This window comes from Bombina bombina, chromosome 1 (genome assembly GCF_027579735.1).
Source record: "Bombina bombina isolate aBomBom1 chromosome 1, aBomBom1.pri, whole genome shotgun sequence".
Taxonomy (NCBI): domain Eukaryota; kingdom Metazoa; phylum Chordata; class Amphibia; order Anura; family Bombinatoridae; genus Bombina; species Bombina bombina.
Genome location: NC_069499.1, coordinates 1,421,476,793 through 1,421,548,881, shown reverse-complemented (window position 1 = coordinate 1,421,548,881; position 72,089 = coordinate 1,421,476,793). Strand labels below are relative to the sequence as shown.

At 39.6% G+C, this 72,089-nt stretch overlaps 1 protein-coding gene across 1 annotated transcript; it reads right to left on the bottom strand.

Annotated features, from left to right (window-relative positions):
* Positions 1–13,792: 13,792 nt before the first annotated feature.
* ANP32E (acidic nuclear phosphoprotein 32 family member E) lies at positions 13,793–60,340 on the bottom strand. The gene is given in 8 exon segments (XM_053705371.1): positions 13,793–13,888; positions 14,370–14,430; positions 14,527–14,649; positions 14,651–14,682; positions 33,876–34,038; positions 45,619–45,741; positions 47,166–47,315; positions 60,086–60,340. Coding segments are annotated over 8 exon segments (756 nt in total). The 5' UTR covers positions 60,140–60,340; the 3' UTR covers positions 13,793–13,838.
* Between the last annotated feature and the right edge of the window lie 11,749 nt (positions 60,341–72,089).

Sequence of the window (72,089 nt, the reverse complement as noted above, 5' to 3'; positions counted from 1 at the left end):
TGGCATACAAAAAAAAAACAAAAAAACAAAACAAACATATATATGTATAAATAATAATAATGTGTGGTAATTGTATACATTGCTGTCCATAAATAAAGAATTGAAGAAAAAAAAAAGAAGGAAGTTTTTGCTATATTAAAACTAGTTCTTAATTCTGCAAATGTCTTAATCGTTAGGGATTCGTTTACGCAAATATCTTTAACATTTTGAAGGCTATTCCTGGCCCATGTAGAAAAAACTTTATATGTAATCCCCGGGGGGGGGGAAAGCCGGATTTCCTACTAAAGGAAGAAATTCGGATCTACGAAACTTAATATGCAGCTCAGAGCAGAGTTTCTGCCATGCCAGAATTATATACTTAAAAGTGCATAATGTGTCACATTAAACTGGTAAACTCACAACTGGAATATGGATCAATGCTTTAAGTGAAAATGGGGCTACCAATTGTGTTTCTAATTCAAAAAAGGAAACATTTTTCTGTTATCCAATCTAGTACGAATTTAGTAAGTGCAACATAATTGTAAAACTGGAGATTAGGCAACGCCAAGCCACCATGTGCTTTTAACAAGGATAATTTAACCAATTATATCCTGGCTTTCTTCCCATGCCATATGAATCTAGTAAATAACATTTGTAAAAAAATTAAATCCTTTTTCCTAATCAAAAGAGGCAAATTCTGTAATAAATACAGTAATTTTGGAAATAAAATTGTTTTGATTAACATTACACGGGCAGAGAGAGAAATGGGAAGGTTATGCCAAGCTAATAATTTCTGTTCAAAACATATCTATACATTTCCGGAAATTTAAAATCGTACCATAATAAAGGATTATTACTTAAAGTGATACCTAAATACTTAATTTCTTGAACTTCTTTGAAAGGATGTGGAATATGATTCTTAGGTTTGTAAATCCAAAGCAATTCTGATTTCCCCCAGTTAATTTTATAGCCTGAAATTGAGCTAAATATTTCAATAATCTTTAACAATTGGGGTATTGCTTGTTTAGTGTTACTTAGGTAAAGCAAAATATCATCTGCAAATAGTGATGTCACAAAATTCTTATCCCCCATCTTGATTCCTTTTAGGTCTTTTCTAAATTATATCGCCAATGGCTCTAGAGATAGATTAAACAATAGGGGGGAAAGGGGGCAACCCTGGCGTGTACCTCGTTGGAAAGTAAAACTCTCAGATATCTCCCCATTAATAATAATAGCAGATGCTGGAGTCTGGTATAGTGAGCATATAAAATCATAAAAATTCCCTACAAGACCAAATCCTTTAAGCGCACTAAACAAGTTATCCCAGACTATGCAGTCGAACGCCTTCTCGGCGTCGACCGTAAGCAGGGCTAGATCGGTGTTATGATATAACTTTTTTTTAATTGATCTATTCCAAAAATGATCAATAACCAGCATCGCTTTTCGAAGATTCTTCACAGAATTTCTTCCAACCATGAAGCCTGCTTGATCCGTGTGTATTAATGGCTCCAGAATATGCTTAAGTCTATTTGCGATAATGGCTGTTAGAAGCTTATAATCTTGGTTTAGTAAAGATATAGGCCTATAGGAAGACAATATTTCTGGGTTTTTATCCTTTTTTAAGATCAACGCCACGTTCGACGCTGAAAAAGAACCTCGACCGCATTTGATTTTTGATATAATACTCATTGAAAAGGACCGCTAGTGTAGGAAGAATTTGGTCATGAAGAAGTTTATAGAACTCCGATGGAAGAGCATCCGGACCTGGTGTCTTATTGTACTTGGCCTGTTTAATTGGATCTGAAATCTCATGTAATGAGATCGGTTCATTCAACCAGCTCAAATCCTGAGAATCTATTTTAGGTAATTCTAAACTTTTCCAGAATTCTTTATTCATTCTCTAGATTGACTACTCCTGCCGAATAAACCTCTTGGAAGTATTTAACAAGCTCACTTCTTATCTCAGAGATATTAGTGATTCTTCTGTCCCCAATCTTAATTGTAGCTATAAAATTCTTCTGCGACCAACCTTTAGATAATTTTGCTAGATATTTTGCGGAATTACCATAATGACCTCTAAATCTAGCTTTTTGCTTTTGGATTTCTAGGGCTAAACCTTGTTTCAGGAACAGATCTCTCTCTACTCAAGCGGCGTTGTAAATGGCCCAGGAAGTCTGATTTGGATGGTTTAAATATTTCTTATAAGCATTTTTAACCCGATTCGCTAATTGTTCTTCTCTATTTTTTTTTTTTTTCCATTTGCATAGATAAGCTTTGATCTTGCCCCTCAGTACTGCTTTCGCTGTTTCCCACAGAATTTCTGGTTTGTCGCAGTATGCAGCATTAATCTGGTAAAATTCTTTCCAACTGGCTTGTAGCCAATTCTTGAATTTGGAATTATTAACTAAATATTGAGGGAAGAAAAAAACGTGAATTATATACACCTGACGAGCACATTGCATTAATTTCCAAAGTGATAATTGCATGATTGGAGATAACAATCTCACCTATATCTGATTTAATCTCTAAACCAAACATATTATTAGATATTAAGAAATAATCTATTCGTGAAAAAGATTTGAATGTCTTCGACTCGCAGGTATACTCTTTACTATCAGGGTGTTGCAATCTCCATACAGCTTTAAGAGCAAGCTTGTAACCCAAGTTCTGTCAAACCTTCGCTTCCCTGTTATATCTAGATCTTTGCATGGGGTTCGACCTATCTAAGCTAGGAGTGAATGTCATGTTAAGATCTCCAGCCAAGATAATATTCTTCCCTATAAAAGGGAGTAACTTCAAACTCAGCTTCTCCCAGAATCCTCTATCCAAGGAGTTTGGACCGTATACATTGCACAAAATAAAGTGACACTTATTGATCAAGATTTCCAAAATCTGAAATCTTCCTTCTATGTCTAATACCTGGGATATAATCTGATAAGAAAGTTGTTTATTCAACAATATGGCAACTCCTCTTTTCCTTTTCTCATACATTGTTGCGGATACCTCTCCCACCCATTTAGTTTTCAATTTAAGTAATTTGTGAGGTTTCAGGTGGGTCTCTTGAACGAATGCAATGTCAGGCTTATGTTTCCCCAATTCCTTAATGATAAGTTTCCTCTTAATTGGGGACGTTATACCCCCGACATTCCATGAAATTAGAGTTTATCCACCATTTAAAACAAAAAAGTAAAAAAAGAAATTAACACACAGTATCTTTTCTGATCCATTATTAAAAAAAAAAAAAAGGACTGTAAAAAAAAAAAGAAAGACTGTAAAAAATAAAATTAAAACTAATGCAGACATGTGTCCAAGCAAAAAAAAAAAAAAAACCAGTATCTCTTCCCCCGTTCCCTGGGACCGGCTGATTCTCAGATATAACCCAAACATCAAGATCAAATAAACATAGCATTTCTTTCTTACAAATCCCCTTTTGGAATTATTGATCTTACAAATATCTGTCACAAAATTCCTGGGCCTCCACTTGATTAATGTTATTGAGGAACCATCTTTTTCAAAGATGATTTTGGCAGGATACATTAATCTTGCATTAAAATTAGCCTTAATCAGTCTAGATCAAAATGGTGACATCTCCCTCCTTTTAGATAGGGTCTCTGTAGAAAAGTCTTGAAAAATTAATATTTTGTGCTGAGCAATCACTAAACTATTGTTTTTAACGGTAGTGCCTGAGAATATTTATTTTAGCCTGGAAATTTACATTTTTTTATAAGTACCGGTCTTGGTCTACCAGTACCATCCTGATTTTTCCTAATTGGGCCCACTCTGTGAGCCCTTTCTATCTGCACTGGAAGACCTTCTGCAGTTAACCCTAATACTTGCGGCAGCTTAGAGGAGGCAAAGGACAGCAGATCCTGGAATTCTATTGTTTCAGGGAGACCCACTATTCTCAGATTGTTACGGCGGGCCCTGTCCTCTAACTCCTCCAATCTGGAATGCAATAAATTGATTTGTCTGCTCTGTGATACACTCGACTGTTCTTGCACAATAATACGGTCCTCTATGGCCGAAAAAGGAAGCACTAATCCACAAAGCACTCAGCTATTTAGTAATAAATAACCAACGAGGGCCTTATCCTGAAGTAGTGGTAAACTTATTCTCAACAGCCTCTTGTGGAATGCTTATTCCAAGTTAATTCGCATCTATCCAAAATACCACTTTACATAACTGTTGTTTTCACATAAATTCACAGTAACTGTATTAACAATATTTGCTGCAATTAAAGAACACCGTCATAGTATTAAATACTTTCGCTAACCTAATCATCTTGTTCTTTACTCTTATTCCTAAAAATAACTGCAACAGTATATATGGTGCAACAAAATACATGCATCTCAATTTTCTGACTTATAATCACAGACCGATTTAGTTGGGCACTTATTGCATTTCATAAATCAACTTATACTAACAATCTGCCCTTTTTCCCCAGCACTTGATTATACCTTGTTAGGACACCTAGTTTTATCCAGTAATCACGGTAGCAAGGTAATACCCCTGATAACAACAACGTAATCCCAACCTTTCCTTGCTAATAAAGTAGGGTAATTCCTTATTCTTAACAAACAGAAATATTCAACAGACTACTTCTTTGCATAAACCTTATTCAAGCAGGTTTCCCCAAATGAGCTGATAGTCGTGCACAGCCCAGCGTTGTCCTCTGCTCAACAAGCAAGTGTTCACAAGTTTCTGTTTTGTGACTCCAGCCCCTTAGATACACTTTATTTAGCACCAAGAGCCGGTAATTATAGTCCGGTTATATCATCTACCTGGACTTTAACTTCAATAGTACAAGTTAGCGCCCAAATGCCAGAAACTCTTCTCCAGTGAATTTACATAAGCCTCCGCAGGTCCAGTCCCAGGTCATTAATGCTGGAAAGTGACACTTTACATCACATACAGCCCGCAGCGCCTCTGGACAGAATGGAGTCTTCAAATACTGGCTAGCGTGTTATTTTCTTAATTTAGAACCACCTGGGGCAAGCTTCTTGAATTCCTCAGCGTTTTGAGCTTAATTTGTAGACACTGATCTATAGGCAGCACATGTTTTGGAACAGTCAGTATGACACTTTACAGAATTTTGTCCCTTTGGATGTTTTCGTACTGCTAAAATGTAATTGAAAAGGTTTAGACTACTCACCAAATCCATATGTGTAAGTAGCACTCTTACCGCTAGCAGTCCCTTGCTGTTGCAAGAGTGATCCTCTGGCTGTGTACCCGTTACTCCCGAGCTCAGGTATATAGAAATCTGGAACCAGGCCAGATAGTTTGATGCACCAATGCCCAAGGAAGGCAGTCGCCAATTTGTAATACCTTTAGACAGTCACACTCCTGTGTTCAGACCAGTGAGATACCTTTTAGCATGTCGCCGTATCCTCCTGTACCCACACCTCGTCCTTAGCCAGCGACGGGACCTGTTTCTGGTCCGCCTTACTCAGCTGAGGTCGGATGTATCTCCAGTGCCGAAGATATATGGCTCTGCTGTGAGCCCAGCAGCAAACGAGGACTTCCCTGCCTGTGTTTGGACCGCGTCGGCCCGCTGCCCGTACTGCCACCCGCAAAGTGCAGCCAAGGGATCCCGGCGTCTTGGGAAGATTTTCCGGCCCTTTCAGGTTCAGAACCCACAGTCAGCGTGCATGTGCTTGCTGACTACACCCATCCGCGGGCCTATCCGATGGCCTATCCTAATTCTCTTCAGACTGAGAATCATCCTTAGACACACTTTCATTTCCTAAAATATGTTCTTTACAGTGTAAGGCTCTATCAGTACAAGAGGTACACAATGGCTTCTAAACACATTGAGGAAACTCATTGCTCGGATATGTTAAACAAAGTAGTAATAAACACAGCAGTTGGTAAACACTTTATTGAAAAAACAGAATTTATGCTTACCTGATAAATTACTTTTCTCTTACGGTGTATCCAGTCCACGGATTCATCCTTACTTGTGGGATATTTCTCATTCCCTACAGGAAGTGGCAAAGAGAACACACAGCAGAGCTGTCCATACAGCTCCCCCTCTGGCTCCGCCCCCCCAGTCATTCGACCGACGGTTAGGAGAAAAAGGAGAAACCATAGGGTGCAGTGGTGACTGTAGTTTAAACAAAAATGTTAACCTGGCTTAATTACCAGGGTGGGCCGTGGACTGGATACACCGTAAGAGAAAGTAATTTATCAGGTAAGCATAAATTCTGTTTTCTCTTACAAGGTGTATCCAGTCCACGGATTCATCCTTACTTGTGGGATACCAATACCAAAGCATTAGGATACGGATGAAGGGAGGGAACAAGACAGGTAAGCTAAACGGAAGGCACCACTGCTTGCAAAACCTTTCTCCCAAAAATAGCCTCTGAAGAAGCAAAAGTATTGAATTTGTAAAATTTGGCAAAAGTATGCAGTGAAGACCAAGTCGCTGCCTTACAAATCTGTTCAACAGAAGCCTCATTCTTGAAGGCCCAAGTGGAAGCCACAGCTCTGGTGGAATGAGCTGTAATTCGTTCAGGAGGCTGCTGTCCAGCAGTCTCATAAGCCAATCGGATGATGCTTTTCAGCCAGAAGGAAAGAGAGGTAGCAGTCGCTTTCTGACCTCTCCTCTTACCAGAATAAACGACAAACAAGGATGATGTTTGTCTGAAATCTTTAGTTGCTTGTAAATAGAATTTCAAAGCACGAACCACATCAAGATTGTGTAATAGCCGTTCCTTCCTAGAAGCTGGATTAGGACACAGGGAAGGAACAATGATTTCCTGGTTAATATTCTTATTAGAAACAACCTTAGGAAGAAAACCAGGTTTGGTACGTAAAAACTACCTTATCTGCATGGAACACCAGATAGGGTGAATTACACTGCAAAGCAGACAATTCAGAAACTCTTCGAGCAGAGAATATAGCTACCAAAAACAAAACTTTCCAAGATAATAACTTAATATCTATGGAATGTAAAGGTTCAAGACGGAACCCCTTGAAGAACTGAAAGAACTAAATTGAGACTCCATGGAGGAGCCACAGGTTTATAGACAGGCTTGATTCTAACTAACGCCTGTGCAAACGCCTGAACATCTGGTACCTCTGCCAGACGCTTGTGCAAAAGGATAGACAGAGCGGATATCTGCCCCTTTAAGGAACTAGTGGATAGACCTTTTTCCAATTCTTCTTGGAGAAAAGACAATATCCTTGGAATCCTAACTTTACTCCACGAGTAACCTTTGGATTCACACCAACCAAGATACTTCCGCCATATCTTATGGTAAATTTTCCTGGTGACAGGTTTTCTAGCTTGGATCAGACTATCTATGACTGATTCAGAGAACCCACGCTTGGATAGAATCAAGCGTTCAATCTCCAAGCAGTCAGCTGCAGAGAAACTAGATTTGGATGCTTGAATGGACCCTGTATTAGAAGATCCTGCCTCATTGGCAGTGTCCAGGGTGGGACAGATGATATGTCCACTAGGTCTGCATACCAAGTCCTGCGTGGCCACGCAGGCGCTATCAGAATTCCCAAGGCCTTCTCCTGTTTGATTCTGGCTACCAGCCGAGGGAGAAGGGGAAACGGTGGAAAGACATTGGCCAGATTGAAGGACCAAGGCGCTACTAGAGCATCTATCAGAGCCGCCTTGGGGTCCCCTGGACCTGATCCATAAAGAGGGAATGTTTGGTGTTTCTGACGGGACGCCATCAGATCCAACTCTGGAATGCCCCAAAGCTGAGTCAGCTGAGCAAATACCTCCGGGTGAAGTTCCCACTCCCCCGGGTGAAAAGTCTGACGACTTAGGAAATCCACTTCCCAGTTGTCTACTCCTGGGATGTGAATTGCGGATAGGTGGCAAGAGTGATCCTCCGCCCACCTGATTATCTTGGTTACTTCCTTCATCGCAAAGGAACTCTTTGTTCCTCCCTGATTGATTGAGTGTATGCTATCAGTCGTGATGGTGTCCCCGACTGAAACCTGATGAACTTGGCCGCCGCTAGCTGAGGACAAGCCTGGAGCGTATTGAATTATCGCTCTCAGTTTCTAAATGTTTATCGGGAGAAGAGACTCTTCCCGAGACCATAGGCCCTGAGCTTTCAGGAAGCCCCAGACCGCGGACCAGCCCAACAGACTGGCGTTGGTCGTCACGATGGTCCACTCATCCGGTCTGCGGAAGCACATTCCCTGAGACGCAGGTGGATCACTGGGACAACCACACAGAGAAGAGAATCTCTGGTTTTCTGGTCCAGTGTGGATTTGAGGAGACAAATCTGCATAATCCCCGATTCCACTGTTTGAGCATGCACAATTGCAGGTGGCCTGAGATGAATTCGAGCAAATGGGACTACGTCCATTGCTGGGGGCTACCATTAATCCGATTACCTCCATGCACTGAGCTACAGATGGCCGAGGAAAGGAATGAAGAGCTCGGCAAGTGTTTAGAAGCTTTAACTTTCTGACCTCCGTCAGAAATATTTTCATTCTACCGAGTCTATTATGTTCCCAGGAAGGGACCCCTTGTGAGAGGGGACGAGAGCAACTTTTTTTATGTTCACCTTCCATCCGTGAGATCTCAGAAAAGCCAACATTATGTCCGTGTGAGACTTGGCTAGCTGGAACGTCGACGCCTGAATTAAGATGTCGTCTAGATAAGGCGCCACTGCTATACCCCACTGTCTTAGAACCGCCAAAAGGGACCCTAGCACCTTTGTGAAAATTCAGGGAGCAGTGGCCAACCCGAAAGGAAGGGCCACAAACTGGTAATGCCTGTCCAGAAAGGCGAATCTGAAGAATTGATGATCTCTGTGAATAGGGATGTGTAGATACGCATCCTTTAAATCCACGGTAGTCATATATTGACCCTCCTGGATCAGAGGAAGAATAGTTAAACAGGCTAGTAATGAAACAAACAAGCTTGGAAAACACTTTAATCAAAGAAAATAACACTTTCAACAAAAACGGTACTGTGCCTTTAAGAGGAAAAAAAAGCTGCACAAACTCTGCAAAACAGTGTAAAAAAAGCAGTAAACACAACTAAATTTTTACAGTAGCACCATAAAGCCTTAGTAAACTTTGCACCACTATGCAAATAAACAATTAACCCCTTAATGTAAAAACCGGATTGAAAAAACTTTAAAACCGGTAAAATAACGTTCTGCACCTTGCCACAGCTCTGCTGTGGCGCCTACCTGCCCTTTAGGAACGATTTGTGGGGAAAAAAAACCTCTTTACAGCCCTCAAATACAGCAGCAATCTCTGGAGAAGCAGCTGGATGCTTCTGAGGTAAATAAACTGTGCAACTGAAAATAGGCCCCTCCCACCTCACTCGAAGTTATGGGGCCTAAAAAACACCAGTGTTTCTTAAACTAGCCATGTGGGTTAATAACCCTTAAACAAGCCACAAAGACCCCTTAAAGTCCCTCAAAAAACGTTTTATTTGTAATTAAACCAAAACGTTTTTTCCTATTACTGTCACCAGTAACTATGAGCCCTTTATGCAAGCTTGGATTCCTCTTTTACTGAATACAGCTTACCTTTCCCTCATGGGGATATTGCCAGCCTTTTCTAGAAATAAAACAGTCTGTCTAGAAAAAAATAGACTGAACATACCTTAATGCAGTTTAGCCTGAAGTTTTCCTGTACTCTTCAGGCCTTGTGTGAACAGCAGTGGATCTTAGTTACAAAATGCTAAGATCATCATCCTCCTTGCAGAAATCTCCATCCCTTTTCTGCCAGAGAGTAAATAGTACACATCAGTACTATTTAAAATAAACTTTTGCTTGAGAAAATAAAAACTAACATTTTTGTCACCACACTTCCTTTGCCCCTCCTAGCAGTTAAGCAGGCAGAGAATAATTGGGGGGTGGAGCTAAGGGAGGAGCTATATGGACAGCTCTGCTGTGGGTGCTCTCTCTGCCACTTCCTGTAGGGAAGGAGAATATCCCATAAGTATGGATGAATCCGTGGACTCGACATCTTACAAGAGAAAAACTATTTTGCAAAAAAACAAGCATTGTGCCTTTAAGAGATAAAAGCGCAGAATTTTTCCAAACACACTTAACGTCTATAAACGTTCAAAACTAGGTATGGATATACAGAGATGCCAAAAAATATTGCATCCCACATGCAAGAGCAGAAATTTACCCTCTACAGGAACATAAAGCAAAACAAAACTCAATTTGCTAAATAACGACCCCTGCACCTCGCCACAGCTCTGCTGTGGCGCCTACCTGCCCCCAGATAACTGCAAAACGACTCAACACCAATCCGGATAGTATAACACAGAGATAGGGCCCAACCGGAGCTAAATGTCTGCCGTCTCCTTCAAAGTAAACTGCGCGTCTGAGGCGCGAAAATAGGCCCCGCCCATAACGGACGTCACACTATTTGATTAATCTACCGCATGGGAAGTAGTTACAAACAGCCATGTGGTCCCCAAACATATAAGCACAACATAAAGTCCTCTTTATCAATACTTATTTTATGCCATAATTTTGTAAAATGCCCCAGTGTCAATATTATATGCTGCATATCTAATTGCTGCAATAATGTCAGTAAAACACCCAGTAGGACAGTAACACCCTTTTCATTTACAGGACTACTGCTTATCCTGTTCCCACGATAAGGAACCAAATAAGCCAATTCTGATATACTAAGTTTCCTCAGAAGAAAAGGGCTGAAACATACCTCAAATGCTGCTTGCTGCATGAGACCGTCCTCCACACTGAAGAGTTTTCTCGTATTACCTTCAGATCTGTGGGAACCATAATTAATCTTAGTAACTGCTGCTAAGATCATCAATTTCAGGGGAAATCTTTGCCAATATCCTCCCTGAGACAAATAGTACTCACCGGTACCATTTAAAATAAAAAACTTCTTGATTGAAGAAATTAAAACTATAATTTTATCACCACTATCACTTTACCCTTCCTATTACTAGCATGCTTACCTGATAAATTTCTTTCTTTAACGATATGACGAGTCCACGGCCCTCCCTGTCGTTTTTTCTAAAGACAGGTTTTTATTTTTATTAAACTTCAGTCACCTCTGCTCCTTAGCTTTTCCTTTCTCTTCCTAACTTTGGTCGAATGACTGGAGTGGGAGGCAAGGGAGGAGCTATATATACAGCTCTGCTGTGGAGCTCTTTGCCTCCTTCTGCTGACCAGGAGGCGATATCCCATAAGTATGAAATCCGTGGACTCGTCATATCGTAAAAGAAAAAAATTTCAGGTAAGCATAAATTTCCTTTGCGCCAACGCGAGCCTAATTTGCCCATGAAAATTTGAGAAATAAAGACTGAAGTTACAACTAACTGGAACATCAGGTAAGAAAAATTATTTTACTAAATGTCTCCCAAACATAACTTTCCATGCTGAAACTGTTAGACTGCAAAGGGAAATAAACCGACCTGACTCATGGCAAATATATGCAATATATATTTAAAACTTTAAAAATATAAAGTGCCAAACATAGCTGAGTCTCTTAAAAAAAAAAAAAAGATATACTTACCTGAAGACACCCATCCACATATAGCAGACAGCCACACCAGTACTGAAACATATCAGAAGAGGTAGTGGTAGAGGAGTATAATGTCTATCTGTAAAGGGAGATTGCAGATGAATCCCCACGACCGAATTTACAGAGAACCTTAGAATAGATTTCCCATAGGTGAAAACATGGCATCATTAGGCAAATACTCCCTTCACATCCCTCAAAGACTGTACTTTGAGAGAAACTGGGCTTCAAAATGCTTAGAAGCGCCTTTCACAGAAGAAATCAAACAACTTGCTTCACCATCCTCCAACGAAGGCAAAGTTTGTAAAACTGAAGTATGAGTGAGGTGGGAAGTGTATTTATTGGCATTTTGAAGTTTGGGAAACTGCCCCCTCCAGGTAGGAATGTATATCCCATACGTCACTAGCTCATGGACTCTTGCCACTTACATGAAAGAAACAGAATATTCAGGAGGTGGTATTTGCAATAACATGATGTCCCAAGTCATTAAACATACTTAAATGTATTTAATTATTTCATGTGGCATCAAATATTTTTCCGTTAAGATAATTATACTAAAACTCATATTCCTGGTAAAGTAGAAATAATTGCTGCTAAAAAGTATTTAACACTGTTATGGCTTTATTCAAAAACAAAGTAGCACATTTAAAGAATTCAGAAGTAACTGATCACACTATATACATACTGCCATAAAAGTATTTAAAATAGGACAAAATCCCCTCTGCAAATATAAAAACCCACCCAATATATTAAAAAAAAAAATCTGAGAAGGCCAATGATCAGATTTTATAGAAATTTTCTTTGCATGTAAAGTAGTTTACATAAAAAACTTAAAGCCAGACTTATTTCTGTATAAATCACACGGCCTTTAAGTTCTACCTAAGAAGCATATGGTAGCCATGCATCAGTGTACTTACAATTTCTAAGCACTACATGCCACCCTGGCCTACAATCAAATAATGCAGTAATGTAATGTATGTAAGGGAGAAACAGAACAAACACAGGCCATCGATTAGTAATAGTAATACTACTTTAAGAAATAACAGATTGCATTTAACTGCAGCTTTTAAATGCGGTACAAAGATTTTACAAGGGACCAAGGAGGCAGCTGTAAGGAAACAAATATTAGATTACGACTATTAACAGCTGTTAACTGGCCTGTGTTGATCCATGACAAATTCTCAAATTTCTTGGACTGATTTCACTGGCACAGTTCACTGCAAGAGGTTTAATAAGCTGCATACTGCTATGGGATACATTCCACTATAACATGATACCTAAAAATTTAATTTCTCTCAAGGTAAGATTCAGTTTGCTTTTAACGAATGTCCTAACCTCAAGCAAGATAACAGATTAATAAATGGCAATTCATAAATCATTTGTTGGTAGAGATTAGTAATGTTCTTTAGAAATACAATCAGGAAGAAACATGGGGTAAAGAACAGGCATGAATCCTGTTTATTCAGTTGTTTTATATGGGGTGGGGAAAGGGTTAATGACAAAGGTTTGTTGCCAGTGCAGTTTCAAAGTAAATTAAAATATGTAACTACTCAGCTCTTGCATTAAAACTCATTACTTTACATCACATAAAAAGTAATGTCTTGTCAACTAAAAAAAATAACAAGTCTGTCCTGCATTATTTACATATGGGGGTGCAGGTTGAAATCTTCTGTAAAATTTAGGCCAAAATACTTGCAGTGATACTACCCATTTTGATAACTTAACCATCTTTTTAAGGCCTCCGTCGTCCCTTAATATTAAGGCCCAATATCCCTATGCTGCAATGGTTCCTATACTTTTAAATGCAATATTAAAACTGTACATGCACCTTACCCCAAAGAGGGTGTGAAAAAAAAGAAAAAAAAAAAAAAAAAAAAATACATGTTTCAAATTAAACTAAATTTTCCTAAATAAAACCCCCAAAGGGTTAAACCACTTCCCACAAAATGTCATTTCTCACAAGACTACAAAGTGGAAAACAATTCAGAAGACAAAGGATTAAGATGGTCACATGTCTGAAAACAAATCAACCCTTTCAGTCCAAAGAAGCCAGATGTATTGCTGGAAGATCCTCTGGGACACCAAAAGAATACCAAGGGGGCAAATGCGCGATTCTATAGAAGATTTCCAACAGGGATCTTGCATCTCATTTGGAATGATAAAAGGGCAACAAAATGTAAAATCACACCTTTCCTATAAAAAAAGTTACATGTTAATTTCTGTAGTGGACATCTATTGTACAAATGTAGAGACATACAGATCATTCATTATTATTCTAGCATCAATCCAGGGGCTCAGAAAAAGAAAACTAAGTACTTGGTCCTAGTTTTCTGGACTGCTTCAATCCTCATCTTCAGTCCCCCTCATCTTCTGGATCCCGTTTTCCTTTTCACACCCTGATCAGCTTCTTCTTCTAAAGAAAGGGTTAAAAAAAAAAGAAAAGAAAGAAGAGTAGTAAGTAATGTTTAGTAAAGTTAAAGGGAACATAAAAGAGTAAAAGAGAAACTGTTGCAATACTACGTGCATACAACTATTTAACCCATCAAAAGAATTATACTACTAGGGATTTAGCACAGCAGTAACTATCACCAACTACGTCCCGGTAGTGCATTGCTGCTCCTGTGCCTACATTAGGTACACTTTTCAAAGAGAGCAAAAAGTAAAATTTAAACCAAACTGAGATGTCTCTTAAAACTAAATGCTCTATCTGAACCATGAAAGTTCAATTTAGATTTTCTCTCCAACTGCAACCACTCATCTACCTAAACAGACATTAAAGTAAAATATTGCAAAAATGTAGCACACAAGGAGAAACTGAACTTTATTTGGAGAGGGCAGGAACACAAGGAAAGAAAGCATTAGAATTTGTAGGAAGCCCATAAAACTACACATACCATCTGCCTCTTCTTCTTCATCTCCACCATCTTCAACATAATCATCATCATCTTCCTCATCCTTTTGAATAAATTGACATAATACAGATACTGTAATATTATTCTCAAATTGAAAAGCAATGCAAACACTGCAAACAATCAAAAGTGGCAGCTTACCATGAATCTCCTCTTTCATTAAGTAAGAGAGCCCAACTTCTTCCTCCTCCTCTTCTTCCTCCCCTAAATCTGATCCAGCCTCTTCCTCATCATCATCCTCCTCCTCTTCAGATTCACCAGGAGGGACCTGGCTCATCCTCATCGTCCTCTTCACCCTCTGCAATAAGCACATTAGGAAACCGATTATGTGTTTTGATGTGGAAAGTTTGATACATTTTATGTACTCAAATTGCTTATCTGCAAAAGACCAGCATACACAATGTTGTAAAAGGGTTTTAAAATAGTTTATTAGCAAAATTCTGCATGTTGTGGCTAAATACTTAAAAACACGGTTGACTGTGTTTGGGTCAGCTTTCATTAATTGTGGACAATAAGCGCTAGCTGTAAATGAATTTGTGCACCGCTCTATATGTAGTATGTAGCTGGTTCAGCCATTCCCCAACACTTTGCAATATAATTAGGTTACAGAATTTGACAAGTTTTATTTATAGTAATTTAATTACTCAAAAAACATAACCTAATCAGCTTTCCTTTTCAAGAGATTGTAAAAATTGGTTTGAAATAGACTGATTTAAATTGAAGCACAACAGGACCACTCATGCAGCAGCACACACTGGCACCACTTTAAAAATAATAAACTCCTTGATTGAAGAATCTAATCTAACAACTCACTTTACCTCTTCCTATCACTAACGTAGGCAAAGAGAATGACTGGAGTGGGAGGGAAGGGAGGAGCTATTTAACAGCTCTGCTGTGGTGCTCTTTGCCTCCTCCTGCTGACCAGGAGGTGAATATCCCATTAGTAATTAAGATGATCCGTGGATTCATTTTGTCTTAAAAAAGAAAAACAGGTTGCATTTATTGACGATAAAATTTCAGATTTTATTCCAGGTAAAACTTTATTTGCAACAAGTAATAAAAATTTGATGAAAGTCCTATTGATTTAAAACATATGTTTTAACTGTGAGCAACAGAGGAATCTTTACTTTCATTTGAAAAGGTCTTGAGAAATATGGAAAGAAAAAACTTCAAAACTTATAGCAGAGGAAGCATTACTTGTAAGGAAGCCATTGACTGTACAAAATTGCCATCTTGAAGAAAAATGATAATACAGCCAGCAGTAAGAGTCCCTCTAGAGCAGTGGTTTTCAAACCTATCCTTGGGCCTCACTAACAGACCACATTTGAGGATATCTGAACTGGAGCACAGGTGAAATAATCAGCTGCTTAGTAAACATGGTTATTTTATCTGCTCTCATCCAAGGTAATCCTGAAAACCTTGCCTGTTAGACAGGTTTAAAAAACCAGTGCTCTAGGTTAAGTCTATGCATCACATTTAATTGAAATTTCCAAGGGGGGGGGGCGCGCACAGTACTGCTTTGATGACAATATGGGCACCAATAGTGAATTTGGCACAGAAAAGTAAGAAACCCACACACACACCTTGGTGAATTGTGAAAAACAGAAAAAGCCAAGAGAGCAGATATATGCACATTCAGAGCTCATTAGCACTACCATTGTTCTAAACACACCTGGAGGAAATCTAGTATTAAGAAACATTTAGCAATTCCCAGAGCATATGACCATCCTCAAAACTTTTAAAATTCAAAAAACAATATTTATTCTTACCTGATAAATTTCTTTCTGGGCATGGAGTCCACAACTTCATTCCAATAACTAGTGGTATAGTCAACTCCTGGGCCAGCATGAGGAGACAAAAAAACTGCGGGATTGTGGACTCTCCATGCCCGGAAAGAAAAATTTATCAGGTAAGCATACATTTGTTTTCTTTCCTATGGCATGGAGAGTCCACAACTTCATTCCAATTACTAGTGGGAACCAATACCCAAACTAGAGGACACAGAATGAAAAGTGAGGGAGAATAAGGCAGGGCGGACCTAAACAGAAGGCACCACCGCTTGAAGAACCTGTTTTCCAAAATAAGCCTCAGCTGAGGCAAAAGTATCATATTTGTAGAATTTCAAAAATGTATGCATCTAGGACCAAGTTGCCGCCTTGCAAATTTGCATTTTTGAAAGCCCAGGAAGAGAAAACAGCCCTAGTGGAACGAGACGCAATTCTCTCAGGAGGCTGTTGTTCAGCAGCGTCTCATAAGCTTAACGAATAACACTTCTCAACCAGAGAGAAATAGTAGCAGAAGTAGCCTCACCCTTACGCTTGCCAGAGAAAACAAAAAAGGGCAGAAGATTGCCTAAAATCTTAGTTGCTTGAAGGTAAAATTTTAGAGCATGCACAACATCCAGGGCATGTAAAAGATTTTCTATATGGGAAGGATTGGGACAAGGAGGAACACACAATTTCTTGATTAATATTTGATCCGACAGAACCTTAGGGAGAAATCCCAGTTTAGTACGAAGGATCGCCTTATCCGCATGAAAAAATAAGGTAAGGGGAATCTAATATCAACAGCAATGCACTGGCTCAAACGGAGCCTGATGTAAAACTTTAAGAACGAGGTTAAGGCTCTGAGGAGCAACAGGTTTAAACACAGGCCTGATTTTGACCAGGACCTGAACAAAAGCTTGAACATCTGGCAAATCTGCCAGACGTTTATGCAACAGAATAGATGGTGCAGAAATCCGACCTTTCAGAGTAATGACTGACAAACCTTTCTCCAGGCCATCCTGGAGAAAAGATGAAATGCGGGGAATCTTCACCCAGCTTAAGGGAAACCCTTAGCTTTGCACAAATAAAAGGTATTTACGCCATACCTTATGGTAAATCTTGTGAGTAAACAGGTTTACGAGCCTGAAGTATGGTATCAATGACCGCCTCAGAAAAACCACGTCTAGTTAAAACTAGGAGTTCAATATCCAAGCAGTCCAGCTTCAGAGAATCTAGAAGTTGATGGAGGAAGAGACCCTGAAGTAGAAGGTAATCTCCAAGGTAGAAGAAATTACTTCACCAGATCCGTGAACCAGATCCTGCAAGGCCATGCAGGAGCTATTAGAAACTACAGATGCTCTCCTGTTTGATACGAGCAATGACTCGTGGAAGGAAAGCAAACAGAGAAAACAGGTATGCCAGAGAGAATTTCCAAGGAACCACTAGAGCGTCTATCAGAGCAGACTGAGGATCTCTTGACCTTGAACCGCAATTTGGAAGCTTGGCATTTTGATGAGACGCCATCAGATCCAACTCCGGGAACCCCCTCACCTGAGGGTTTATCATTGAGAATACCTCCAGATGGAGAGTCCACTTCCCTGGGATGAAAGGTCTGTCCTGCTTAGAATATCAGCTTCCCAGTTGTCCACCCCTGGAAAGTGGATAGCAGACAATCATGAGCTTCTGCCCACTTGCAGAATGCGAGCCACCTCCTTCATTGCTAAGGAACTCAGATTTCCTCCCTGGTGGTTGATGTAAGCCAGGGTGATGTTGTCCGACTGGAATCTGATTAAACCGGACTAAAGATAATTGAGGCCACGTTGTCAAGGCATTGAAGATTGCTCTCAACTCTAAGATGTTTATGGGAAAGAGAAGACTCCTCCCGAGTCCACAGGCCCTGCACTTTTAATGAGCCCCAAACTGCTCCCCAGCCTAACAGGCTGGCGTCCGTGGTCACAATCAACCAGGAAGGTCTCAGGAAGCACATGCCCGAGACAGAGGGCCCTGTGAAATCCACCACCAAAGAGTGTTGTCAGGGGATGCAGATCTATCTGCTGTGAGAGGTCCGAGTGGTCTCCATTCCATTGACTGGGCACGCATAACTGAAGAGGTCTCAGATGGAACCGAGTAAAAGGAATGATATCCATGGAAGCTACTATGAGAGCAATGAACTCCATGCATTGAGCCACTGATGGGCGAACAGAAGACTGGAGAGAAAGGCAAGCAGCAAGAAGTTTTGGATTTCTGACATCTGTCAGGAAAATTTTCATGGATATAAAATCTATAATTTGTTCCTAAAAAAAACACACACACACACCCCTTTGTGTCTGGTACTAGGGAACTCTTTTCCAGATTCACATTCCACCCACGGGAACGTAGAATAAACAATATGTCTGTATGAGATCTTGCTAGTTGAAAACACGTCTGAACTAAGATGTCGTCCAGGTAAGACACCACCCGCTATTCCCTGAGATCTGACCACAGCTAGGAGAGTGCCCAGAACCTTTGTGAATATTCTGGGGGCCTTCGCAAGACCAAAAGCAAGGGCAACAAACTGGAAGTGCCTGTTAAGGAAGGCAAACCTCAGAAACCGATGATGATCCCTGTAAATGGGAACATGAAGATAATCATCCTTCAGATCTATGGTCGTCAAACTGACCTTCCTGAAAAAAATGAATAGAACAAATAATTTCCATCTTGAAGGACAGAACCCTGGAGGAATTTGTTGAGGCACTTTAGGTCTAGGATGGGATGAAAAGCTCCCTTCCTTTTTGGGAACCACAAAGATTTGAATAGAATCCTTGACCCTGTTCCTCTACAGGAACTGGAACAATTACTCCCAGGGAGGATAGGTCCTCTACTCAGTTTAAGAAGCCCTCTTTACCTTGTTTGTGGATAGTCTTGACAGGAGAAATCTGCCCCTTGGAGGCAAGACTTGAATCCTATTCTGTAACACTGGGATACTATGTCCACAGCCCAAGGATCTGGGACATCACGCATCCAAGCTTGCTGAAAAAGAAAACGCCTGCCCCCCACTTTATCCAAAATTTGGATCGGGGGCAGACCATTCATGCCGATTTAGAATCAGTGGAAGGCTTCTTGTTTTTCTTTCCCTTATTCCAAAGCTGACTGCACCTCCACGAGGTCTTGGATTGCTCTGTTTTGAAAGAGGAAGACTTCTGTCCTTTAAAGTTACAAAAGGAGCAAAAAATTTGAATTCTGGCGACCCTTAGGTCTATTCTTATCCTGAGGAAAGAAAGATCCCTTTCCACCCCGTAATCTCTAAAATTATTTCAGCCAGATCAGGACCAAATAAAGTATTACCTATATAAGGTAAAGACAAAAGCTTGGCCTCTGAAGTTACATCAGACGACCAAGATTTTAAACCACAGAGCTCTGCGAGCTAGAACAGAGAAGCAAGACATCTTAGCTCCCGGTCTAATTACCTGCATGTTAGCATCGCAGATAAAAGTATTGGCCAGTTTGAGAGCCTTGATCCTATCTTGGATCTCCTCTATGTAGTCTGTTCTGATATTCAGCTCAAGAGAAGGCACACCATAAGATGCTGCTCCCACAGCAATACTTGCCGCAAGCTGCCACTGTAATCTTTAATGGATGTACATCTTTTTTAAGTAAGCCTCTAGCTTCTTACCATTGGGATACTTGAAGTAACTATACTCTATAGGAATAGTAGTTATTTTAGCCAGAGTAGAGGAAAGCTCCTTCTACCTTAGGCACAGTGCACCACGAGTCACGAATGACTCAGCAACAGGAAACTTTTTTTCTTTTTAAAACAGGGAAGGAGAAAAAGGCTTATCCCATTATCCCATTCCCTGAGCTATAATTTCTGACATCTTATCTGGAACAGGAAAAACTTCCACAGATAAGGGAGAATCAAATTAAATTTTAGTTGACTTTTAGGTTGACAACGACAGAAGGTTCAGAGTCCATCCAAAGTAGCTAGAACCTCCTTCAGAAGTAACCGGTGTTGTTCAAGCCTTAAAGGGACATAATACTCATGCTAAATCACTTGAAACTGATGCAGTATAACTAAAAAGCTGACAGGAAAAATATCACCTGAGCATCTATGTAAAAAAAAGAAAATGTATGCTTACCTGATAAATTTATTTCTTTTTGACACGAGTCCACGAATCATCTTAATTACTAATGGATATTCACCTCGCTGGTCAGCAGGAGGAGGCAAAGAGCACCACAGCAGAGCTGTTAAATAGCTCCTCCCTTCCCTCCTACACCCCAGTCATTTTACCGGAAGTTAGGAAAAGAAAGAAAAAGCCAAGGTGCAGAGGTGCCTGAAGTTTACAATAACCCACAACCTGTCTAAAATAACAGGGCGGCGCCGTGGACTCGTGTCAAAAAAGAAATACATTTTATCAGGCAAGCATAAATTTTCTTTTCTTTAAGACACGATGAGTCCACGGATCATCTTAATTACTAGAGGGATTCAATACCCAAGCAAGAGTACACAGATGATACGGGGGGCAAGACAGGTAACTGAAACGAAAGGCACCACTGCTTGAAGAACCCTAAAAACGGCTTGAGCCGAGGCAAAAGTGTCAAATTTGTAAAATCTTGAAAAAGTGTGGAGAGGACCAAGTTGCAGCTTTGCAAATCTGTTCCACAAAAGCTTCATTTTTGAATGCCCATGAGAAAGCAACAGCCTCGTGGAATGAGCCGCAATTCTCTTCGGGAGGCTGCTGTCCTGCAGTCTCATATGCAAAACGTATGATACTCTTCAGCCAAAAAGAACGAAAAGTAGCCCGTAGCTTTCTGTCCCTTACGTTTTCCTGAGAAAACCACAAACAAAAAAGAAGACTGACGAAAATCCTTAGTCGCCTGCAGGTAAAACTTTAAAGCACGGACCACGTCCAAATTCTGCAGAGTCTTTCCCTTCTGGGAAGGATTAGAACACAAGAAAGGAACAACTATCTCCTGATTTAATGTTCCGATCAGAAACAACCTTAGGAAGAAAATCCTAATTTAGTACGTAAAACTACCTTATCTGAATGGTAAATAAGAAGAAGAAATAGTAACAAGAAATAAAACTTTCCAAGATAACTTAATATCTAAGAAATGAATAGACTCAAACGGAGCCCCTTGAAAAACTTTAAGAATTAAATCAAGACTCCATGGAGGAGCAACCGGTTTGAACACAGGCCTGATCCTGATCAAGGCCCGACAGAATGATTGTACATCTGGAACAGCCACCAGACATTTCTGTAACAAAATAGATAATGCCGAGATTCTTTAGGGAACTTGTCAGACCTTTTCTCCAAACCTTCTTGGAAAAGAGACAAAATTCTAAGAATCCAAACTCTACTCCATGGGTAGCCCTTGGATTCACACCAAGAGACATTTACACCAAATCTTATGGTAAATCCTTAGTTACAGGCTTACGTGCCTGAATCATCTTCTCTATGACCGAGTCAGAAAATCCCCATTTGATTAAAAGTAAACGTTCCTTCAGAGAAAACTAGATTTGGGTTAAGGAAGGGCACCTGAATCCGAAGAACTTTCCTCCACGGAAGTCTCCAGGGTGGTAGAGATGTCATCTCCACCAGATCAGCATATCAAATCCTGTAAGGGCCAGATCGGTGCTATGAAGATCACTGATGCCCTTTCCTGTTTGATTCAAGCAATAACTCGAGGAAGAAAAAGCAAACAGAGAAAACAGGTATGCTAGATTAAAGACCCATGAGATCCAATTTCGGCTGACCCCACTTGAAAATCAGGCTGGAGAACACTCCAACGTTCCTCCCTGAAGATTGAAGTAAGCCACTGACGTTATGTTCCAACTGGAACCTGAAAAACTGTACCGAGACTAACTGGGGCCAGGTCAGAAGAGCATTGTAGATCGCTCTCAGGTCCAGAATGTTTATGGGTAGAACAGACTGACCGAGTCCATGTTCCTTGAGCCCTTAGAGAGCCCCAGAACGCTCCCCCCACTAGAAGGTTGGCATCTGTTGCCACAATCATCTAAGATGGTCCTGCAAAAGCAGATTCCCTCGGAGAGATGATCCAGAAACAACTACCATAGTAGAGAATTCCTTGTCTCCTGCTCAAGTCATAATCGAGGAGACAAGACCGCATAATCTCCGTTCCATTGTCTGAGTATGCTAAACTGTAGAAGTATGAAATGGAAGCGAGCAAATGGGATGATGTCCATTGTTGCCACCATCAGCCCGATTAACTCCATGCACTGGCCCACTGATGGCCGAGAAGAGGACTGAAGGACTAGACAAGCATCGATAATTTCTAGTTTACGGACGTCAGTCAGAAAAATCTTCATAGACAGGGAGTCTATTATGGCTCCTAAGAAAGTTACCCTTGCAATTTGAACTAAGGAACTCTTTCCTAAATTCACCTTCCACTTGTGAAACCACAGGAAGGCTAATACCGTGTCCGTGTGAGATCTTGCTTGATGTAAGGATGTCATCCAGATAGGGCGCCAATGCGATGCCCCTTAAACCGAAGCATCTTCAACAGTGATCCCAGAACCCTTGATAAAATCCTGGAAGCTGTGGCAAGACTGGAGGGAAGAGCCACAAAGTGGCAGAGTCTGTCCAGGAAGGTAAACCGTAGGAACTTGTGATCTCTGAACGAGAACATACAGATATGCATCCTTTAACTCCATGTTTGTCATAAATTGACCCCCCTTGGAACAAACAGAAGAAATAGCTTCCATCTGAGGACAGTACTCCGAAAAGTTTGTTTAGATATTTGAGATCTAAAATAGGTCTGAAGGTTCCCTCTTATTTGGGAACAAACAAGTTGGAATAAAATCCCAGACCCTGAGACTGAACAGGAACTATCACTCCCAAGTCAGAGAGGTCTCCTACGCAGAGTAAGAACGCCTTTCTTCTACTGCAGATAATCTGGAAAACAAAGACCTGCCCCTGGGAGAAAAAAAATCCTGAACGCTATATTGTATCCCAGGGATACAGAATCCTCCCGGATTGAGGACAGACCTGTCATGCTGACAGATTCATCAGCAGGATCTCCAGATTCCAAGATTAACAGAGTCAACAGTAAAAGTTGGACAACTCCTGCTTGGAAGAAAAGTTGAACAACTTCCTTTGAAAAATCGAAAGGAAGTGAACTATACTGACAACTGCTTTCAAATTCTGAGGGAAGGAATTGCCCTTACCTCACGTAATATCAGAAGTTCTTTAAATGTATTTCCCCGTAATGGGAATCAAACTTGAGTTGTCAAAGTCTTAAGTTGCTGCTCTAACCTTATACTAATTCAGAGCACTAAACAAGGTCTTCCCCTTGTAGGGAATCACCAAAAATGTATACTCAGATGAGGCATTCGCAGTCTGAATGTTCTGCTGGGTTTATGGCAAAGCCTGAAATCCTAGCTCCCCAGCGTTGGCTAACTTAATCACTTCAACCCTATTCTGGATTTCTTCGAGAGAAGTATCTGTCCTGATAGAACAGACAACACATCAACCAGTATGCCACTGCACCGGTGACAAAGTAATGCAAACCGCAGGTAGTTGTAACTGACACACACCCTTCCTGGGTCCCATTGTAAAAGAGTCGGCTAAATCTGGAGAAAAGGGGATGCCCAGTTTCTCCCTATCCTTCCAATCATCCTTATAAAGATTGCTGGAATTAAAAGAATTGACTACGCCAAATCGGCTTCGGCAGGGTAGCTCAAACCTCCTAAAATAACCAATGGAGGTGCTCAAGCTTAACTGAAAGAAAACACTTCAGTATCAAAGGAATTACACAGAGTCTGAGCTTTCCCCTTATATACTACCGAAGTATCCTCCTCTTCATGCTCCAGGGAGGAAATTTTGGAATATATACTACTGTATTAGCAATCTGTTCTCAAGTGATTTCCCTACAGTATGGGAAAAAAATACAACAGATATCGCTTAAAAGTATCATATGGAAGCGATGGCTGGAGAATAACTAGGTGAAGTTATTGAGGAAGCGCAGGGCACTGCATGTGTGGGCTACAAAATGTTTTGTACATTTGCAAGAAAATATTTTATTCCTCTTGAAAAATCTCACAACATAGTGAACAGACGATTAATCAAATAAAAGGTTTTTAAATTTAATTAACATAGAAAAACCGTTACTGTCTCTTTAAATTTGAAAGGGTAATTCCTTTATTTCAGTTCATTTAACATAGTGAACAGACAAAATGATCAAATAACAATCTGAACTTTATAATAAAAGAGAACACATAATTGACTGTGTAGGTGAGCAGAGATGATTTAGTAGCTCACAGAACAGATTCTACTGTCATTAAGTTTAGTTTAAGTTTTTTTTTTGTTCAATGGTAAGAAGGGGTGTATCGGTACATAAGTCCGTTGTCACTTAAGATTGCTGCCTCAGCAAACTCCCTCTACACTGAGGTGCCCGTCAGCCCATCCGTAGAAGATTTTGCTGTTACAGAAGCGCTGCTCTAAGCGCCAACACCTTGACCAAAACAACTAACAGAAGCGGTGCTCTAAGCGCCGACATAAACTAAACAACTGTAACAGAAGCGCCTCTAAGCGCCAACACCTTAAAACTAAACAGCCCGTTCCGAAAACCGGAAGAAAAGGAACAGCTGCGCAACTATAAAATGCGCCACCTAAGTACCCGCCCATCGTGGGCGTATCAATAACCCTCTGCCACCATTACAAGCTTTACAGATAATTGCAAAGTTCATAAGTGTTAACATTAAAAATAAAAAAAAAAAAAACACGCACTGAGCCTGCTCTAGTGCTCATGCAGCAGCGCCCAAGCCCGTAATAGTTCATATGTACTCTCCCGGTCGGTTAAAATTATGTTATGAAAAAAACGCCGGGAGATGAGGTACATGTCTCTTTCAGCCCCAGTGCCTTAAGTCTGCCTACCCTCTGCTAACGCAGTAGGAGAATCTATCAACTTTAATGAAGGCTTGTAAGCCAAAACGGTCATAGTGCCCCCTAGCATCAAAGTAGAATCTATTCCTTGAGGCTTTGAATAAAAGGGAAATTTATTCTTACCTGATAAATTTGTTTCTTTTACGATACGATGAGTCCAGCAGGAGGCGGCAAAGAGCTGTATATATAGCTCCTCCCCTCCCTCCGACTCCAGTCATTCGACCGAAGTTAGGAAGAGAAAGGAAAAGACAAGGTGCAGAGGTGACTGAAGTTTAACAAAATTAAAGACCTGTGTTACAAAAAAAGGGTGGGCCGTGGACTCATCGTATCGTAAAAGAAACAAATTTATCAGGTAATAAATTTACTTTTCTCTTACAAGATACGATGAGTCCACAGATTTCATCCTTACTTGTGGGATACAATACCAAAGCTATAGTACACGGATGAAAAGGGAGGGACAAGACAGGGAACCTTAACAGAAGGCAACACTGCTTGAAGAACTTTTCTCCCAAAAACAGCCTCAGATGAAGCAAAAGTATCAAATTTGGAAAATGTGTGAAGAGACAACCAAGTTGCAGCTTTGCAAATCTGTTCAACAGAAGCATCATTTTTGAAAGCCCATGAGGAAGCCACAGCCCTAGTGGAATGAGCCGTAATTCGTTCAGGAGGCTGCTGTCCAGCAGTCTCATATGCAAAACGGATGATACTCTTAAGCCAAAATGAGAGAGGTAACCGTAGCTCTCTGACCCCTACGCTTCCCGGAAAACACAACAAACAGGGAAGACGATTGACGAAATTCCTTAGTTGCCTGTAAGTAAAACTTCAAAGCACAAACCACATCCAAATTATGCAACAGTCACTCCTTAGAAGGATTAGGACACAAGGAAGGAACAACAATTTCCTGATTAATATTCTTATCTGAAACAACTTTAGGAAGGAAACCGGGTTTTGTTCGTAACACCACCTTATCCGAATGAAAAATAAGATAAGGAGAATCACATTGTAATGCCGAAAGCTCAGATACTCTACGAGCAGAAGAAATAGCAACCAAAAACAAAACTTTCCAAGATAACTTAATATCAATGAAATGCATAGGTTCAAACGGAACCCCCCGAAGAACTAAATTCAAACTCCAAGGAGGAGCAATTGGCCTAAATACAGGCCTGATTCTAGTCAGAGCCTGACAAAAAGATTGTTCATCTGGAACATCAGCCACACGCTTGTGTAACAAGATAAAGCAGAAATCTGTCCCTTTAAGGAACTTGCTGACAACCCTTTCTACAATCCTTCTTGGAGAAAAGACAAAATCCTGGGAATCCTAACCCTACTCCATGAGTAGCCCTTGGATTCACACCAATAAAAAGATATTTACTCCATAGCTTATGGTAATTTTTCCTAGTAACAGGCTTACGTGCCTGAATCAAAGTATCTATGACCAAATCAGAAAACCCTCGCTTAGATAAAATTAAGCGTTCAATCTCCAAGCAGTCAGCTGCAGAGAAACTAGATTCGGGTGATGGAATGGACCTTGAATGAGAAGGTCTTTCCTCAAAGTGAGCTTCCACGGTGGCTGAGATGACATGGCCACCAGATCGGCATACCAAATCCTGCGAGGCCACGCAGGGGCGATGAGGATCACCGACGCCCTCTACTGTTTGACTCGAGCAATCACCCGAGGAAGGAGAGCAAATGGAGGGAATACATAAGCTAGGCTGAAGGACCAAAGGTACTGCCAAGGCATCTATCAGCTCGGCCTGGGGATCCCTGGACCCGTATTTCGGAAGCTTGGCATTCTGACGAGACGCCATGAGATACAAATCCGGCCTGCCCAATCTGAGAATCAGGCTGGAAAACCCCTCCGGATGAAGTTCCCATTCCCCTGGATGAAATGTCTGTCTGCTCAGAAAATCCGCTTCCCAGTTTTCCACCCCTGGGATGTGGATCGCCGACAGATGGCAAGAGTGAGACTCCGCCCACTGTATTATCTTGGCTACTTCTGTCATCGCAAAGGAACTCCTTGTTCCTCCCTGATGATTGATGTAAGTTACCGTCGTTATGTTGTCCGACTGAAATCTGATGATTTGAGCCGAAGCTAACTGAGGCCAAGCCTGAAGCGCATTGAATATTGCTCTCAACTCCAGGATATTGATGGGAAGGAGAGACTCTGCCTGAGTCCACACACCCTGAGCCCTTTGGGAGTTCCAGACTGCTCCCCATCCTACCAGGCTGGCATCCGTTGTCACTATTACCCATGAGGGTCTGAGGAAGCAGGTCCCCTGGGATAGATGATCCAGCAACAACCACCATCGAAGAGAGTCCCTTGTCTCCTGGTCTAGATTTATGTGAGGAGACAAATCTGTATAATCTCCATTCCACTGTCTGAGCATGCTCAGTTGCAGAGGTCTGAGATGAAAACGAGCAAACGGGATGATGTCCATTGCCGCTACCATCAATCCAATTGCCTCCATGCACTGAGCCACTGACGGCCGAGGATTGGTCTGAAGGGTCCGGGCATGTATTCAGAATCTTTAACCTTCAGACTACCGTCAAAGAGATTTTCATGGCTAGAGTCGATTAGAGTTCCCAAGAAAGGAACCCTTGACTGTGGAACCAGCAAACTTTTCCAGATTCACTTTCCACCCGTGAGTCCTCAGAAAGGACAGAACAATTTCGGTATGAGACTTTGCTAGTTTATAAGACAACACCTGGATTAGAATGTTGTCCAGATAAGACGCAACTGCAATGCCCCGCGGTCTTAGAACCGCCAGCAGAGACCCCAGAACCTTTGTGAAAACTCTGGGTGCCGTGGCCAGACCGAAAGGAAGAGCCACGAACTGAAAATGTTTGTCCAGGAAGGCAAACCTCAGGAACTTGTGATCTCTGGATAGGAACATGAAGATATGCATCCTTTAGATCCACGGTAGTCATAAATTGACCTTCCTGGATCAACAGAAGAATGGTCCGAATAGTTTCCATCTTGAAGGATGGAACACTGAGAAACTTGTTTAGACTTTTGAGGTCTAATTTTGGTCGGAACGTTCCCTCTTTTTTGGGAACTACAAAGATATGAATAAAACCCCTGTCCCTGTATTGGAACATGACATATTACTCCCATGGAAGAGAGGTCTCCTACACAACGTAGGGACACCTCTCTTTATCTGGTCTGCAAATAATCGAGAAACCTTTCTCTGGGAGAAGAGCTTCTGAATTCCAACTGATACCCCTGAGACAATTTCCAGTGTCCAGGGGTCCTGAACATCTCTTAACCAGGCCTGGACGAAGAGAGAGCCTGAACCCCCACAAGATCCGGTCCCGGATCGGGGGCCGACCCTTCATGCTGACTTGGTAGCAGCAGCAGGCTTCTTGGATTGTTTACCCTTGTTCCAAGACTGGTTGGTTCTCCAAGTGGACTTGGTTTGTGAATAATTCCCTTCCTGTTTAGCGGAAGAGGAAACTCCTTTGAAATTTTGAAAAGAACGAAAATTATTCTGTCGCCCTCTCTATTTGGACTTTTTATCCTGAGGGAGGAGATAACCCTTGCCTCCCGCTATGTCAGAAATAATTTCCTTCAAGTCAGGCCCGAACAGGGTCTTCCCCTTGTAAGGAATAGCCAAAAACTAAGACTTGGATGACACATCCGCAGACCAAGACTTTAACCATAAAGCCCTACGTGCTAAGATGGCAAAGCACGAACTCTTAGCCGCTAATTTAGTAATCTGCAGAGAAGCATCCATAATGAACAAATTAGCTAATTTAAGAGCTTTAATCCGATCCTGTATCTCCTCCAAAGGAGTCTGTTTTAAGAGATTCCTCTAGAGCATCAAACCAATAAGCGGCCGCACTGGTCATTAACAATGCAGGCCGCCAGTTGCAAAAAGAATCCCTGGTGAACGTAAATCTTTTTAAGGAGACCCTCTAACTTCTTATCCATAGGGTCCTTAAAAGCACAACTATCCTCGATAGGAATAGTAGTCCGTTTGGCCAGGGTAGAAATGGCCCCCTCTACTTTAGGGACAGTCTGCTAAGAATCCCTAAAAGCATCGGCTATAGGATACATCTTTTTAAATACGGGCGAAGGAGAGAAGGGAATGCCTGGTCTCTCCCATACTTTCACAATAATCTCTGAAGTCCTGTTAGGAACAGGAAAGACATCTGAGCAAGAAGGAACTTCCAAGTATCTGTCTAACTTACTCAATTTCTCTGGCGGAACCACAATTGAGTCACAGTCATCCAGAGTAACCAACACCTCCCTCAGTAATAAACCGAGGTGCACAAGCTTAAACCTGAAAGAAACCACATCAGAATCAGTTAAGGGCAAAGCACTCCCTGATTCAGAAAGTTCACCCTCAGAGTACCTCCGTACTCTCCAATTCAGAACCACGGGAGGGTACATCCGTAATCGCCATCATAGTATCAGAGGCAGAATTGACTACATAGTTGTCCTTTCTTGTACGCTTGCCGTGCAATATGGGAGAATTGGACAACGCATCAGAAACTGTAGAGGACATAACTGCAGCAATGACTTTTAAAGCAAATGCTGCAGACACTGGCGAAATACATGGCACCGCTTGCGCGGGCGTTAAGGGCTGTGACGCTTGGGGAGAAAGCTGCGGCATACCTTGCATCTCATCTGTAGACTCTTGAGAAGCATCAGTCTTAAGCAAAAGTTTATCAAACAAATTTTTATCTCTATAATGTAAGGCTCTCTCACAACATGAAGGACAAAAAGGAACCGGAGGTTCCACAGTGGCATCGAAACACAGAGCATGCTACAGTCTGAATATTGTCTGGATCCATACTAGCAGAATTAGGAAAAAAAATAAAAAATTATTTTATATTCTTTATGTAAATGAAATCCAATTAATGGTTAAAAAGCTTGTCAGTATAAAGTAATCCTGACAAAGCACCGTCTCTTTAAAAAGTAAAGACTGATAATTTTCCTGATGCACAGAAAAACGTTAACTTCTCAAAAAAAATAAAATAAAAGCTACAGCACGTCACCTAAACAGCTCTGCCGAGGCGTCTACCTGCCCCCACAGTCCGCCGACCACTTCTTGGCACCAAACTGAACTTTAGCCGACAACACCTAAAAACGATTGCTTTATTTTGCAAACCATGCGGTCGAGGTGTCACTCGCAATGTCTGCACGAACAGCCGGTGACTTCCTGAGGAGAATACTGCGCAGCTACTAAGACAAAGCGCACCAAGTGAAAACCCCGCCCATCGCGACCTAAGTGATCCACAACTATCGGCAAAAAAGTACAACCCTGCTGCGCACCGGAGTCCATTAATCAGACTCCGACACACTCCCAGCGTCAGCCCCACGCTTGCTCTATTGTGAATACAAACAATGAATCCCAGCGTTTCTAGGCCTACTTAAATAAAGGCCAGTACAGCCTGATAAAACAAATCATTGTGTCGGTTGACATCCTCTTATTCCATAATGAGAACCCACACACTGTTAATAGGAAAGTCCTTTACAGAGCCCATAGTCCCAAACAGATAAGCAGTGTACAGCCAATTCTGAGATATGCTGAAAGCCCCAGTAATAAAAGACTGCACTTAGCTCTATGCCGAGCGACAGCATGAAAGTCTCACAGTATCAAGAGGTCCTTTCTCCCTCCTGCAGCTCTGTGAACACAGAAGGGTCTTAGTTAATATTCTCTAAGACCATCAACATAAGGGCAGCACCAGTATGGGAGGCGCAGTGAAGCTAAAACCCCACCAGTTCCCATTGCTCTAAAGCCACCTGTGCTCTACTCTAGAGGCTGACAAGGAATACAGCTACACCCCATAGCAAAATAGCACCCACTGGTACCATTTTAAAATAAAAAACTTCTTGATTGAAGAATCTAAACTAACACCTCACTTTACCTCTTCCTATCACTAACACAGGCAAAGAGAATGACTGGAGGGGGAGGGAAGGGAGGCGCTGTATATACAGCTCTGCTGTGGTGCTCTTTGCCTCCTCCTACTGACCAGGAGGCAATATCTGACAAGGATGAAATCGTATCTTGTAAAAGAAATACCGTGCTCAAACTTTTTTCTGAGATCTTTCTATCCCTAGACAAAAAGTTAGCACTTACCTCATCCTCTGCCTGACAGCAAGGCAGATCCCATGTTTAAGAGGTCCTCTCCCTCCCATTGACCTGTGGAAAAAAAAAAAAAAAAGCATGCCGAGTAATCCTTTTCCTCAGACAAAGGCACACAGGGCAGCAAATACATGGGAGGTGCAGTGAGAATTATGTCCCACAAGTTCCCATTGCTTTAAAGCCACCAAAAAGGTCTACTGTAGAGACTGATATGGGATATGGCTACACCCTAGGACAAAGTAGGACTCTCTGGCACTACTTTAAAAATAATAAACTCTTGATTGAAGAATCTTTTATAACACCTCACTTTACCTCTTCCTATCACTAACATAGGCAAAGAGAATGACTGGAATGGGAGGGAAGGGAGGAGCTATTTAACAGCTCTGCTGTGGTGCTCTTTGCCTCCTCCTGCTGACCAGGAGGTGAATATCCCATTAGTAATTAAGATGATCTGTGGACTCATGGTGTCTTAAAAAAGAAAGATATTTTACCTCACAATTTCCTGAGCTCAGCAAAGTAAGTACTGTGTAAAAAGTTATACTTCAGCTGCAGGTAAAAAAAAAAAAGAAATGAATAGCAGCCAATCAGCAACAGCAGTGCTGAGGTCAAACTTTTACTTTTATCTCATGAGATTTCATAGTAAACTTCCTTAAACAGAATAGGGAAATAATGAGTGTGCAAGAAGCTCACTCCCTTGGCTGTCCCAGGACAGACATACCGATTTGCTGCTTAAAATCCTTTGCAATGGGGTTTAAATACTCAGGACATTTTGGAGGTAAAATCTCTTTTACAACAGATGTTTAGCTGATATTTTCTAGTCAGTTTTTTACAGCTATGCTGCATTAGTTTCACGTGTTTCAACATTTGGGTATCATGGCACTTTATATCTGAAATTTACTTCAGATTCTGTAGAATTTCTTCCCCATCATGTCAGTTTCACCATCAGAAGCTACAGACGTATCCTAATCAGACACTTGGGAAAGGTTGACCAGCACAGATTTAGAGGGGTCAGAAACTTTACTAGCAGAAATGTCTATTTCCTCTTATGCTTACCCGAAGTAGGGAAAGCAGATAAAGCTGCAGACACCGCAGAGGTTATCTCCTGGCAAACACCCCAAGGAGGTTGAGAGGAAGTGCAAGGCACTGCATGTGAAACTATCAGGGCTTGGGATGTCTGAGGACAAAGCTTAGGCTTTCTTATTATTATTCAATTTCAAGGTCTTAGATAAGCATGTGGCGCAAAATTGCTGTGGCAGACACTGCACTAATTGGCTAAAATGCAAGTCAATAGATAGTAATTAAAAGTAATGTGATTAGGGGTGGTCAGAAGATGCTTAGATACAAGTTAGTCACAGAAGTAAAAAGTGTATTAATATAACAGTGCTGGTTATGCAAAACTGGGGAATGTGCAATAAAGGGATTATCTATCTTTTTAAACAACAAAAATGCTGGTGTTGACTGTCCCTTTAACAGCTCTGCTGGGGTGCTCTTTGCCTCCTCCTGCTTGGAATGAAGTTGTGGACTCTCCATGCCATAGTTAAGAAACGGGAATAGTAAACAAAAGTACTTGCATGCACTCTTGAATGTGTTCACATAAGATGAGAAAATGCATAGCATTAGCAATTTTCTAACCAGGCCGTCTGATCTAAAACTGGCAAGCCAGTATAAAGGAATGTACCCTAAGCCATTTGGGAGCAAATAACTTCTCTTGGTATCTAAGCGCCTAAAAGGGTGACCACATGCACAACCTTGATTACATGCGCAGACACACACAGGAAGGCCTAGGAGAGTAGCCTCCTAATGAAGCAGTGTAAAACAGATTGCCATGAGTCCTCAATGAAGGAAGACATAGGAAGAGTCACCTCTCTGGGAGACCAAATCCCTTGAACTCAACAATGGCCACATATTGAAAAGCAATATTAAAAATGAAATGAATCGTTTGTGGCAGAGGGTGGCTGAAAATAGTATCAGAAAAGTGTACACTGTGGGAGAGAGATTAATAACTCTGATTGATCTTCGAGTTTGACTATTAAAATAAAACTTAAAAGGAGTAGTTCTAAGCTGTGTCTACTTATGATTTAACTGTCCCAAAACTCTGTCCCTGAAGGTTTTTGGTTTAAAGGGACATAAAACCTTAAAAAACAAAATAATAATCTTAATTTAGCATAATGTTTAAATTTATTCATTTTAAATCTAAATGTGTTAAAATATTTGTATGTTTTATAGCCCCAACATTTAATTTTATTTCTTATTACTTGCACTCCCTCTGTTTGGCTCATTATGCAAAGCTAACCAAGTCTAGCTCTACATATAGCCCTCAGGAGTGAGCATACCATGTTTATTCCCATGATTCATCTCTGCTTTAGGAGAACGCAACGATCTGTGTGAACACTTTCTTTATGCAGATTGGTTGTCACGTAAAACAGGAGCGCTGCGCATAAGTGTTTACCGAAGGAAGGAAGATTTGTGAGAGGTAGGGTCAGGAACTGCATGTGAATGTGCTTGTACTTATTGAATATTCATAGCACTTATAATATGTGCAATGATTGGATGAAAGCTTTCCAGATTTTCAATGAATGCGTGTAGTGGCTGTCTTCAACTATAAGACAATGGAATAATGTGGTATGAAAAAAGTTGGTCATTTTTAAAATGTTGGAACAGTTTTATGAACCTTTAATTTCCACTTTGCATACATCATGGTAGCAATACAATAACTCAGAATCAGCAAACTAGGTTAAAAGAAAAACCTACCATCATCTTCCTCTTCTGAGTCTGGAGCTTCATTATCTTCTTGATCAAAACCATCAAGATAAGTGATTTGGGAAAGTCGTTGAAAGATGTTTTCTCTGTAATCTTCTAGGTTGGTTATCTCACAATTAAACAGATCCAAGCTCTTCAAATTCTTTAAATTTATCTAAATATATAAAAATATGAATTTAATAAGCAAATGTAATCTTAATTTATAATACAAAACAGATTCCAGTGTTTTTCACAGGGTACAACAACTAGACAGGAAAGAAAGAATGGGTCAGAAGTATTACAGGGTCCTGCTCCCTAGAGAGTATGCCCTTTAAATGCTTAAAATCTCATTTAAGCTGTGACATAAGATAATTGACTTATTTTAAATGGAAATTAGAACTTAATCCATTCATAACCTATGGAAGAGGCAAAGACCAAAAACAGAGCTCAAATATCCCTCCCACTTCCCCTACACTCAGTAGTTCAAGCCAAGGATAAGGAAAAATATAGAGCTAAAAAAAGGGGTACAGAGGTGCCATAAGATTGCTGCCACTACATTAATTCAGAGCAGGTTCGTGGACTCGCTGCCAAAAAATAAAATTAATCAGGTAAGCATAAATTATGTTTTATTTGTGATGGCAGCGAGTTCACGGAATCTATTCACAACCAATGGGCATTCAATACCCAACCGTGGAGCCCACAATGTAGGAGGGGGGGGGGGGGGGAGGAAGTTCTAAGAACTAGGCACCACCGTTTGAAGAACCTTTCTCCCAAAGGATGCCTCTGCTGAGGAAAAAACATTAAATCTGTAAAATTTTGTGAAAGTATGCAATGAGGACCAAGTTGCAGCCTTACATACCTGTTCAACTGAAGCCTCATTCTTGAAGGCCCAGGAAGAAGACACAGCACGGGTAGAATGTGCAGTAATTCACAAAGGAGGCTGCTGGCCCGCTTCAACATATGCCATGCGAATCAAACTTCTAAGCCAGAAGGCAAGAGTAACAGCAATTGCTTTCTGACCTTTGCACCTGCCAGAATGTAGGACAAATAAGGAGGATGACTGACAAAATTCCTTGGTAGCATGACAATAGAACTTTAAATCTCTAACCACGTCCAGATAATGCAACAGCCTCTACTTAGAGGGATGAGGATTGGGACAAATACGGAACAATTTCTTAATATTGTGAGCGGAAACACCCTTAGGTAAAAACATAATTTATGTAAGAACTTACCTGATAAATTCATTTCTTTCATATTGGCAAGAGTCCATGAGCTAGTGACGTATGGGATATACAATCCTACCAGGAGGGGCAAAGTTTCCCAAACCTCAAAATGCCTATAAATACACCCCTCACCACACCCACAATTCAGTTTAACGAATAGCCAAGTAGTGGGATGATAAAGAAAGGAGTAAAAAGCATCAAAGGAATTTGGAAATAATTGTGCTTTATACAAAAAAAAAAAAATCATAACCACCATAACAAAGGGGGTGGGCCTCATGGACTCTTGCCAATATGAAATAAATGAATCAGGTAAGTTCTTACACAAATTATGTTTTCTTTCATGTAATTGGCAAAAGTCCATGAGCTAGTGACGTATGGGATAGCAATACCAAAGATGTGGAACTCCACAGAAGAGTCACTAGAGAGGGGATAAAAATAAAAACAGCCATTTTCTGCTGAAAAAATAACCCACAACCCAAAATATAAGTCAATTCTCATAACTGAGGAAAAAAACTTAAATCAAAAGCACAAAAATCAAACTGAAACCGCTGCCTGAAGAACTTTTCTACCAAAAACTGCTTTCGAAGAAGCAAATACATCAAAACGGTAGAATTTAGTGAATGTATGCAAAGAAGACCAAGTAGCAGCTTTGCAAATCTTATCAACTGAAGCTTCATTCTTAAAAGCTCAGGAAGTGGAAACTGATCTAGTAGAATGAGCTGTAATTCTCTGAGGCAGGGCACATAGCTACTGAAGGGAAATGATTGAGACTGAAGGTTCCGACAGGCTGCAACCAATTTCAAACGTTTGTCTGTTAGAGACAAAGTCATGGACACTGAATCTATCTGGAAACCTAAAAAGGTTACCTTTATCTGAGGAATGAAAGAACTTTTTGGTAAATTGATCTTCCAACCATGTCTTCGAAGAAACAACACTAGTTGATTTGTGTGAGATTCTGCAGAACGTAAAGACTGAGTGAGTACCAAGATATCGCCCGAATAAGGAAATACCGCAATACCCCGCTCTCTGATTACAGAGTAGGGCACCTAGAACCTTTGAAAAGATTCTAGGAGCGGTAGCTAGGCCAAAAGGAAGAGCAACAAATTGGTAATGATTGTGTAGAAAAGAGAATCTCAGGAACTGATGGAGATCTGGATAAATCGGAATATGAAGATATGCATCCTGTAAGTCTATTGTGGACATATAATGCCCTTGCTGAACAAAAGACAGAATAGTCCTTATAGTCACCATTTTGTAAGTTGGTACTCTTACTTATAGATTCAAAATCTTTAGATCCAAAACTGCTCTGAATTAAATTTTCTTTCTTTGGGACAATGAATAGATTTGAAAAAAACCACAGACCCTGTGTTCCTGAAACAGAACTGGCATGATTACCCCTAATAACTCCAGGTCTGAAACACTTCAGGATAGCCTGAACCTTTACTGGTGTGCTGGAATGCGTGAGAAAATAAATCTTCTCACAGGCAGTCTTACTCTGAATCCTATTCTGTACCCCTGAGAGAATACTCTGAATCCAATGATTTTGGACTGAATTGATCCAAACATCTTTGAAAAATTTTAATCTGCCCCCTACCAGCTGAGCTGGAATGAGGGCCGCACCTTCATGCGGACTTGGGGGCTGGCTTTGATTTCGTAAATGGCTTGGATTTATTACAATTTGAGGAAGGCTTCCAATTGGAAACAGATTCCTTGGGGGAAGGATAAGGTTTCTGTTCCTTATTTTGTCGAAAGGAACGAAAACGGTTAGAAGCTTTAGATTTATCCTGAGGCAAAAAAAAAAAAAAAACTCCCTCCCCCCCCCCAGTGACAGTTGAATTAATCAAATCCAACTGAGAACCAAATAACTTATTACCTTGGAAAGAAAGATAGCAATCTGGACTTAGAAGTCATGTCAGCATTCCAAGATTTAAGCCATAAAGCTCTTCTAGCTAAAATAGCTAAAGACAGATTTAACATCAATTTTGACGATATCAAAAATGGCATCACAAATAAAATGATTAGCATGTTGAAGCAAGCTAACAATGCTAGACAAATCAGAATCCAATTCTTGTTGTGCTAAATTTTCCAACCAAAAAATTGATGCAGCTGAAACATCAGCCAAAGAAATTGCAGACCCGAGAAGATGACATGAATATAAATAGGCTTTCCTTAGATAAGATTCAAGTTTCCTATCTAAAGGATCTTTAAAAGAAGTACTATCTTCCGTAGGAATAGTAGTACGTTTAGCAAGAGTAGAGATAGCCCCATCAACTTTGGGGATCTTTTCCCAAAACTCCAATCTAACTGCTGGCAAAGGATACGATTTTTTAAACCTTGGAGGAATAAAAGTACCACCAGGCCTTTTCCATTAATTAGAAATCATATCAGAAATAGCATCAGGAACTGGAAAAACCTCTGGAATAACCACAGGAGGTTTATAAACAGAATTTAAACATTTACTAGTTTTAATATCAAGGAGGACTAGTTTCCTCCATATCCAATGTAATCAACACTTCTTTTAACAAAGAACGAATATACTCCATTTTAAATAAATAAGTAGATTTGTCAGTGTCAATATCTGAGGCAGGATCTTCTGAACCAGCTAGATCCTCATTAGGAGGAGGATAATTCAGTATGTTGTCGGTCATTTGAAATTTCATGAGAAGTTTTAAAAAGGGAAATTTATTGTTACCTGATAAATTTGTTTCTTTTACAATACGATGAGTCCACGGATTTCATCCTTACTTGTGGGATATCGCCTCCTGGTCATCAGGAGGAGGCAAAGAGCTCCACAGCAGAGCTGCATAAATAGCTCCTCCCTTCCCTCCCAACCCAGTCATTCGACCGAAGTTAGGAAGAGAAAGGAAAAGCCAAGGAGCAGAGGTGAAGTTTAACAAAAATAAAGACCTGTCTCATAACAGGGAGGGCCGTGGACTCATCGTATCGTAAAAGAAACAAATTTATCAGGTAAGAATAAATTTCCCTTTTCTTTTACAAGATACGATGAGTCCACGGATTTCATCCTTACTTGTGGGATACAATACCAAAGCTATAGGACACAAATGAAACGGGAGGGACAAGACAGGGAACCTTAACGGAAGGCACCACTGCTCGAAGAACTTTCCCCCCAAAAGCAGCCTAGGATGAGGCAAAAGTATCAAATTTGTAAAATTTGGAAAAAGTGTGAAGAGAAGACCAATTTGCAGCTTTGCAAATCTGTTCCACGGACGCATCATATTTAAATGCCCATGAGGAAGCAACAACCCTAGTGGAATGAACCGTAATACGTTCAGGAGGCTGCTGTCCAGCAGTCTCATATGCAAAACGAATTATACTCTTCAGCCAAAAAGAAAGAGGTAGCCATAGCTTTCTGACCCCTACGCTTCCCAGAAAAACAAACAGAGAAGACGATTGACGAAACTCCTTAGTCGCCTGTAAGTAAAACTTCAAGGCACGGACCACGTCCAAATTATGTAACAGTCTCTCCTTCCTAGATGAAGGGTTAGGAATCAAAGGAACAACAAATTTCCTGATTAATATTTTTATTTGAAACAAGCTACACCCTGGTGGTAAATCGCCATAAAACAGGCTAACAATAGTATTGAGCCATTTTGTTCGTTCCTGTGTTTCTCTGTGTGTATTTAGTCTCCCTATGGGAAAAGAGGGGAAACCAGACGTGGACTCCTTGCTCAGTGTGCTTAGAGGAATATGGCTACACCTCACTGACGAGGCCCAATGAAGGCCGAAACGATCGTCTGGGGTTGCTGTGTTCCTTGTTCAGAGAGGAATTGCCTGGTATTTCGGCGCTGGACTGACCGTAATAGGCGGGATCAGACTGATATACTACAGGAAAGTTCTTCTCTGTGAAAAGCATTACTGGGTTTTACATTGTAAGGCCCTTTCAGTACATGAGGGACAAAAAGTAAGTGGGGGGTTCCACAATGGCATCTAAACACATGTCAAGTTGAGACATGTTAAACTAGCAATAAAAGTCGTTCTTAGCTTTATTTATTGACCTCTTAAGGCAAAAAACCTTTACATAAAAAAAAAAAAAGTGTACTGCGCCTTTAAATAATAAAAGCACAACAATTTTTCTGTTATCTTTAAAACAGCATTTGTGGCAATAAAAATTTTAATGTGCCCAAAATATTCTAATATTGCACCGGCTTGCTTAGATGTGTAAAACGCAATGTAACATAATTTAACAGTTATGACAAAAAAAAAATATTTCTTCAGGCCCCTGCACCTCGCAACAGCTCTGCTGTGGCGCCTACCTGCCCCCGGAATACACTGCTGCTACTTGAGAAGCTTTGAAGACCCTTCAAATGGCCAAACAAGTTAGGCCCCACCGGAGCACAGGACTTTACTGTCTATGCAATTCGGGTGAAACTGCACGTCTGAGTGTGCGAAAATAGGCCCGCCCCCCTTGGGCGTAACACTAGCTGTTACAGAGACCCGCATGGGTTGCAAACCCCAAACATGTCGATAGTAATAAAAAGCAAAGCCATGTGCCCCTCTTACACAAGTATGTCCCAATATCAAGCCTCACTGCCTGACAAACAAACTATCCAGCAACCGCATATCCCAGCATTCAGCCCATACTAAACAATTATAAGTGATATTAGACACAGTTAGCAGTTAATATAAAGGGAATTCCAGGTACACCATTACTATACATGTAGTGCATACTGATTTACCCTCCCCAGATAGGGAATAATGTCAGCCTGTTCTGATGCATCAAGTCTCCCCAGAAACAAATGACAAACATACCTCAATGCTGCTTGTAGCATGACAAGGTTCTCCACACTGAAGATGTTTCTTTACTCTATTTTCAACTGCTCTGTGGGAACCAGCATGGATCTTAGATAACATTTGCTAAGATCATCAACATCAGGGCAGAAAAATAAGATGTCTCCACTCCTCTTGGGAAGTTATAGATTGACGATTTCTCCCTGAGGAAAATAGTACTCACTGGCACCATTTTAAAATAAAAAACTTCTTGATTGAAGAATCTAAACTAACACCTCACTTTACCTCTTCCTATCACTAACACAGGCAAAGAGAATGACTGGAGGGGGAGGGGAAGGGAGGAGCTATATATAAAACTCTGCTGTGGTGCTCTTTTCCACTTCCTGCTAGCAGGAGGTTAAAATCCACAAAGATGAAATCCGTGGACTTGTCATATCTTGTAAAAGAAATTAATTTATCAGGTAAGTTCTTACATAAATTATGTTTTCTTTCATGTAATTGGCAAGAGTCCATGAGCTAGTGACGTATGGGATAGCAATACCCAAGAAGTGGAACTCCACGCAAGAGTCACTAGAGAGGGAGGGATAAAATAAAAACAGCCATTTCGCTGAAAAAAAATTAATCCACAACCCAAATATAAGTTTATTCTCATAAATAAAAGAAAAAATTTAAAACATAAGCAGAAGAATCAAACTGAAACAGCTGCCTGAAGAACTTTTCTACCAAAAACTGCTTCCGAAGAAGCAAATACATCAAAATGGTAGAATTTACTAAATGTATGCAAAGAAGACCAAGTTGCTGCTTTGCAAATCTGATCAACTGAAGCTTCATTCTTAAAAGCCCAAGAAGTTGAAACTGATCTAGTAGAATAAGCTGTAATTCTCTGATGAATCAAAATCTTTAACCACGACGCCAAAGAAACCACAGAAGCCTTCTGACCTTTCCTGGAACCAGAAAAGATAACAAATAGACTATTCTTTATTTATAAAGCGCCAAGAGATTCCGCAGCGCTGCTCATGGGTACAAGGATAACAGTACAATGTAGAAACAATACGACAATTTTACAAAAAAAACCAAAAAAACGGGGAATTGAGGGCCCTATTCCCGTGGGAACTTACAATCTAGATGGGTAGGATGGGAAACAGGAGGTGGGGACTGCAAAGGTGAAAGTGATATTAGTGAGGAGATAGAGGGCTGCTGTTAGTTAAGTTAGTATGTTAATAAGTCGGGTGATGAGCTTCCCTGAACAGAACAGAAAGGTCTTTAGGGAACGTTTAAAGGAGGAGAGGTTAAGGGCAAGTCTGACAGCACGAGGAAGTGCTAGAAGTCTTCCTGAAATCTTTAATAGCTTCAACATAATATTTCAGAGCTCTCACCACATCCAAAGAACGTAAAGATCTCTCCAAAGAATTCTTAGGATTAGGACACAAAGAAGGGACAACAATTTCTCTATTAATGTTGTTAGAATTCACAACCTTAGGTAAAAATTTAAATGAAGTCTGCAAAACTGCTTTATCCTGATGAAAAATCAGAAAAGGAGATTCACAAGAGAGCAGATAATTCAGAAACTTTTCTAGCAGAAGAGATGACCAAAAGGAACAACACTTTCCAAGAAAGTAGTTTAATGTCCAAAGAATGCATAGGCTCAAATGGAAGGCACATATTGAGCAAAAAGAGGCTGCTTCTAGGGTGGTAACTAGCCATAGAACAAGCTATTATTCGTTCCCAGGTTGAGCGCTTCTCTCTTTTTATTTATGCAAATTATGACATTTGGGGAAGTCTCCCTAAGCGTGATGCGGGAATCCAGACGTGGACCCGTTGTTCAGTGTGCCTAGAGGGATATGGCTGCACCTCACTGACGAGGCCCACAATAGGCCGAAACGTACGTCTGGGGTTTTGCCGTTTCTCTCGTTCAGAGAGGGATTGCCTGGTATTTCGGGGCTGGACTGCACTGTTAAGTCAGGATCAGACTGATATGCTACAGGGAAGTTCTTCTCTGTGAAAGGCACATATTGCGCAAAAAGAGGCTGCTTCTAGGGTGGTAACTAGCTATAGAACAAGCTATTATGCTATTGTTCGTTCCCAGGTTGAGCGCTTCTCTTTATTTACTCAAATGGAAGAGCCTGTAGAGCCTTCAAAATCAAATTAAGACTCCAAGGAGGAGAGATTGATTTAATGACAGGCTTGATACGAACCAAAGCCTGTACAAACAGTGAATATCAGAAAGTTTAGCAATTTTTCTGTGGAATAAAACAAAGCAGAGATTTGTCCTTTCAAGAAACTTGCAGACATTCCTTTATCCAAACCATCCTGAAGAAAATGTAAAATTCTAGGAATTCTAAAAGAATGCCAAGAGAATTTATGAAAGGAACACTATGAAATGTAAGTCTTCAAAACTCGATAATAAATATTTCTAGAAACAGATTTACGAGCCTGTAACATAGTATCAGAGAAACTTCTATGACTAAGCACTAGGCGTTCAATTTACATACCTTCAAATTTAATGATTTGAGTTCCTGATGGAAAAACGGACCTTGAGAAAGAAGGTCCGGTCTTGATGGAAGTGGCCAAGGTTGGCAGCTGGACATCCGAATAAGATCCAAATACCAAAACCTGTGAGGCCATGCTGGAGCCACCAGCAACACAAACGATTGTTCCATGATGATTTTGGAGATCCCTCTTGGAAGAAGAACTAGAGGCAGGAAAATATAAGCAGGTTGATAACACCAAGGAAGTGTCAACCCATCCACTGCTTTCGCCTGAGGATCCCTGGACCTGGACAGGTACCTGGGAAGTTTCTTGTTTAGATGAGATGCCATCAGATCTATTTCGGTAAGACCCCACATCTGAACAATTTAAGAAAACACATCTGGGTGGAGAGACCACTCTCCCGGATGTAAAGGTTGACGACTGAGATAATCCGCTTCCCAATTGTCTGTACCTGGAATATGAACCGCAGAAATTAGACAAGAGCTGGATTCCGCCCAAACAAGTATACGAGATACTTCTTTCATAGCTTTAGGACTGAGCCCCACCCTGATGATTGACATATGAAACAGTTGTGATATTGTCTGTCTGAAAACAAACGGTTCACTCCAATATAGGCCAAAACTGAAGAGCCCTGAGAATTGCACGGAGTTCAAAAATATTTATTTGTAATCTCGCCTCTTGAGATTTCCAAACCCCTTGTGCTGTCTGAGATCCGCAAACAGCTCCCCAACCTGAAAGACTTGCATCTGTTGTGATCACAGTCCAGGTTGGATGAACGAAAGAGGCCCCTAGAACAATATGATGGTGATCTAACCACCAAGTCAGAGATAGTCGAACATTGGGATTTAAGGATATTAATAGTGATATCCTTGTATAATCCCTGCACCATTGGTTCAGCATACAAAGCTGGAGAGGTCTCATATGAAAACGAGCAAAGGGGATAGTGTCCGATGCTGCAGTCATGAGACCTGAAACTTCCATGCACATAGCTACTGAAGGGAATGAAAGACTGAAGAATCCGACAGACTGCAACCAATTTCAAACGTCTCTTGTCTGTTAGAGACAAGGTCATGGACACTGAATCTATCTGGAAACCTAAAAAGGTTTCCCCTGTCTGAGGAATCAAATAACTTTTTGGTAAATTGATCCTCCAACCATGTTTTTGAAGTTGATTTGTGTGAGATTCTGCAGAACGTAAAGACTGAGCAAGTAACAAGATATCGTCCAAATAAGGAAACACAGCAATACCCCGCTCTCCGATTACAGAGAGTAGGGCACCAAGAACCTTTGAAAATATTCTTGAAACTGTCGCCAAGCCAAAAGGAAGAGCAACAAATTGGTAATGCTTGTCTAGAAAAAAAAATCTCAGGAACTGATAGTGATTTGGATGAATCGGAATACGAAGATATGCATCCTGTAAGTCTATTGTGGACATATAATGCCCTTGCTGAACAAAAGGCAGAATAGTCCTTAGTCACCATTTTGAAAGTTGGTACTCTTACATATCGATTCAAAATCTGTAGATCCAGATCTGGCCTGCATGAATTTTCTCTCTTTGGGACAATGAATAGATTTAAATAAAACCCCAGACCCTGTTCCTGAAACAGAACTGGCATGATTACCCCTGATAATTCCAGGTCTGAAACACACTTCAGGAAAGCCTGAGCCTTTACTGAGTTTGCAGTGATGCGTGAGAAAAAAAAATATTCTCACAGGCGGTCTTACTCTGAATCCTGTTCTGTACCCCTGAGAGACAATACTCAATCCACTGATTTTGAAAAATCTTAATCTGCCCCTTACCAGCTGAGCTGGAATGAGGGCCGCACCTTCATGCGGACTTGGGGGCTGGCTTTGATCTCTTAAATGGCTTGCATTTATTCCAATTCGAGGAAGGCTTCCAATTAGAAACAGATTCCTTGGGGGAGGGATTAGGTTTCTGTTCCTTATTTTGTCGAAAGGAACAAAAACGGTTAGAAGCTTTAGATTTACCCTTAGGTCTTATCCTGAGGCAAAAAAAAACTCCCTTCCCCCCAGTGACAGTTGAAATAATCAAATCCAACTGAGAACCAAATGACTTATTACCTTGGAAAGAAAGATAGCAATTGACTTAGAAGTACATGTTGGCATTCATGGTTCCCTCAATGAACTGTAGCTCCCCAGTGCTGGCAGCACTCATGCAGGCCCAGACCATGACACCATGCTTGACTGTAGGCAAGACACACTTGTCTGTACTCCTCACCCGGTTGCCGCCACACACGCTTGACACCATCTAACCCAAATAAGCATCTTCCAGTAATCCATGTCCTTAGTCTGCTTGTCTTCAGCAAACTATTTGCAGGCTTTCTTGTGCATCATCTTTAGAAGAGGCTTCCTTCGGGGATGACAGCCATGCAGACCAATTTGATGCAGTGTATGGTCTGAGCACTGACAGGCTGACCCCCCCCCCCCCCCCATTCAACCTCGGCAGCACTAAGTAGTCTATTTCCCAAAGACAACCTCTGGATAGGACGCCGAGCACTCAACTTCTTTGGTCGACCATGGCGAGGCCTGTTCTGAGTGGAACCTGTGCTGTGAAACCGCTGTATGGTCTCTCCCACCGTGCTGCAGCTCATTTTCAGGGTCTTGGCAATCTTCTTATAGCCTATGCCATTTTTTTTGTAGAGCAACAATTTTTTTTTCAGATCCTTTCAGATACTCCGTTTTTTGCCATGAGGTGCCATGTTGAACGTCCAGTAACCAATATGAGAGAGTGAGAGCGATAACACCAAATTTAACACACCTGCGACCTTGTAACACTAACAAGTCACATGACACCGGGGAGGGAAAATGGCTAAATGGGCCCAATTTGGACATTTCCACTTAGGGGTGTACTCACTTTTGTTGCCAACGGTTTAGACATTAATGGCTGTGTGTTGAGTTATTTTGAGGGGACAGCACATTTACACTGTTATACAGGCTGTACACTCACTACTTTACATTGTAGCAAAGTGTCATTTCTTCAGTGTTGTCACATGAAAATATATAATAAAATATTTACAAAAATGTGTGTATACACACAAATAATAATAATAAAAAAAAAAAAATATATATATATATATATATATATATATATATATATATATATATATATATATATATATATCGATCGAGGCTATACTATAGAGAATAGATAGAGTATATAGCCAAGAGATTTTAGGTAGTATTTGCATGTCATGACGACACACAAATGGTTCAATAAATCTATGAAAAGACTTTAACAGAATACAGAGATACATAGAGGAAGTTACACTTACAAGAGCCTCCACTGTGCTCAGATCTTTAATCTTGTTGCCACTCAAGTTGAGGTAAGTGAGGCTGGGACACCTTTCTGCCAACATGTCCAACCCTCCAGAGATGTTATTATCACTGAGTTCCAACTGCATATAAAAAAAATAAAAAAAAATAAAGGAAGAGGGGGAGGAGTAAGTTCTTGAACAAGGATTTTCAAGTGTTTGCAACTAGTAACTGGATACATTGATTTGGCTTTAAATTCTACAAACTAAAAATTGGAAGCAAAGTGGTTCAGTACTTTCGGCAGAATGAGTCAATTTAGCAATACGGACATATTTAGAAAAAGATTGTACATTGAGACGTTATGTAAAGTGTATCCCTAGTTTTAAATTGCTTAAAAACTAAGCGGTGAAGGAGATATAAAGTTGCTTGTTTTCTCATGGTCTGTACACTATTTTAGTATATATGGCTCATAGCAGCCATTTACGCTAGAAAGTGCCCACAACACTTTCACTATATAAAAACCTACTTTTTATAATAGTGGAGTATAATGAAATTTAGAGCCATATTTATCAAAAGGTAAATAAGCGAATTTACAGCCAAGAGTTAAGAAGCAGCGGTCATCTGTTATGTGCGGTATCTCAAAACCCCCAGAGTTTTCAGACAGAGGAGACTAACAGTCCCCTCATGATTGGCTGCGCTTGAACAGGGGGCACTTTGCACATTAGCCTTAATGTGCAATGATAAAAAGTGGGGTGCAATGTCAAGTGAACAGGGGCGAAGATGTACCCCAGCCCTTTTTTTTTATTCTGGCCCTAGTGTGTTCAATAATAAATTGAAGAGAGCACCTTGATGAAGAACTGAACTTCAAAGTATCAAGTTCTCTAGGAAGTTTGTATTTAAAATATTAATATTAAAGTATCAGAACAAATGTCCTCCTTTGTGCATAAAAATTTAACCTGGAAACTTTTTTTTTTTTTAATTTTGATTAGAATCTATTTCAGAGGTGATCGAGGAATTTTTGAATCACACCTGTACTTATGATTAAAAAAAAAAAAAAAAAAATAGATAGATAATCCCTTTTACCCATATTAAAGTGATGGTAAATCCAAGCATTTAAAATAACTAAAAACTTTAGTTTTTGTCATCAGTTACTAAAAAAAAAAAAAGTTGCAAAACTCACCATGTCTGTGCCGCAGTAGATCGCTAAACTCAGTGCCCCCGGCCGCCCACGACAGCACCCTTTACCAATGAGGCAACGTTCCCACCTCTAAACTTATAGCCGTGCTAGGATGTCAGATTACACGCATGGATATTTGTTTAGAGGGGGAAAAGTCACCTCATTGAAGAGCGATGTGCCGCGAGTGGCCGGTGCTGTTGAGTTTAGCAATCTTCTGCGGCACAGATAAGGTGAGTTTAGCACCTTTTTTTTTTATTGAGAGAGCACGAGCGAGAGAGAACCAATTCATTACACAATTTAACCTATAAGATTTGTATGACCTTTAAGTAAGAACTACAACTCACCAACAGAAGTAGAGAGTTATAGATCTGGAAACTAACTTGCACTTACTTTTCGGAGTTTAGGCAACTTTGGGAGTTTAGCTAGAGAGGAAAGCTCCACGTTGGCCATACTAAGGAATTCTAGCTCTTTAAACTCATCGCTCAAGCCTTCAATCTCTCCATCGCCGGACCGACAGTTGTCTAAAACCAACTCCGCCACCTATTAAAGTCAAATGGATTAAGGGAGAAATTAAAATTAATGAAGCAAACCATATACTGTACTGCTGGAGTGAAGAGGTAAAACTATAAAAGGAAGCCCAAACTGAACTTCAAAATTTAAGACAGCATACAATGTAAACTTTCCAACTCATTACCAGCATGGACCTGTTTTAAATTACTATACTGCAGCAGTCTGAAACAAAGTTAAACATACAGTTTCAAGGTCCTAAGCTAATCACAGTGAGAAAAAAATAATAATAAAACGCATGTGAACCCCCCTCTCCCAAAATACAACAACTGTGCTGCATTTTCAAATTTCTCAAATCTAGAAGTCAAAGTTTCAGGCAGCCACATTTAGAAAAGTTAGTGTTATATTAAAGCATTAAATAAAATGGATATGAAACAAACATGCTAAAAATATTTTATTTTCTCATGTTTAAATGTAAAATGAAACCAAGAGTAAGAGTATGGTACTGGTAGACTGGTACCTATGAATGAATCTACTGCCCTCTCTCTATACACACAGGGGTGGAAAAATATCAATATGGTTTACTAGTCATGGGTTGAAAACTACAAACCCAGAGGGGAAAAGTTAAAGGGACACTGTACCCAAAAATTTTCTTTCGTGATTCATATTGAGCATGAAATTTTAAGCAACTTTCTAATTTACTCTTATCAAATTTTCTTCATTCTCTTGGTATCTTTATTTGAAATGCAAGAATGTAAGTTTAGATGCCGGCCCATTTTTGGTGAACAACCTGGGTTGTCCTTGCTAATTGGTGGATAAATTCATCCACCAATAAAAAAGTGCTGTCCAGAGTTCTGAAACAAAAAAAGCGTAGATGCCTTCTTTTTCAAATAATGATAGCAAGAGAACGAAGAAAAAATAGGAGTAAATTAGAAAGTTGCTTAAAATTGCATGCTCTATCTGAATCACAAAAGAAAAAAATTGGGTACAGTGTCCCTTTAAGTCCATTCAATGTTAGTTTGGAAAGAGTCAAATTTCTAACTCATCTGCTGCTATTTCTATGTCGTTCTGGACTAGTGGACCACTGGAAATTTCAAGGTAGGTAGCTATGATAAATATGCACACATAACTACACAAAAAAAATGCATAAAAACATATTTCATAAAATTATAGGTGTAACCAAAATTTTCTGGCTCCTAGATTAATTTTGTTAAAACTGCCCTTCCTATTTCCCTAGCAGTCCATTTTTATTCCCAAACAGTCCTATCAAAACCCAGATCGTATAATATCCTCTACTGTAAGATCCTCAGAATTGCATGGGGCAAGGGGATTAATTTCAAGTGACCTACATCCTGAAACATCTGCTAAGAGCAACAAGTAGCTATAGTGGTGGCTGATGACAGCAGGCAAGCAGGCGCTGCAAAATGATCACCCAGGGAGCAGCTGCTTAAAGAAACAAGCCGTTATTAAGAGATTAACTTACTTCAAACCAGACCACGAGACAATGGTTCATTACTAAGCCCTGCAAGTTTACTATTAGAGTTTAACTGGCTTGTAGTTACAATCAAGGAGAGAAAAAAAAAAAAAAAAAAAAAAAAAAAAAAGTACAATGGCACAGAAAAGAGCTAAATACTGGAGGGCATGCAGAGCTGGCTGCTAATAGAGGTATTAAACTTTATTTGTTTAGACTTGGCAACTGTAGCTTTTAGAATGGATTCTTAATATGTAATTCTACTGTGGGTCACCCACTCAAAAAGTACACAGCAGATTTACCAAGTGATGTGACTACTAAGTCCCCTTGACCTGCAGGTTCGCACAAGCTTCATCAAGCAGCAGCCATCAGCCTTGCTGCTTCCCTGCCCTGTTTTCCACCTCTGAGGTGGGGAATTTCAATCTCCACAGTCTCTGACTAGGGAGATTGACAGCTCCTGCCTGCATGTGATAGGCTGTGTGCGGGTAGGGGGTGGCACACAAACGCAAAGGAGTGCTCGTGTGCAATGTTAAATATGGACAGCAGATTGCTGCCTGTCAGAGGAGAAGCTGGACAGACAGGGGCGAATATGCACACCCGTGGATGATAAATTTAGCTCCAAGTTAGGTCTTGTATCCTTGGGGGCTGGCTGCTGCAAAGGGATATCCTACTATATGGGTTCCTCAGCGACTATTCATTCTTTAAATTCAATACAAATGAGCAAAAAAATTAGAAGTTATCAAGAACTACAATCCGAGGAGCAATAGTTTACTCAGAGATTTGTCAAGTCAAGCTTTAAAAGGAACATAAAAAAGGGAAACCCATTTTTTCTTCTGTGAGTCGAATTTTAAACAACTTTTGAACTTACTGCTATTAAATTTGCTTTGTTCTCTTGGTAACCTTTATTGAAGGATAACAGATTCTCAGGCACGTGCCTGAAGTAATATATGGCACAAGTTTTTCCTGACATGCAATGCTCCAGATGTGCACCCTACTTTAGGTATCTCTTCACCAAGGAATACCATGAGAACAAAGCAAAATTGATAATAGAAGTAAATTAGAAAGGTTTAAAATGGTATGCTCTCTGAATCATGGGGAACCCCCCCCCAAAAAAAACTGGTATGTCCCTTTAAAAAAGGGACACAAGTCCAAATTAAATTATTAAAGTCACATGATTCAGAAAGAGCATGCAATTTTAAACCCATTAGGTCATTGAGGTTCCTGAGCCTACTTAAGGCTTTTTAACAAGGGATACGAAGAGAATGAAGCAAATTAGAGAACAAGTAAATTGGAAAACTTGTTTAAAATTGAAATTGCATGATCATAATTTAATTTTCCCGTATTTTAAATGGGCATGTTTATGAAAGCAATAGGTCGTGGTTTCAATGACTAAAACAAGACTTTTCATTCTGTGACTATTTAGGGACACAGATCAAACAACCACTGTGTATGTACACAATTAAAAAAAATGATATAGATATATACAGTGGATATAAAAAGTCTACAAACCCCTGTTAAAATGTCAGGTTTCTGTGATGTAAAAAAATGAGACAAAGATAAATCATTTCAGAACTTTTTCCACCTATAATGTGACCTATAAACTGTACAACTCAATTGAAAAACAAACTGAAATCTTTTAGGTGGAGGGAAGTAAAAATAAACTAAAATTATATGGTTGCATAAGTGTGCACACCCGTAAACTAAGAATTTGTTGAAGCATCTTTTGATTTTATTACAGCACTGTCTTTTTGGGTATGAGTCTATCAGCGTGGCACATCTTGACTTGGCAAGATTTGCCCACTCTTCTTTGCAAAAACACTCCAAATCTGTCAGATTGCGAGGGCATCTCCTGTGCACAGCCCTCTTCAGATCACCCCACAGATTTTCGATAAGATCCAGGTCTGGGCTAGTCCAAAAATTTAATCTTCTGGTGAAACCATTCCTTTGTTGATTTGGATGTATGCTTTGGGTCATTGTCATAATGAAATATGAAGTTCCTCTTCATGTTCAGCTTTCTAGCAGAAGCTTGAAGGGTTTTCTGCCAATATTGACTGGTATTTAGAACTGTTCATAATTCCCTCTAGCTTAACGAAGGCCCCCAGTTCCAGCTGAAGAAAGAAAGCCCCAAAGCATGATGCTGCCACCACCATGCTTCACTGTGGGTATGGTGTTATTTTGGTGATGTGCAGTGTTTTTGCGCCAAACATATCTTTTGGAATTATGGCCAAAAAGTTCAACCTTGGTTTCATCAGACTATAACACCTTTTCCCACATGCTTTTGGAAGACTTCAGGTGTGTTTTTGCAAAATGTAGCCTGGCTTGGATGTTTTTCTTCGTAAGAAAAGGCTTTAGTCTTGCCACTCTACCCCATAGCCCAGACATATGAAGAATGTGAGATTGTTGTCACATGTACCACACAGCCAGTACTTGCCAGATATTCCTGCAGCTCCTTTAATGATGCTGTAACCTCCCAGACCAGTTTTCATCTCGTCTTTTCATCAATTTTGGAGGGACGTCCAGTTCTTGGTAATGTCACTGTTGTGCCATATTTTCTCCACTTGATGATGACTGTCTTCACTGTGTTCCATGGTATATCTAATGCCTTGGAAATTCTTTTGTACCCTTCTCCTGACTGATATCTTTTAACAATGAGATCCCTCTGATGCTTTGGAAGCTCTGTGTGGAACATGGCTTTTGCTGTGGGATGCGACTAAGAAAATTTCAGGAAGGACCAACTAGAGCAGCTGAACTTTATTTGGGGTTAATCAGAGGCACTTTAAATGATGGCAGGAGTATGCTGACTCCTATTTAACATGATTTTGAATGTGATTGCTTAATTCTGAACAGCTACACCCCCACACACTTATGCAACCACATTATTTTAGTTTTTTTTGTTTTCTTCCCTCCACCTAAAAAAGATTTGTTTGGGTTTCAATTGAGTTGTACAATTTATAGGTCACATTAAAAGGTGGAAAAATTTCTGAAATGATTTATCTTTGTCTCATTTTTTTACATCACAGAAACCTGACATTTTAACAGGGGTGTGTAGACTTTTTATATCCACTGTATGTCCATCAAGATCCAATCCTGTAGCACTTTTCGTGTCTGACAATAAGACTGTTTTAACCTGCCCCTTTTACACACTGCGGTAGATAGTGGTATCCCTTGCAACCATACTCTACTCACGTGAGAAAAGAAGTCTGTAGCAACTCCTCCAAATGGTAAAAAAAAAAAAAAAAACAAACACACGACACTTTATTGAAGCTCAACCGCATCATAAAAACAACAATTCTTGATTCACAGAACATGAATGGGGAATCCAAATGTGCAAAATACAGCACATATGTTTCGTGCGGGTCCTCCACACTTGTTCACCACTATAGGCTGCACATCAGGACGCTCCATTTTAAAGGAAAATGCATCATTAAAAATACTCATATTGATAAAATAATTAACCCCATCATGTCATCTCTACATATTTATAAAAATACACTTCTGTTTGAGTCAATAAATGTTCCTTATCAGTACATACAATGAATATAGGAGGTGCACAATGATAAATCACAAGACGGATAAATTAATATATCATTTAACTGGTAGAGGGTAGGGATAGATCTATATAAATAAATTTACATCCAACTCCATATTTATACCTAGAGGGTGTCTGGTACATAAAGTGAAAATCCATTTTGATTCCTTATAATTCTATTTATACCCCCTGTCCCCTCCCCTACTATGGCGAGGGACATAGTCAATTGCTTGGAAAGATGTCAATGGGGAATCTCCAGCATGTGTATTTTTAAAATGTTTAGCAACTGGGGTAAAGGTATCTGGGATGTAAATATCTCTGTTACAAGACTATCTTTGAGGAAACTGGTAGTTTTGCTTACGTACTGTATTTTGCACCCCCTAAAGGTTTGGAGGTATATTACGTACTTAGAGTTACAATTAAGATTGTGTCTAATTTGGTATGTTTTATTTGAAACTACTAGAGCCCTTGTCAGAGTTGTTGGACTCTTTTCTCCAGCCTTTGGTTGGTGATCTTATGAGTTACATTAGGGATTCTACCCAAGTATTAAGAACTGTTCAGGACATCAGGTGGGAGCCAACATACAGATTTGTCACCATAGATGCGACTTTCCTCTATACCTCCATCCCACACCGGCAGGGATTAGAGTCAGTTTCATTCTTTTTGGACAATTTTTCAACATTCTGATGTAAAAAGTTTTTTGATAATTGCTATAGTTTTTACTAACTCATAATTTTTTCCTGTTTGAGGTTTGTTACCTCCAGAGACGTGGGACAACAGCTATGGGGGCAAAATTTGCCCCCTCCTATGCCAATCTTTATGGGATGGTGGGAGTTGCTCCATGTCTATGGAGGTGACAACCCCTTCAGTTAACATCTATTTCGGATATAGATATACACACACATAGATATAGATAGATAGATATATATATATATATATATCTATTATGACATTCTGGACGTGAGACTAAAAGAACGTGGCTATCCAAGCAAACTCTTGGGGCTCCATGTACTAAGCCGTCAATTCATCCGTCATTGTAGACGCGGATAAACTCGCCGTTACTCGCCGCGGGCGAAATGGTGTCCGCTGTCGCTATGTACTAATATTCCCCCAATAAATAGACAAGTCTAGCCCGCCGCGAGCAGTTGCGGATTGTTGATAAATTTGACGCCTCGCTCGCCGCGACTAAGCTGATGTACTTAACTTTCAGTTGAATTGTCTGGCCAATTATTAACACGTGACATGCAAGGTGTCACGAACATCATAGTAGTCACGGGAATAGAATTTTGCTCCTATAAAAGTTCAACTTATCTAAACAACTTTATTATTGTTCAAAAATTTTTGAAGAGTGATAACAGAGCGTTATTTTTGTAATATTTATTTACAATTTGGATATGGCTTCATCTGGATCTGATAATATATAAATATTAATATAAAAATAATTATAAAGATTGACAACTATACAATACAAATTTAAAATATAGATTACTCTTTAATTACAGTTGACAAATTGGGCGCAATTTATGTACATGGAAATGAGAGACAAATTAGACGCCAGTTATGCTGTAAGTACAATGCTGATATTACTGCCTTTTATATATGTCTAGACTGGCGTCTAGATTGACTTTCCTATTGTTTTGTACCTTGCCCGCCACCTAAAAGGTGGCGAGGCAAAAATAACGAGGTGGGAGCGGAAATTGTAGCGAGCGGACAAATAGATTTTTTAGTACATTCGTTTTTGGCGAGTTGGTGGTCAAATGTGTCTAATTACAGTGAAAAATGGAGCGGTAGCGAGGTTTGGCGGATAAGTACGCTCGCAATTTTAAAGATGCGAGTTTTAACATTGACGGCTTTGTACATATCAGTTTGCGAATTTTGACGCGAGATTTGTTGCGGGTAGCTCGCTGACTGCTTAGTACATGGAGCCCTTGCAGTCGACCACACAACTCTTTATTAGAGTATGGACAGCAGAGACAGGCTAGATCTAGGACTTAAACCAGAAAGTGTGGATATATTAGTTTTTAGTACCCCTTACAGTTTCGAAAAAAAAACAAGATTTGTAACGTTAAGGAATGTCTACTAATTCTGACAACAGACCCTGTGTTGGAGAAAGTAGCAATAAATGGTTGCAAATTTGTTGCCAAAAGGTCTAAAAACGATCGGGAATATGGTAGCATCATATATTCCCGAGACCAAAAAGGGTACCTGGTTACCACAAAGAGCAGGTTTCTATAGCTGTAGATCTCGAGTCTGTAAGACTTGTAACTATGTGACTGACCCAGAGACAGACCTTTTTTTTACTTTCTGCAATGAGATTTTTTTAGTGAAAATTTTTCTGCAGGTCACTTTTAAATGAAATAAAATTGTAAATTTGTCAGTTACACTAAAGCACCAGATCAATTGCAATGTGTTGGTTAACTGGAGAATAAAACAATATTTAAAGTTTTATAATCTAGTGCAGTAGTTGAAAATTGCATTGCAAATTAGCTGCAGACAAAAAAAAAGTAATTGTAAAATGTCTCTTGATTTAATTTGTTTCCTTTTCTCTTACTCTAACATAGAAATGTAGTAATAAAAAGGTGCATTGCTCAAACATCTTATATTCAGAGAAAAACAGCTTTGCAGACTGAAAAGCTAGGGAACAAGCTTGCAAAATCTCAGAGCCAGACAACAATCAATGCACTGCTTTGCAGCACTACTGCATATTTGACTGTTGTCTTCGAACAGCACTTTGCTCTGGATGCACTGTGTTAAGGAAACCGTATACAGTGCAGCCAGAGAACAGCTCTGTTTAAAAAGAACAGCCTAATGTGGAGCAGCGCTGAAAAGTTAAAGTGCTAACAGTTCCTGTTCTTTCTGCAGACATGCTGCATTTTCTGCAATGACATCTCAGATCACTCTATGTTCTGCCTTGGGGGTGACTGAAGGTGAGTACTTCACTTCTACAGTTTCAAATAAAACGTACCAAATTAGACACAATCTTATTGTAACCAAGTATGTAATATACCTACTAACCTGTAGGGGGTGCAAAATACAGTACGAAGGCAAAACGACCCGTTTCCTCAAAGATAGAGCCTTGGAACACAGATATTGACAACACAGATACCATTACACCAGTTGCTAAACATTTTAAAAATGCACATGCTGGGGATTCCCCATTGACATCTTTCCAAGCAATTGACCATGTCCCTCGCCATAGTAAGGGAGGGGACAGGTAGTATACATTGAATTATAAGGAAGCAAAATGGATTTTCACATTATGGACCAGGCACCCTCTAGGTATAAATATGGAGTCGGATGTAAATTTATTTATATAGACATATCCCTGCCCTCTACCAGTTAAATGATATATTAATTTATCAGTCTTGTGATATCATTGTGCACCTCCTATATTGATTGCATGTACTGATATGGAACATTTGACTCTCACATAAGTGTATTTTTTATAAATATATAGTGATGACATGATGGGGTTAGTTATTTGATCAATATAAGTATTTTTAATGATGCATTTTCCTTTAAAAGGGAGCGTCTGGATGTGCAGCCTATAGCGGTGAACAAGTGCGGAGGACCCACACAAAACATGTCTGCTGTTTTTGCACATTTGGATTCCCCATTCATGTTCTGTGAATCATGAATTGTTTTTATGCTGCAGTTGTGCTTCAATAAATTATCGTTTACCATTTGGATGTATCGCTTTTTGGAGGAGTTGCTAAAGACTTGATCTCACTTCCGGTTTGCTTGGCGTGCTGACGAAGACGCCGCCTGGTGTGCAACCTGGCGATCAAGGACTACTGGCACTTCTGAGTTGTGAACACGCTGAAGAGGAAGCTGCCGTGGTATTCCGTAGGGCTGGTAAGCGTTGAAGATCTGCTTGTTTGTCTATACTCTACTCGCCCCAGTGTTGAGATTACGTAGCTTGACCACATCATTTCGATAACATCGGCCGTGATCTACCAGGAGCACCTTTGGGATCTACTGGTAGATCCTGATCTACCTATTGTGCACCCCTGCTCTAGTCCATTAAACTATCAACCCTAGACAACTGCATGTTTAACCCCCACAAAGGTGTTAGACAGTAGAAATAACGCTTGGGGATCGCAGAGCACTGCTTGTCCCAAGTAGAAAATGCCACTGATCCAATTAGCAGCACTAGTTCCATATCTGACCACAGAGCTCTGCAAGTCCAGAGTAATATTTCTAAGCTAACAGAAAAAAAAAAAACTTGTTCGCAACGATCCACTTTACCTGCTGAAGTGTATTAAATTGTTTTAAAGTATTTCCTTTACCCTTATATTGACGTTTGAAATAGTTGATTTAGCCTGTGATATCCCCACCTATTCTTAAAGTTTCTGGCCCTAGGTCCAAGATATAGATAAGCCGTGTAAATACAGCCAGCAGAAGAAATTACACTCCCAGTGCGGTATAGAAGAGATAAGGTAATAAAATGTTAATTTTCCATTGTTCTCTCCAAGTATTGGTCTTTGGTTTATGGACAGATATAAAAAAGCATGTATATGTACACAATGTGATAAAGTAATGAGATTCAACTATACCTACAAGCTCAACCCATTTTATTAGGAAGTGGCTTCAAAACCAGCTATTTCATATACACAAAACTTAATTCTCATACATTTTATATTTAAAACAATGTTACAGTATATGGTCCCTTAAAGCTCAGTATTTCCCCTAAATATGCCCTCTACATAAGCTGTTCCATGCTTTCAAATGCACTAGAGTGAACCACTCATGATTTGCGGATATACGTAGTGCTTATGAAATATCCTGGGAGACTAAAAATGTACATGATTAGTTTTAAAGAAATCAAATTTTTCTCTTTCATGATTCAGATAGAAGTCGAAATAACTTTCAAATGTACTTTCATCTAATTTGCTACGTTCTTTAGGTATCCTTTGTTGAAAAGAATACCAAGGTATGCACAGAATAGTTGATGATTGACTGTACATACATGCCTCTTGACATTGGCTTACTGATGTGTTCAGCTAGCTCCCAGTAGTTAGTGGCTCCTTTAATAAAGAATAACAAGAGAATAAAGAAAAGAAAAACAGAAATAAATTGGAAAGTCATTTACAAATATATGTTCCGATTTATAAAAATGTTGGATTTCAAATCCCATTAAAAAGGGACAAACACACATATGCCCTTGTGCACCCTTCATTCAAACGTCACAATGCAAAGCCCTGGTGGAGAGACAAATATGTAAATGATGCAAGCTGACTGATCCACAAAATATATGCTTTCAGAGCTATTGGGGTGTTTCAGTTGAGTTTATGCCCATTCAAACAATACCAAGAGAGCAAAGTAAAAAGAACTGGAAAGGTTTTTTTTTTTTTTTACAGTGTCTGACGCATGAAATTTTAAAGGGTCGTTGAAACTCCCTGTTCCCTCATACAGATAGCTCATACAATTTTAAGATCATTTTAGACTTTATTATGAAATCTTACTTTGTACTCATGGCAATCTGTTGAAGTGTACCTAGGTAGGTAGCATGCACGTGCTGGAGATGTATAATGCAGAAATTTGTCAAAACACTATTGAGCACTAGATGACAGCAGTGTTACTACAAAATGCAGTGTAGACCACTGTCATATTAAGCTAAAGACACATGCAAGCTACTGAGCCTGTCTACATGATTTTCAGCAAAGTTAACCAGCAGAAGTAAATTTAGTAACAGAAGTAAAATTTAAGTCTCGTATAAATACATATACTCTGAAGAATGGAAACTTTTTTTATAGAGCAATTTAAAGTGAATGTCAACTTTCATGAATCAGTGCCCGTTTAAAAAAAAAAAAAACTATTAAAAACAAGGGCACTTCTCATTCATGAAAGTTTACATTGCACCGGATTTTACAAATACTTACCTTCTCCTGAAACACTGGATCGCCCTGCCTGCTTCTTCCTGCTGTACTAACACAGCAGACATGAAACCGGCTTCCTCAAATCACAGTGTGGCCTCACCAGATGAACGCTCCTGGGGGCGAACCGTGATTGGCGAGCCGATTTTGTCATTGCTGACGAAGTACAGAGGAGCTGCAGGCGTGGGATCGGCGATCCGGTGTTTCAGGAGAAAAGGTAAGTATTTGTAAAATCTGGTGCAATGTAAAAAAGTTACATGTTACAAGTTACATTTTTTTTTATAAAAATGGGCACCGATTCATAAAAGTTGACATACACTTTAAAAGGAGTCTGATTCACCAAATAAAAAATGAAGTTAAGTTTCATGTTACGATTGAAAACTTTAAAGCTGACACTTGTATTTACAAAAAAAATAAAGCTATACAAGCAACAGAAGAAAGCATATTGATTTATGCCAATACAGAATTCCTTACCTGGTTGTGTTTAACATTATTAGATTGTCTTTCTATCTAGTGCTGATTGCTTTTCGTTCTTCAGCAGTGCGTATATGATGCAGTCATCTCTATTTCACAAAGTCTACTGTCTTTTAGCCATGCCCTGTATTCCCTAGAGACCACAGTCTTGGATAATCCTATAATCTTCACTGCAATTTGAATGGAAACCCCTGCCAGCCGTGCAGCAATACGCGCTTTGTACAAATCCATAATGTCTGACTCCTTGCCCATTGTACTGACTGGATGTAGAACCATAGGGAGGTTACACCAAGCCAAGATCACATGACCCCCCAGAACATTTGCATAGTAACACGTGAATGCAAATCACCATGAGGGTTTTCTAATATTTCGGCCAAAACTAAGCACGATACACTTTATACACAAGATGGACCAACCTATGTACAGCCACAAACGATTCTAGACACAAAACTTCTTAAATGAGAGGTTTAACCCTTCTATGACCAGAGAGAGGGGCATATGTGAAAAATATTGCTACGCAACGTGTTATATACCTCTAGGGATGTCGAATAGGTTCCAACATTTTTGGGTAATGACAAAAAAATTGATTCAAGAACAAGTGGGCATGTCACACCATAAGTCTCAGTGCCTATCAAAATCTAATTAAATGATCATATTACACCATATAGAAATATGCTGGCAGACGATAATGAAATAAAGTTTAAATTACCAAATGTTAGACTGCCAGCTCCCATGAGAACAGAGATCTTAACTCATTATGTACCAGCAGAACTGTTTTGCCCTCATTACGTATTAACTTTACCAATGGACAGGATGTTGGTTCTCATTCTTCATACATGTAATAGCTTCTTTCACGCCAAGTCTAACTCATTCAACTATTTCACGTACCTATTTAAAACACATGATAAAGCTTCAGCTGTTTAGAAATTATTAAAAAAAAAAGCGATAAAAAAAATAATAAAATTAAAAAAAAAAAGGGGGGACGACGTTTTGAAAAAAATAGCCGGTTGATATAATTTGCAAAAGCACTTTACGAAATTATAGAACAGTGAATTGGCTTCCAGTAGAAGCGGTAAGGTAAATCAAGAAAGCCACGAGCACACCTGACATCAGTGTTAGGTATAGCGCGACGTACTAAGTCACAGAATATATATATATATATATATATATATATATATATATATATATATATATATATATATATATATATATATATATAATACACACATACTGTCGCAATAAACCCATCCTATCATCATTTGGAAAATCATATCTTCCAGAGTCGGGTCTTTCCCCTTTGCCTCCATCATATAACTTTGGGAGTCCGAACAAGGTAGAAGAGAAACGAACTCGCTCTTAAAAAGTGGGGACCCCAATAGGGAAGTTAATACCTCCTGCCTGTGCACCATCGCTTCACAGCGTGCGAGAGATCGTAGCTCAGCGGCATGCTTACCTCAGACGGGGACTTATTTCTCAACTCCAAGCTGATGCGCTTCTTCATCTCCATTTTCCCGGGCCAATCCACTAGATCGATAGGGTCACGTAAATAAGTTTCCCGAAGAAACAACAAAAAACAATATTAAAGCAAAAAATAAACCAAATAAAGTACCCTGCTAAGCCTGATCACGACCCCCCAAGCCCCCTCTCTGCAGGTCTCCCTTTTGCCTCAATGGCCGCTAACAAACTGAGACTCCATTACACTACACAGCCATCCCCCTCTGCCAGACAACGCCCCTGGTGTCGTTCTATTTGCTGGTTGTTGTATTGCTTTCACTGCCATAGGCTGAAAGGATTGTCATTCAAGGACTGACAGACTGTATCTGTCATATGACTTAATGATTGGCTGAAAGTGTGAGCGCAGTTACATGGGATTGGCAAGTGTCGGTGTCAATCAAAGCGATCACACTACTAATATTTTTACAGTCGTTTAACCCTGGCGTCACGTCTTTGTGTATTCGACTACTGGTTTCGCGCTCTATTTTAGGTCAAAAGACCGTAGAAAGTAGCTGTCGGCACTTTAAATGCGTTATTGTTTTTATGAAAAGCGGCAATTTTCTTTTGACCTTTTTCTTGTTGTTTAGTTGAATTACTTAGACGCAAATAGCCCGACTTTAAGTTTACAATATTGATAATTACATTATTAGGCATAAAGCTGTATTTGTTAAACTTTTTTTATGTATGTTGGTGGGCTGTTTACTAATGGGTCACATTATATTATATTTGCGTGTATGCTAAAAATAAGGCCTAAATAAAATTTAAATTTCTCACAGTTTTAGTTGAAAGATAAGTACTTTACCTAATGAGAAGTATGCACCTGTTTATGTTATGGATTATTGTCTTTTTCTTTGTAGTAATGTTGAGGGTCATACAGAATACCATGGATGGCTGAATGTGGCACTTGTTTAGGTGGCCTATAGTTTAAACTGGACTGAATTCAGTGTAGACAGTATTAGCGTTTTAACTCTTTCTCATTGGCTTTGCTCAAAAACTTAAGGTTGCTGTAGAACTTGTTGACAGTCATAGATAGGCAACACTATTAATACTTATCTACTGAAGTGTGTGTGTATATATACCAGACAACTTTGAAACCATTTACTAGGGATGCACCGAAATGAAAATTCTGGACCGATACCGAAAATTCAGGATGCCCCTGGCTGAAAACCGAAACCAATTTTTTTTTTCTTTTTTAACTACAGTGTGTGTGTGTAGCTGAGAGAGCTTGAAGGCGGGAAAGCTCCAACAAATGGGCATGGTCACTTGTACCGTAGGGCGTGATCTGCAGTGAAACTGGTGGAGCTCTACAAGAGGGAGCGTGGTTATAGCCAGATAACAATTCGAGGTGGACATGTGTTTTGTTTTTGGGTGTAGTTATCTGTGCGATGGGCGTGGCTGCACCTGATCGTATCTCCGCCTAGTTCCTGGTTCGGGTCTCACACTGACCCGTCAGATTATATGTCCGGAGTCCCAAATGGAGTCTGCCTTTCACCAGGACCACCAGACTTAGCTACGACCTTACGTGCAAGGTGGTTATATAAAGTTACTGTGCTTTTTTGTATACACTGTCTGGTGGGTGCTAATTTGTACCAACTGTATGCAAGCTTGGGGCTTATGCATATATAATGTGCACGCATATTTGCCTCAGGTGAATAGAATGTCTACGCACAAGAGGCTGATGTATGAGCACTGTATATAAGGCTTATACATATTCCCTGTGTGTGATTAGGGCTGTGTCTGATAATATCAAGTGTTTATAAACATGTTACTCATCCTCCTTTGAATACTGTATTCAGAACTTTGGTTTCCTTCTAAAAAAAAAAAGGGCACTGCTGGTTTCAAATATCATGTCATGGTATTTATGTGTGTGCTCTGTGTACCATGCCAGTGCTGTGCTGCTCACCTTATGCTAAGGATAGGCATGTAACTCAATATAACAGGGGAGGCCTGTGCATTTTTAGCCATTTTGGTCCTCTTTGGGCCGAAATTGGAATTGCACATTTTCAGCGGCCCAAAATTGGGTGAATCTCTAGTATTCTTTATTTAGTTCTGTGTAACATAATCAGATTTAACCGTTTTTTTTTTAACCAATTATCAAAATAAAGTATAGTCCTAGAAAACTATTATAATATGCAAAACAGTAAGTCAAGTAATGAACTCAAACAGCAGCTCTAGGCTGGCATAAAATTTGGAATATGCTACACAATAATTTTACCGAAAATAAACGGCAAGAAAACCGAAATAACCAAAAATGCCATTTTCGGCCGAAACTTTCTGCGGCCGAAATTTCGGTGCATCCCTACCATTTACATATATATAATAATCACTATATATATATATATATATATATATATAGTCAAAAAAGGGTGTTTAGTAAAAGGGACTTCTGTATATAAATATTTTCACTTGTAAAGCCACCATGTGGATTTCTATTCCACTCAACCCCTATGCAGGTTTAGAAGGACAGTTCACTGTAGAAAACCGCAATATACAAATTTCAAAGACTTCAAAAACATCCCCTTATGCAAAAACAGCAGAAACAAAGTGCATCACAGAAGTAAAGTGCAGTGCATCATAGAAATAGCCAGGTGAGTTCCATGTGGGGCAAGCAGTAAACGCTGAATACGTCACCCTTCAACAGGCAATACAGTGTTGCCACAGGATATCGATAGCAATACCCAAACAGCTAGTAGCTGTGTGACTCACCCTTCTTGCTTGTAGTTTCAAACGTGTACCTTAGGAAACCTGCTGTATGCTACGTGACCCACGGCGTCCAAGACAGCCTCGATGCCTCTATCCAGCCGGTTCCGGTCGTGTGATGGGCGTCGGCCGTCACAGCCAATGGGATGCTTAGCCTACCAGGAGGCTTGCAGGATCCAACGTCGGAGGGGATGCCAAATATCAGAGATAGTAGGGGGAGTGGAGTAGAGGCACGCTCCTGATGCAGCCCAGAATGCCGGCAAAATAGACATCAAGCAAAAAGAATTGATATCCAGGCTGCGTTTAAAAATCAAAGTCTTTATTAAATTCCTCTTGGGATAAAAATGCAAAAAAGAAAGGGGGATCCAGCATAACAGTGTTACCAAAAGTTATTCCGCTAACATGTTTCGGTAAAGACCGTAATCATAGCTAATTGGAAACAGGTGTGCTGGCTATATAAAAGACAAAATCCACACTCATTGGACAAAAATAAGACCAATAGAAAAGGTACACTGTTGGACAAAAAACGTAATAAATATATATATAGAAAGAACTAATGCGCCCTGACAATTTAGCATATGTATATATACCCTAGCCTAGCATAATACAAAACATCAGATATAGTCATTAATATGTATTCTGCAAAAAGTTATGATGAAAAAGATATAAGGATGAGATGAACAAAATGAACAGATGAATAAATGAAAAATAAATAAATAATAAAAGGTAATCATGGGGGGCATGAAATATTCTCATAGATCCAAAAGTGTAAAGGAATACACAAAATATGGAAGAGTAAAAGTAAAACTCAAACCAAAAGAGTAAGGCCGTATAGCAAAACTAGTGTAAAATCTTAATACAGAAGTTTGCATAATTATAAGGAAACTATGGAAGTGTATCTCTAAACATGCCTATACTATATAATATAAAATATACATATATAGAAAGGAGCGTATTATATGTCTGAAACAGATTGCAGCCTAGTAAATGCAACCTGCTGAAATAACTACAACTCAAACACAAGGAAGAAAATAAGTAACTATGCTCAGCTATATCCCTGTCGTAAATCGCAATTGTTATAGCAAAAACCCTATCTAATATGAGTTTAAGAACTCAAAAGTGTATCTCAATGTACACAGGTAACAGTGACCTGTATAGGGAAATGAAGAAATACAACTATACTGAAATAATAATATAATATAATCAGTGGATACTGCTGAATGAGTGTAGTATGGTATGCGATGTACAGAGCAATACAAATAAACTGCATTAAAGGGCTGTATGGAGGAGTAGGTAAAAGGGACCCTATCTTAAAGGGATATAATGACGAAGAGATGTATGTAGGAGAACAAGAGGAGGCTAAGAGGGTATAAACCAAAGGGAAAAAGGTGGGCAAACGTGAAAGGTAAAAGGATTACTTCCAATAGTTAATCAAATCGAATTCAGAGTTTAAACCCTCTGGTACTCTAGTACGCAATTTGAAGATCCAAAACATTTCACGCTTGCCCAACAATTGATTCCTGTCACCTCCTCTAGGTGGTGCCTTAACATGTTCAATAGCCTGCCATCTGAATGTGGCGTTACTCTTATTGTGAAAATTCCGAAAATGCTTTACCAGAGGGGTACTAGCTTCACCTAGTTTGATAGTAGAAAGGTGGTTTCTAATTCTAGTGTTTACATCCGTAGTAGTGAGTCCTACATACTGGAGATGGCATTCTATACAGTAAAGTAAATAGACAACATAGGAGGATGTACAGTTAAGGCAAGTGGATATCTTATAAATGTCTCCAGTGACCTCTGACCTGAATTCATCGGAAATAATGATAAACTCACAGGGTCTACACCTCGATTTGCCGCACCTGTACATCCCCCTATGTTGCAACCAAGAGCTTTGTCTGTCTGGTTTCTTGATAGAAACTTCGGAGGGGGCCAGTATATTGCCTAGAGTTCTGTTCTTCCTATAGGAGCAACGTAAACCTCCCTCCACACAGCTAGCAAGGCTGTCATCTGCAGAGAGCAAACTGAAATGTTTTTTGACAATCTTACATATTTCTCTGTAATCTGTACTGAAATCCGTCACAAATGTTATTTTATGTGAGGAGTTAATCTCCTCACCAGTCTTGGTACAGTTGGATCTATTCAAAAGGGACTGTCGATCCAAAAGGTCGACCTGTCTCTGAGCTCTATCTACCAGATGCCCAGGGTATCCTCTCTCTCTGAGTCTTTTCTGCATGTCTCTACTTTGCACTTTGTAATGATCGCTATTGCTGCAGTTCCGTTTGACCCTTATGAGCTGTCCTTTGGCTACTGCCATAGGGACATGTGCGGGGTGACAGCTCTTTGCATGAAGCAATGTATTTTTCGATATAGGTTTCCTATACATATTGCTTATAATCTGTCCATCATCCCCTGCAGTCAAAGTGAGGTCTAAGTAGTTAATAGTTCTAGAGTTAGTCTCAAATGTGAAACTCAGGCCAACATTATCAGAATTTAGAAAATCCACAAATTCAGACAAAGAATCCCCAGATCCCTGCCATATAAGGAGCAGATCGTCAATATACCGCCTATAAAAGGCGATATTATGTTTATGTGTATTACTATCTCCATAGATGTGGGACAGCTCCCACCAACCCATAAAGATGTTGGCATATGAGGGCGCAAATTTGGCCCCCATAGCTGTCCCACATCTTTATGGGTTGGTGGGAGCTGTCCCACATCTATGGAGATAGTAATACACATAAACATAATATCGCCTTTTATAGGCGGTATATTGACGATCTGCTCCTTATATGGCAGGGATCTGGGGATTCTTTGTCTGAATTTGTGGATTTTCTAAATTCTAATAATGTTGGCCTGAGTTTCACATTTGAGACTAACTCTAGAACTATTAACTACTTAGACCTCACTTTGACTGCAGGGGATGATGGACAGATTATAAGCAATATGTATAGGAAACCTATATCGAAAAATACATTGCTTCATGCAAAGAGCTGTCACCCCGCACATGTCCCTATGGCAGTAGCCAAAGGACAGCTCATAAGGGTCAAACGGAACTGCAGCAATAGCGATCATTACAAAGTGCAAAGTAGAGACATGCAGAAAAGACTCAGAGAGAGAGGATACCCTGGGCATCTGGTAGATAGAGCTCAGAGACAGGTCGACCTTTTGGATCGACAGTCCCTTTTGAATAGATCCAACTGTACCAAGACTGGTGAGGAGATTAACTCCTCACATAAAATAACATTTGTGACGGATTTCAGTACAGATTACAGAGAAATATGTAAGATTGTCAAAAAACATTTCAGTTTGCTCTCTGCAGATGACAGCCTTGCTAGCTGTGTGGAGGGAGGTTTACGTTGCTCCTATAGGAAGAACAGAACTCTAGGCAATATACTGGCCCCCTCCGAAGTTTCTATCAAGAAACCAGAAAGACAAAGCTCTTGGTTGCAACATAGGGGGATGTACAGGTGCGGCAAATCGAGGTGTAGACCCTGTGAGTTTATCATTATTTCCGATGAATTCAGGTCAGAGGTCACTGGAGACATTTATAAGATATCCACTTGCCTTAACTGTACATCCTCCTATGTTGTCTATTTACTTTACTGTATAGAATGCCATCTCCAGTATGTAGGACTCACTACTACGGATGTAAACACTAGAATTAGAAACCACCTTTCTACTATCAAACTAGGTGAAGCTAGTACCCCTCTGGTAAAGCATTTTCGGAATTTTCACAATAAGAGTAACGCCACATTCAGATGGCAGGCTATTGAACATGTTAAGGCACCACCTAGAGGAGGTGACAGGAATCAATTGTTGGGCAAGCGTGAAATGTTTTGGATCTTCAAATTGCGTACTAGAGTACCAGAGGGTTTAAACTCTGAATTCGATTTGATTAACTATTGGAAGTAATCCTTTTACCTTTCACGTTTGCCCACCTTTTTCCCTTTGGTTTATACCCTCTTAGCCTCCTCTTGTTCCCCTACATACATCTCTTCGTCATTATATCCCTTTAAGATAGGGTCCCTTTTACCTACTCCTCCATACAGCCCTTTAATGCAGTTTATTTGTATTGCTCTGTACATCGCATACCATACTACACTCATTCAGCAGTATCCACTGATTATATTATATTATTATTTCAGTATAGTTGTATTTCTTCATTTCCCTATACAGGTCACTGTTACCTGTGTACATTGAGATACACTTTTGAGTTCTTAAACTCATATTAGATAGGGTTTTTGCTATAACAATTGCGATTTACGACAGGGATATAGCTGAGCATAGTTACTTATTTTCTTCCTTGTGTTTGAGTTGTAGTTATTTCAGCAGGTTGCATTTACTAGGCTGCAATCTGTTTCAGACATATAATACGCTCCTTTCTATATATGTATATTTTATATTATATAGTATAGGCATGTTTAGAGATACACTTCCATAGTTTCCTTATAATTATGCAAACTTCTGTATTAAGATTTTACACTAGTTTTGCTATACGGCCTTACTCTTTTGGTTTGAGTTTTACTTTTACTTTTACTCTTCCATATTTTGTGTATTCCTTTACACTTTTGGATCTATGAGAATATTTCATGCCCCCCATGATTACCTTTTATTATTTATTTATTTTTCATTTATTCATCTGTTCATTTTGTTCATCTCATCCTTATATCTTTTTCATCATAACTTTTTGCAGAATACATATTAATGACTATATCTGATGTTTTGTATTATGCTAGGCTAGGGTATATATACATATGCTAAATTGTCAGGGCGCATTAGTTCTTTCTATATATATATTTATTACGTTTTTTGTCCAACAGTGTACCTTTTCTATTGGTCTTATTTTTGTCCAATGAGTGTGGATTTTGTCTTTTATATAGCCAGCACACCTGTTTCCAATTAGCTATGATTACGGTCTTTACCGAAACATGTTAGCGGAATAACTTTTGGTAACACTGTTATGCTGGATCCCCCTTTCTTTTTTGCATTTTTATCCCAAGAGGAATTTAATAAAGACTTTGATTTTTAAACGCAGCCTGGATATCAATTCTTTTTGCTTGATATATATATATATATATATATATATATATACACATGTTGATTGGAGTAGCAGTGTTAGTCCAGAGATTTAGATATCAAAATAACAAGAGTATTGCATTGAGCAATTATATAGTATATGTATAGTTAGTCCAATGAAAAAGTATCATTGCTCAATGCAATACTCTTGTTATTTTGATATATATATATATATATATATACATACACACATTCCCTCTATACAAATCCTAAGAATATACACCTGTTTGTTTAAAGTGAATGTCAATTTTGATGCTAAAGTGCCTGTGTTTTTAAAAAATTTATTTAAAACGGGGGCACTTTAATTCATCAAAATTTACATTTCACTCGTGTTGTGAAAAAAAACCTTACCTTTTAAACTTCACAGCAGCTCCAGCTTCCTCCGCCCGTCGCAAAGCCTCTTCCTGGGTCTAAAATGAGGAATCCGGCTTCCTCCAATCACAGCGTTGAATCTGACACTGATTCCCCCGGGGGGAAGCCATGATTGGAGGATGACCTATCCTTAATATCTGACATCAGAAATGGCTTGCAACGACTGGAGGAAGCTGGAGCTGCTGTGAAGATTAAAAGGTACGTTTTTTTTTTTCTCAACAGGAGTGAAATGTAAATTTTGACGAATTAAAGTGCCCCTGTTTTTAATCGAATTTTTAAAAACCGGGCACTTTAGCATCAAAATTGAAATTCACTTTAACCAATTTGTTGTTTCGGACAAAAATAATTTTTGGTATTGTAGGAGTGGTTCTAGAGAGTTTTTTTAGGGTGTGTAGCATGGTAAAGGCATGATTAGGATTGTGCTTAGATTGATGTGAGTAGAGGAATATTTTTTTATAGTGTCTGCTTTAGTAAATTAAGGTTGATCTTCCTATATGCATGTAACATGACTTTTGGGTGTGGATAAAATGTAGGTACTATGTATGTGCATTTGTTTGGAATTTGGCATTCATAGAAATTAATTCCGAATATGGCCGCAGGTAGCGGCATTCAGCTATTTTTGGAGCTGGATTTTTTGAAGTTATATCTGCAAATCCAGATATATTATAAAAATGTGATATTTCTAAAACTTAACATTTATTATATAGATTAAAATCTACACATTAGGCATTGGTACTTCTCTATGACCTGTTTTCAAGTACCCTCCTAAATAAGGCTTTTTTTGCCACCTGCAGGTGAGAAGTTATCAGTTCTTTTTGGGACATATTTTGGTCCACTTAACTCACGATTGGTCTGTATGCCTAATGTGTAGATTTTAATCTATATAATAAATGTTAAGTTTTAGAAATAGTCTCCTTTTTTGTTAAAATTATATATTGGGAGCGGGTAGTGCACCTGGTGGATCTAGTCATATATAGCTGTACTTTCTAAATAAATAAATGATCCTATTAGTTAACTAGTGCCACTATTTATCTTTTTTTTTGTAAAAAAAAAAAAAAAAAAGTGATATATATATATATATATATATAATATATCCCTATATATAATGAAAGCCAAATTCGGAAAGAAATGCAAATATCTAGTAGGTACCTTGTTATAAGGAGCACTTTGGTTATCCCATCACTAAATTTTCATGGGGATCGAATGCAGTTACCTTGTCATTAGAAGGAATGTTTTGATTGTTATGCCACTAGAAGGGGCGGTTTGGGGTGTTTAGAGTTGCGGTGATGTAATTATGTGTTTGATGTTACTAGAGGAGTACGCTTCTTCATTTTAATTAGTTTCCATTGCATTGGTTTTTTTTTCTACTGCTCTTGGTCTTTATGTGGGCCTATATTATTTTAGTCTTAAATACTGACTCGCTGGCGTAGTACACTACCCTCTACCCTCCATTTGGGAGGGGTTATGACGTGAGTAGGGAATGTGTGTGTGTGTGTGTGTGTGTGTGTGTACATATAGTGAGTGTTTATTTGACTTTTTATAAGCCTGATGAAACAGCTTATTGAATAGTTAAGAAACATGTAACTTGGTTTTTTTTTTGTTTGTTTTTTTTTAAATATTTTTTTTTTATTTTGAATAACACAGAAAAACATAATTTATGTAAGAATTTACCTGATAAATTAATTTCTTTCATATTGGCAAGAGTCCATGAGCTAGTGACGTATGGGATATACAATCCTACCAGGAGGGGCAAAGTTTCCCAAACCTCAAAATGCCTATAAATACACCCCTCACCACACCCACAATTCAGTTTAACGAATAGCCAAGAAGTGGGGTGATAAAGAAAGGAGCAAAAAGCATAAACAAAGGAATTGGAATAATTGTGCTTTATACAAACAAATCATAACCACCATAAAAAGGGTGGGCCTCATGGACTCTTGCCAATATGAAAGAAATTAATTTATCAGGTAAATTCTTACATAAATTATGTTTTCTTACATGTAATTAGCAAGAGTCCATGAGCTAGTGACGTATGGGATAGCAATACCCAAGATGTGGAACTCCACGCAAGAGTCACTAGAGAGGGAGGGATAAAAAATAAAGACAGCCAATTCTGCAGAAAAAAAATAATCCACAACCCAAATCATAAGTTTTAATCTTATAATGGAAAAGAAAAAAACTGAAATTATAAGCAGAAGAATCAAACTGAAACAGCTGCCTGAAGAACTTTTCTACCAAAAACTGCTTCTGAAGAAGAAAAAACATCAAAATGGTAGAACTTAGTAAATGTATGCAAAGAAGACCAAGTTGCTGCTTTGCAAATCTTATCAACTGAAGCTTCATTCTTAAAAGCCCAGGAAGTGGAAACTGACCTAGTAGAATGAGCTGTAATCCTCTGAGGCAGGGATTTACCCGACTCCAAATAAGCGTGATGAATCAAAAGCTTTAACCAAGATGCCAAAGAAATGGCAGAAGCCTTCTGACTTCCCTAGAACCAGAAAAGATAACAAAAAGACTAGAAGTCTTCCTGAAAACTTTAGTAGCTTCAACATATTTCAAAGCTCTCACCACATCCAAAGAATGTAAAGATCTTTCCAAAGAATTATTAGGATGGGGACACAAAGAAGGGACAACAATTTCCCTACTAATGTTGTTGGAATTCACAACTTTAGGTAAGGATTTAAATGAAGTCCGCAAAACTGCCTTATCCTGATGAAAAATCAGAAAAGGAGACTCACAAGAAAGAGCAGATAATTCAGAAACTCTTCTAGCAGAAGAGATGACCAAAAGAAACAACACTTTCCAAGAAAGTAATTTAATGTCCAGAGAATGCATAGGCTCAAACGGAGGAGCCTATAAAGCCTTCAAAACCAAATTAAGACTTCATGGAGGAGAGATTGATTTAATGACAGGCCTTATACCAACCAAAGCCTGTACAAAACAATGAATATCAGGGAGTTTAGCAATTTTTCTGTGGAATAAAACAGAAAGAGCAGAGATTTGTCCTTTCAAGGAACTTGCAGATAAACCCTTATCCAAACCATCCTGAAGAAACTGTAAAATTCTAGGAATTCTAAAAGAATGCCAAGAGAATTTATGAGAAGAACACCATGAAATGTAAGTCTTCCAAACTCGATAATAAATCTAGAAATAGATTTACGAGCCTGCAACATAGTATTAATCACTGAGTCAGAGAAACCTCTATGACTAAGCACTAAGCGTTCAATTTCCATACCTTCAAATTTAATGATTTGAGATCCTGATGGAAAAATGGACCTTGAGATAGAAGGTCTGGCCTTAGTGGAAGTGGCCATGGTTGGCAACTGCAAAACACATGGAGACCGGCAATGGGCAATCCCCTTTCTGGGTCCCGGTGCAGAGTGGACAAGCTGGCGACCTCCAGCCCACAAAATACAATTCCAATACTCCACAGCACCAAGTAGTCAAATAATCTTCTTTATTGTTTTACAGCATATAAAAACACAGACAGAATGGATATGCGACGTTTCGGGACCTTAGTCCCTTAATCATGCATACATAGTGATACACCTGTGTCTTATTTAAAGAGACAGCCAGCCAATCATAGTGAAGTTCAACAAATGCATTGAAAGGTATATAACTCTTTCATAGCTGGCTCTTTTCAATTCAAATATACTGACATTTACGGTCACAATTAAAAACAATTTCGATACACAATAATTCCAATGCTAAAAAGACAAGGTTAAACACATAAAGGAGCAAATGTACATTTCAGACTAAACACTTTTTTCAAATGTAGAATATTTTTTCTCATCAACTGTATATGTCAATTCTAC